This window comes from Apium graveolens, unplaced genomic scaffold (genome assembly GCF_009905375.1).
Source record: "Apium graveolens cultivar Ventura unplaced genomic scaffold, ASM990537v1 ctg3109, whole genome shotgun sequence".
NCBI lineage: Eukaryota > Viridiplantae > Streptophyta > Magnoliopsida > Apiales > Apiaceae > Apium > Apium graveolens.
The window spans coordinates 29,713-101,801 of NW_027417942.1; the positions used below are offsets into that span (position 1 = coordinate 29,713).

The following is a 72,089-nucleotide window of genomic DNA, read 5'->3' on the forward strand; positions in this document are numbered from 1 at the left end:
TAATCATATTAGTAAAAACCAAACATGGCTGATATTTTGATATTTACAAAAAGTTTGCTAAGAAAATGTTCAATAAAGATGACGATGAATATGAGAAATATCGTCTCCGTCTCTTTAACAAACTTCAAGGGGAAGGATCTTAATCAACGCCTCGGAGAACGATATACAGAGACCGTGAAGCCGGCCATGAACATCTAGTGAAAGATTATTTTGCAGAAAATCCAGTCTATACCCCGGAAACATTTCGTAGAAGGTTCAGAATGGGGAGACATGTATTTCTTCGCATTGTAGATGCTCTCTCCTGTTTTGATCCATATTTCCAACAAATGGTTGATGCATTGGGAAGAAAAGGCTTATCACCTCTACAGAAATGCATTGTTGTCATACGTATGTCGGCATATGGAGTCTCCGCCGATGCTGTTGATGACTATATCCGAATTGGTGAATCAACCATCATTGAATGCTTGAAAAAGTTTGTCACTGATGTTAAATTGGTGTTTGAAAATGAATACTTGCGAAAACCAAATTTAAATGATGTTCGACGTTTATTAGAGATGGGAGAGGCCCGTGGGTTTCCCGGTATGATGGGTAGTATTGATTGTATGCATTGACAATGGAAAAATTGTCTTAAAGCATGGAAGGGGATGTTTATGAGTGGTCACAAATGGGTTCCAACGCTCTTAGTTGAAGCTGTCGCCTCTTCGGATTTATGGATATGACATGCATTTTTTATAGTTGCTAAGTCTAACAATGATATAAATATTTTAGACCGATCACATTATTCGATGAAGTGCTTGAAGGTCGTGCCCCTGAGGTAAATTATACGTTGAACGGTAACAACTATAATTTAGGGTACTATTTAGCTGATTGAATATACCCATAATGAGCTATATTTGTTAAAACAATTTCACGTCCACAAAGCGAAAAGAGGAAGTTATTTTCCAAATATCAAGAAGGTCAGCGAAAAGATATTGCACGAGCATTTGGTGTATTGCAGTCTCGTTTTGCAATTATACGTGGCCCTGCACGATTCTGGGATAAAGGAGATCTTGCTAGAATAATGAGAGTATGCATCATACTACAAAATATGATTGTCGAAGATGAAAGAGACACATATGCTACTATATTTGGTCCGCTACCATCCTACGATGACACAACAAATGGAATATCGCAACCAAATATAGGCGAGGAGTCTTTTGTTCCGCATGAAAACTATATCCAAAGAATTATCCAGATTCGTGATCGATAAAAGTATCGTCAATTGCAGGCTGATTTGGTGGAGCACATCTCATATTTTCATAATTCCCGTTAATTATTTGAATTTTATGTTTTTAGTTATAATTATGTGTTTTTGTAACGTTTTTTTCCTTATTTTTATGTCGTTTATTTGAGTTTATTAAAAAAATCTTCAATTTTATGTAAGTTAAAATCAATCATATTTTATTAATTTTAAATAATTTATAACTGAAATAGTGTAACTTAATTATACGTAAAAGTAAATGAACATTAGATTCAAAAAATGAAAAAGGGAATAAAATTATGGGATATTGTGGGACATAAAAAAGTAAAAAAGTTGGTCATTCCGAGAGGACTTGTTTAGTCAGGAAGAGTGATGCCCAACTAATACCTTGTTGTTATGTGAGTGGGGTCCAAAAATAGTATAAATCGGTCATGCAGAATATACATGCGCTGTTGATGCTCCCACTGGGGCCTGTAAATACGCTCTTGTTATATTTTGTTGCATCTTAATATCATATAGTTTATCTTAGCTTATGCAGTTAATTAATACAGTAGACAAGAAAGTTGAAAAGGATCTCAATTTTATTAAAGACCCGGGTCTAAAACTTATTTAGGTCACAGTTAGGAACTTATTAGAAAGTGCTACAGGAATTCAATATTTTCGTGTATATGCAACTATAAAGCTCGCCAGTTTACATCCAAAGACCTTTTACATTTAATTATAAGATAGTCAAGAACATTTAAGGTTCAGGGGTCATAATTTTTAAGCTTAGTGATTTTTTCGGCCTCAAAATTTGCATCGGTGTACTTACAAAATCCTGAAATTTAATAGCGTAACTTTTTAGTGTTCGGGTATCCAAAATGTACTTTTTATGTTTGAACCGGGAAAAAAATAGGTGAAAATCGGTTGGTCTAAGGATAAAATGGTACGTTTTCAGTATTTGAGGAGCAAAAAGGTACAACAATAAATTACGGGGACTGATGAGTATATTGGTGCAAAATTTGAGATATAAAATATGATTAAGCCAGATCTTTATCATATTTAACGTGACTACTGACTAAAGGGCGAATCATGAACATTATGTATCAAATAAATTATTTTCATGACTTGCTAGAAATCAGGGCATGGCCTAATCAGCTAAATATTTGCGTTCACAGGTGACAAATTAGTTCATACACATTATTTACTTTGAATTGATGCAACTGACAAAAATTTTACACCAAATATGTGACATGTGAGGTTATTTCTGTTTGATAAAGTACTGGTAATATGCATATAATTCTTCTAATGATGCATCAGGATCAATAATAAACCTCCCACAACAGAAACTTTTCTGGTACAGTATTAGTGGTTTAATTAGAAAGCAAGAAAATAAAGTTAATGTTCAAGCAAAATATCTAGTTGGCATCTTGCTAGACGAATGTTGTAAGAGGTGGAATTTTTTTGGATCATGTTCTCTTATTACAAGAGATGCAATGTATACATGGTTAATGCAATATTATAGATCGAGAATTTACAGTTATCTTACATGTACTTATTTTTCAGTGCAGTAATACTTATTTGATTTAGAGTAAAATGAAAACTGTGTACCTGTAGTTTCAAGCTTCTGCATTGTGTGTACCTCAAATTCAAACAATGCAAAACGCGTACCTCCAGTTTGCAAAGTTGTGCAAAGTGTGTCTTTCCGTTAGTGTAGTGTTAACGCCGTGAGGACCAAATTGAAAACTAAAGAAACCTATTTATAATTTTTCACATTTGTATACATATACTCGAGTTATATCATTTCCAACCCGAATTCTATAAACCCTAATTTGTAGAGCTCACTTTCTTTTTACTCTTTTTTCCAATTGATGGCTGAAATATGTGATTGTGGTGAAGCACGAGCTCAACGCACTACAAGGACTGAAAAGAATGCAGGAAGAAGATTCATTGGTTGTGTTCATGAGAGAAATGGGTGTAACTACTTTCGATGGATTGATCCGCCATTGTACAGTCGTAATATAGCTGACATTGGTGGTTTGTTAAGGCGAATTGAAGCTAATGAAGATGAAATTGAAAAATTGTGTTTGGTTCAAGAAGAGCAGATGATGAAGTCGAAGAAGAACAAGAATTACTTTAAATGTAGCTTCTTTGTGGTTGTAATGTGCTTGGTGTTTGTATACTTGTGTGCTAGTGATTTAGGACAAGAAATGTAGTTGCTTGCTTTAGTTATGTATATTGTGGTTCATTGTGGTTAATGTAGTATTTGATGTATTAATGAATGAATCAAATTTGTTGTTGTGTAAATTCTTGATGTTTGCATTTTCTTGATCACCATAGCATTTTGTTGTTAGGCACGCTTAGATAAAGCAGTGATGATAATATAATCATCACTGATGATAACATAAGCAACATGACAAGACCATAACAACTTAAGCAACATGATTTGCAAAGAAATAAAAGAAACACATAGAAGAACACCAAAAACAAGAACATAATTATCCCTCCATATCCTCTTCCACAATGGCCCTCACTGCACCTGGTGGTTCTTTAAAAATCTCTATACCCCCTTCACCAGCTTGGCAGTAACTAGCCGAGGATAGGGCTTCCTGATTTGCTCCTTCACTGATCTCCTCCAACTGGACATCATCCCGGTCGTCTTGCATGGGGTTTTTGATGAGCTCCAGCAAATAAGCCATTGGGTAGTTGGGATCATTCTCCCAAACTAAGCATCAGCAGAATCACACTCAAGAGTCACAGTGGTGATGTTATGCTCCCAAGCATACTTAAGATCATAGTAAATCCCCCACAGTTGTGCATGCAGAGGCACAGCAAGGCCAATCATCCCCCCCACACCCAGAGACCCATTGACCATTACTATCTCTTAACACACAACCTACAGATGATTTCATTGCAGACCTGTTAAAGATGCCCTTCTCATTGATCTTGCAATACTCATCAATTGGTTTACTCCAATTTACCATTAATTCCGTGTGTAGGGTATTTGTGTTTTCAGATTTGATGTCTTTAGCACAAGTAGAAGGTGCAATTTATAACCATTAAACTAGTGTTAGATTTAAATGCACCATTATTGTAACCACCTGTTTTTTAAAGCAAAACAAGTTATAATGTTTAATTTTTTGACAAGACCAAATCTGATCAATGCATGTCATGTCAATGTTGTAAACACCAAAGATTCCCACTATGAAGCTACAAGCTATCAGATTTAAATGCAATATGAGCACAGTTAAATGAATAAAAAACTGATCATACAATTGCAAAAGTAATGCCTTCTCATATATAATCAAAAATGAAGTACATAAGTTTTTCCTTGTATTGGAACTGCCCCAAAATGAAACATTCAAAATTGCTTGAATTTTGAATCCAAAAAACAGTGCCTAAATCAAGGATAACTTCATAGTTTTATAGCTTCTAAATAGCAAGCATAATTACTTAAAATAACAAAATTAACCTAATAAAATACTTCATAACTTCCATAATGGTTGCTTGATAATTGATGCCTTCTTTGCATTTCTAGCTGCTTCAATTTGTTTTAGTCCAGACACCTGTTTACCCTCAAATTTACCTTAGCATGGCTGAATTCCCAATGGTGCATTATCTAGGAATGCATGTTCAGTTGTAGGTGTGAAAATGCCACATTGACTATGTCCTGTACCAACAGTTGGGAGAGTGTCTGCAGTTGGGATTAATGGGACTTCATTTGCACTACCATAAACATTAACTACATCAACAACAACTTCAACCGATTTCTTCTTTTTCTTAGGCATTGATTTGTTCTTTAGCATTATTTTTTTCTTAATTTTAACCCATATGATAGAACCTAAAATGGCATGATCTTCACCTCCTTCAACTGTTTTATCATGTTTCTACAATTACAAAATGCAAAACCAAAATTAGTTCATAAAATTGAAAATTATGATGTAAATAAAGTAGTCATCATAAAATTATTACCTTTGCTGGACATGTCCTAACATTATGTTTGGTCTCTCCACAATAGCTGCATACAACATTTGTGTGTTATCTTTTTGGCTTAGTTTTTTATGGTACCAGGTCCCCTGGCACCACATCATTTTTTTGTTTCTTTTTTTCTTTGACCTGCCTGGTTGAATTTTTATCTGAGGATATAGTGACCCAGGAATGGCATCTTATCCTAATACTGCTCACTATTGATTGGTTCTACAGTACATGCATATATTTTTAAAAACATGTCCTTCTCATATGTCTTATGAATATAACTCACCAAAGAAAGGTTTTTCCACTTTATACAAGCACAAGCATGGTAACAAGGTAAACCAGCTAGGTCATACTTTCTGCAAGCACAAGTCTTATTATCCAAGTCTACTACAATCTCATGACCACCATCAGTCATAGTGCATAAATATTTACTAGCACCTGACCATTGTACCATTACACCACCACTATACTTAACAGCCCTGAAATGTGCAATAAAATATGAGTAAAATGCAACAAAAAATAAAACTTGTAAAAAATATAAATTAGTACTTACTTGCTAACTTTCCTCATTGCATTAAGACATATAGGATTTAGTTGATAGGTGTGCAACATTTTATCCCTCCTAACCTGAATTCTTTTCATGACAGCCTTATGTATTCCTTGTAATAGTCCAATGATAGGTAAATCTCTAAAATTTGCAATGCTATTATTGAACACCTCACAGTGATTATTTACAAACATGTCTGACAAGCAAGTATTAGGAAATGCTCATCTAGTCCACTGTTGTTGGGAATATATTGTGAACTTGATGATTTCATTAACAAAACACCATAGTAGATTTTACTTAGTGAAAAATATAGCACTCGACGGATGACCAAATATAGTCCCGACGGATGACTCAATATAGTCCCGACGGATGATGGTTTGACATCCGTTGAGTGAGTAGCTTATGTAACAATAAGTCATGTAGCACATTTCTGTAAGCACCTTTGTATAGATTATGTAGTAGCATATAAGTCATGTTGACTTTAATTAGATATACAGAATATGTTGATTAACTGTAAATATATGATGTCTTGTAATCATGCATAAATGAAATGAAGTCAAGTGCCAAATAGCTACCCGACGGATGATAAACAAATTACCCGACGGATGATCAACAAGACTACCCGACGGATGATCATGTACTCGACGGATGATTCAATTTAAACATCCGTTGACAGTGACAACACAGTCACATGCGTCGAGTGTTTACAAAAGGAATATGTCAGCCTAATCAACAAGGTTTTCGAGAACAAGAAGCATTGCCATTTCCATGCTGGTTTGAAGATATTCAAAGATACTGGAAAAGAGCAATGAAGCAGCATTGTATTTGACTAGATAGGATTTTGTTTTATTATCTTGTCTTATTACAATGTAATCTTGGTGATATATAAACTAAGAGTAGCAAATAGAACAACAATAAGACTAAGCATTTTTACTTTCTTAGAGAAACAATTGTAAGCTGCATTCTTAGCATTTCTCTGTAAGTTTAGTTGTTCATTTCGTAAGCAGCTGTGAGCTATCAAGATTTGCAGAGTTCTCACGATATATATATATATATCTGGTGGATACATTCAAATCCACCAGAAAGTTTTAAAGAATTGTGTTTTTATTACTTTGTGTTTCGATTCATTTGAAGTTATTATTCCGCACTTTGCAAATCAATTCACACAGATATATATTTTAAGTTAGAACATTTTTAAACAAAGAAAAAGTTTCAAGAATTCCATTCAACCCCCCTTCTGTAATTCTTGTTGCATTGTTAGGGATTAACAATTGGTATCAGAGCAAGCTCTTGATAAACAAAGAGTTTAAAGATCACAACAAAACAACAAGATGAACAAGAAGGATGTAGGAGTCAAGATTCCTTTTCTGGATAAAGATAATTACCATCATTGGAAGGTAAAGATGCATCTCCATTTACTTTCTCAGGATGAGGCCTATATGGATTGCATAGAGAGAGGTCCTCATGTGCCAATGAGAGCTGCAACTGGAAACGAGCCATCTGTCCCCAAGCCAAGGCATGAATGGTCTGATCCTGATATTGAACAAGTCAGGAAAGATAAGAAGGCCATGAATATCCTGTTCAACGGAGTTGATGGTGACATGTTTGACAACATCATCAATTGCAAAACTGCCAAGGAAGTTTGGGATACTATACAGATTATCTGTGATGGCACTGAGCAAGTAAGGGAAAATAAGATGCAGCTGCTCATTCAGCAATATGAGCATTTTCATAGTGAAGAAAGTGAGTCTCTCACTGACATCTTTAGTAGGTTTCAAAAACTACTAAATGCTCTAAAGTTGCATGGAAGAGTGTATCAGACAAAAGATTCCAATCTAAAGTTCCTTAGATCTCTTCCAAAGGAATGGAAACCAATGACAGTCTCATTGAGAAACTCTCAAGACTACAAAGAATTTATCTTGGAGAAACTGTATGGGATCCTGAAAACTTATGAGCTTGAAATAGAGCAAGATGAGAGGATAGAGAAAGGAAAGAAGAAAGGAGGTTCCATTGCACTAGTTGCTGAGCTGGAGAAAGAGAAGGAGATGAAGATAGAAGCTGTTGAGTCTACTTCAAGGGTCTGTGAAAACAAGGGCAAGGGGATGGTAGCAGAAAATGAAGATTCTTTGAGCCAAGATGATATAGAAGACATTGATGAACATCTAGCATTTCTTTCCAGAAGATTTTCCAAGATCAAGTTCAAAAAGAACTTTGGAGCAGCTAGGCCAAATGGAAATATGGTGGATAAATCAAAATTCAAATATTTCAAATGTGGCTTGGCAGGGCACTTTGCCAGTGAGTGTAAAAAGTCAAATTCCTTCAAGAAAAAGTTTGAGCCTGTGGATTACAAACAGAAATATTTTGAATTGCTCAAACAAAAGGAAAAGGCCTTCATTACACAAGAAAATGACTGGACAGCAGATGGTCTGGATGAGGATGAGGATGTCAGCTATGTCAACCTAGCCCTAATGGCCAAGTTTGATGAAACAGAGACAAGTTCATCAAGTAATCAGGTAATCACCACTAACCTAGCACATTTATCTAAAGATGAGTGTAATAATGCCATAAATGACATATCTACAGAACTATATCATTTGCGTGTTACTCTCAAGTCTCTCACTAAGGAAAATGCTAAAATTAAAGAAAACAATTTCTTTTTAAGTGAGAGGAATAATGTGCTAGAGTCTCAGTTTATTGAGTTTGAGAAATTAAGAATTGAGTGTAAAATTGACAAAGAAGAATTAACTGAGTCCTTGAAGAAAGAAGAGATCTTGAAGAAGCAGCTTGAACGGGAACAAGAGGTGATTAAGGCATGGAAAACATCCAGAGATGTCCATGCTCAAATCAACAAAATTCAAGGGATTGAATCCTTTTGTGATGCAGCCTGGAAGAAGAATAAAGGGAAGCTGGATTCCAAGTTGGTAGAAGGATTGCTAACAGATGTAGACTCGACGGATGATGAGAGTCATCCGTTGGATAACCAAAAGGATTATCCGTCGAGTGAAATAAATCCTCATCCGTCGGCTGTGAGCAAACCTGTTGGAAAAGCCAAACTTGCCAAGTTAAATGAAAAGTATGGATCAGTTTCCAAGAACTTCATTTCAGGAGAATCTAGTCAAGTGAAGAAGGAGAAGAAAGTGAATGTTGGTCATCTGTCTATCAAGCAATTGAGTGACAGACCGGAAAAGATTGAGGATAACACAGACTAAAAGAAAGAATAATAGAAATGGGAAAGAAGGAATTAACAAATATAGCACCTACACACTTGATAAATATGCTCCTAGAAAAATCTGTGTTAAATGTGGTAGTGCTAATCATTTGTCTGTTAATTGCAAATATGTCATGCCTACTCCTATGTCTGTACCCTCCCCTTTTCCCAACATGAATGCCATGCCTCCTATGTCTATGAATGCTATGTCTACACAGAATATAAATGCACAATTCGCTAATATGCCATTTGCACCTAATCCTTATTATGCTGCATTTGGTATGCCTCAAATGTCATTTAGTATGCCTTACTGGAATAACATGTTTGCAAATAGCATGCCATTTCCTGTCAATCAAAATGTGCATGATAATTCTGTTTTAATGAGTGGTTTCAAAGGTCCAACTCAGATGACTAAGGATGAATCTGATATCCCCAAGTCAAATAAAATTAAACCTAAGAAACAGAAGAAGAAAGCTAACAAGGCAGGACCCAAGGAAACTTGGGTACCAACATCAACTTGATTTGATTTTAATGTATGCAGGGAAACAGGAAGAATCTATGGTACTTGGATAGTGGTTGTTCAAGACACGTGACTGGAGATTCTACCCTGCTCACAGAGTTCAAGGAGAGAGCTGGCCCAAGTATTACTTTTGGAGATGACAGCAAGGGTTATACTGTGGGATGTGGCTTGATTTCTAAAGACAATGTCATCATTGAAGAGGTTGCCTTAGTGGATGGTCTCAATCACAATTTGTTGAGTATCAGCCAGCTTTGTGATAAAGGCAATTCAGTAACCTTCAACTCAGAAGCCTGTGTTGTGACAAACAAAAGGAGCAACAAAGTGGTTCTCACTGGAGTGAGAAAAGGGAATGTGTACCTAGCTGACTTCAACTCATCAAATGCAGAATCTGTTACTTGTATTCTCAGTAAAGAAAGAACTGGTTAGAGGCATTCCTCTAGTGTAGTTTTCTAAGGATGGACTGTGTGATGCTTTCCAAAAGGGAAAGCAAATTAAAGCATCATTCCGAAAGAAACTTGATTCAACAATTGAATAACCTTTGCAACTGCTACACATGGGTTTGTTTGGACCAGTCAATGTGTTGTCCATTTCAAGGAAAAGATTTTGCCTAGTAATTGTAGATGATTTCTCAAAGTTCTCTTGGACATATTTCCTCAAGTCTAAAGATGAGGCTAATGAAATTATCATCAATCACATAAGGCAAGTCAACAATCATCCTGATTTCAAAGTTAGAAGAATCAGAAGTGACAATGGAACTGAGTTCAAGAATTCTGTTATGAAAGTATTTTGTGAAGAGAATGGGATTATGCATGAATTTTCAGCAGCAAGAACTCCACAACAAAATAGAGTTGTAGAAAGAAAGAACAGATCATTTATTGAAGCTGCAAGAATAATGCTTGAAGAATCAAAGTTGCCAACATATTTTTGGGCTGAAGCTGTAAATACCGCATGCTATACTCAAATTATCTCTTCGATAAATCAAGCAAAATGCATGACTCCCTACCAATTGTTCAAGAACAAGAAGCCAACTCTAAATTTTCTTCATGTCTTTGGCTGTAAATGCTACATCTTGAGAAATCAAACTGATCAGAATGGGAAGTTTGATGCTAAAGCAGATGAAATAATTTTTGTTGGATATGCTGTTGGTAAAGCACACAGAGTCTACAATCTAAGAACCAACATTGTTATGAAATCAATACATCTTGTGTTTGATGATAAAAAGATTGAAGGACTTCAAGATGGAGATTATCATGAGAGCCTCAAATATGATAATGTGGAGATGGTTAGTGATGATGATAGTGATCAAGAAACTATATCAAAGGATAATGCAGAAAAATCCACTACCAATGAAGCTCACAATTCAACATCTGTCGAGTTGCAAAATGCTTCATCCGTCGAGAGACAATCTGCTTTATCAGTCGGGAGAAAACCAGCTTCATCCGTCGGTACTCAAAATTCACCATCCGTCGGGATGTCAAAAGAAGCTGAAAGCCAGGGATCACTTACAGAAAATACCCCTCTCTCAAATCAAAGATCCATAAACTCAGGGGGAGTTTCTAGTAATCAAAACTCAATCACACATCAAAACAACAATGAGGCCTCTTCATCTAGAGCTAATCTACCTCAACAAAGGAAATGGACAAAGGATCACCCCTTTGAGCTCATCATTGGCGATGTATCTTCTAGAGTTCAAACAAGGAGAGCAACTCAAGAAGATTGTCAATATAGCAGCTTCCTCTCTAAGGAAGAACCAAGGAAGGTAGAAGAAGCTTTATTGGATCCTGATTGGATTTTAGCTATGCAGGAGGAGCTAAGCCAATTTGAAAGGAATAATGTATGGAAGCTGGTACCCAAGCCTAAAGGGAAGAATTCAATAAACACCAAATGGGTATTCAGAAATAAGATGGATGAAAATGGCATAGTTATCAGGAACAAAGCTAGATTGGTTGCTAAGGGCTATTGTCAACAAGAAGGAATAGATTTTGATAAAACATTTGTTCCTGTTGCAAGACTTGAAGCCATCAGAAACTTCTTATCCTATGCAGCCCATGCCAATTTCAAAGTCTATCAAATGAATGTCAAAAGTGCCTTTCTAAATGGAGATTTGGAGGAGAAATTCTATGTCAGTCAGCCTCCTGGTTTTGAAGATCCAAATTTTTCAGAATTTGTCTATTATCTTTTGAAAGCACTCTATGAACTGAAGCAAGCACCTAGAGCCTGGTATGACACTTTGTCAAAGTTTGTTTTAGAGAATCACTTCACTAGAGGTACTGTAGACAAAACTTTATTCTTTAAAAATGTTAATGGCTCTAGCATACTTGTTCAAATTTATGTAGATGACATTATTTTTGGCTTTACAGATGAAAAACTTTGCAAAAAGTTTGCCAAATTGATGCAAAGTAAGTATGAAATGAGCATGATGGGAGAACTAACTTACTTTCTTGGTTTACAAGTTAAGCAAGTTAATGATGGAATATTCATTAGTCAAACTAAATACATTTATGATCTTTTAAAGAAGTTTGATCTATTGTATTGCACATCTGCAAAAACTCCCATGGCCACTGCAATTAAGCTTGAATTAAACACTACTGAAAAGTCTGTGAATATTTCAGGTTATAGGGACATGGTTGGCTCACTTCTGTACTTAACAGCTAGTAGACCAGATATAATGTTTGCTACATGTCTTTGTGCTAGATTTCAGGCTGATCCTAGAGAATCTCACTTAGTAGCTATAAAGAGAATTTTCAGATATCTCAAGAGAACATCAAAACTTGGCATTTGGTACCCTAGAGATTCTGGTTTTGATCTAACTGGTTATTCAGATGCAGATTATGCAGGTTGTAGAATTGATAGAAAAAGTACAATAGGAACCTGTCAATTTTCGGAAAATAAGCTTGTGTCCCGGTTCAGTAAAAAGCAAAATTCAGTTTCTACCTCAACAGCTGAAGCTGAATATATTGCTGTTGGTACTTGTTGTGCACAAATTTTGTGGATGAAAAACCAATTGCTAGACTATGGTCTGCAAGTGGAAAGAATTCCCATTTTATGTGATAACACAAGTGCAATTGCCATCACTGAAAATCCAGTGCAACATTCAAGAACAAAGCACATAGACATCAAGTACCACTTCATAAGGGAACATGTAATGAATGGTACTGTGGAACTACATTTTGTTCCAAGTGAAAAGCAGCTTGCAAATATATTTACCAAGCCACTGGATGAATCCACATTTTCAAGGTTGGTAAGTGAGTTAGGTATGCTTAATTATTCTTAAATCTTTTCAGATAATTTGCAAGCTGTAATGCAGCATGAAATTTAATTGATTTTTCAGTCTTAGATGAAATTTTAGCTAAGTCAAAATTTCCATCTCGACGGATGATCTTTATCTATCGAGTTTGATCATCCGTCGATATACAAATTGTTAACAAAAATTAATTATTTTTCTAGAATATTTTATGACTCGACGGATAACTGATTTATTCTCATCCGTCGAATTATCTTATTTTTAGCCGTTGATTCCCTGAACATTATCCATCGAGTATACTACAGTTTATAAGTATAACACGATGGATAATTGAAGGAATTTTTACAGTTTATTTTAAACGGCTATTTTGGGCATTTTTTATTGGTTACTTTATTTTACTTTATTATTTTTGACAGTTATTTTTGAGATAGTATAAAAAAGCATAAATTATTTTTCTTGCTTTTCTTTTATCATTCTTAAATCATCTGCTCTAAATTCTCTCTTTCTCAAAAGCAATTATCATATCTATCTTTGCAATTTCCACTCTCTAACAGTGGCACCAGTCGTCAAGATCATGTCACAAACTGGATTTATCTATGAGAAGAACAACTTCACGACACTAGTGAACAAGGGGATTCAACAGTCTGGTGACTACCACAAAATGATGAATTTTGTATAGAACTGCAAACTCAACTATGCCATGCTAGAATCACCCACCATCTTTTGTGAGGTTGTTGAAGAGATGTGGTCGACTGTTGTGTACAACTCAACTCATAAGACTATCACACTCACTATTAAAGGTAAAGAATTCTGTATTAATGGTGATATTGTTAAAGCATGCTTCAAAATTCCTGATAATACTGTAACTTCTCCGCACACAGACACTGATATTATTAACATGCTTATTCCATGGGTTATGCACTCATCATTTCCAAATTAAGTGAAATTAGGAGATTGGGTCTTAGGAAAGAATGGAGTTATCTGTGTGATGTGGTTACTAAGGTTTTCTCTGGTAAAGTTAGTAATTTTGATTCAGTGATCTCCATGCTCAACATGCTTTACATGCTTGTAACTGATAGGTAATTTAACTTTAGTGAACTTGTTTTGTTTGAGTTAGGGTTTAAGTTAGGGGAGTTAAATAAGAGGCGTAAAAGTGTTTACTATGCTAGATTTTTCATGATGCTTGCTAACCACCTCTCTGAGGAAATTGTGCTTGAGAACCCAACCAATAAATTGGATTGTTGGGTTCAAGAAAGAAGAATTATTTTAGATTTGAGCAGGGTAAACCATCACAAAGAGGTGCCACTCTTCTATTTCCCTGTAATGGAAGCACCTCATGTAAGTGAGGTAATTTCATCTGTCTCTACTTTTCCAACCTCACAAATTTCTTTGCATTCTAGTGTAGGTATGGCAACTGTGTCAATGACCCAACAGTTGCCTACCCAAGCTACCAAATCCAAAATTTCTAAAACAAAGACAAAGAAAGCCCCCTCTGGTGTCTCTCGAAAGATGCCAGTTGCAAAATCCACCAAATCTAAAGAGGGGAGTGTGAAGGGGGGGTAAGAAAGGTGAGGGACATGGTGAACATAAAAGAAACCCTAAGGATAAGGTTGGAGAGGTGAGTGTTTCCCAGCCTAGCCATACTGCAGTTTCCCAATAGACTGCAGTGCTTAATAAGGATATTAGCTCTTTAATGGTTTCATCCTCCCAAAAGGATGTTACCATTGAAAAAGGCTCTCAGCCAAGAGCACAGGCCAAAAGGGTAAGGGACACCAGCTCACCACAAACCTATACTAGAAAGAAGAAATCAAAGACCCTTGGGGATGCACAGGATTCACACACTGTGCAAACTGGTGCTAAAGACACAGTGATTGCACCTTCTCAAAGTCAGGTTGATGTGGCTCCAATAAATGTGGAGTCACAGCCAAAATATTTAGTAATAGAAGCACCTAACACACCAGATTCTCCCACACACTCTCTCGATGGATATTTCTCATCCGTCGAGTAGTGATTGTATCCCGACAGATAAGCTTAACAGCAGTTATCTGTCGGATAGTCAAACTACTAAGCCAGCGGATATTCCTCATCCGTCGAGCGTCTCTGCACAATCTCAAATTTCTTCAATTATTACAAGTGCAGAATACTTAGTAGTAGTGCAATCACTTCTAGGACTGAGGGAAGGGAGTGTTATGAGTGAGAGTCTGGGTTGCTCCCAGGAAAAAGGAGAGGAAAAGAGTGAAACTATGTAGTCCATTTCTTCAGGACTGGCAAAAGAGAGTGTGAAGAGTCCCACCTTAGAAGGTGAAGGTGAGGGTGTGAGGGTGGGGAGCCAAGGTGAGACCTTGATGCAACAAAAGAGAGATAATGAGAGAAATGCAGGTACAGGAGATATATGGGTGGATGTCATTGTAAGTGAGTTAATGAATGTCCAGGATGCAGACAGGAAAGGACTATCTCAGCAACCTCAAGCTGTTATAGATTCTACCTCCCTTAATGCTGAGACATTTACTCACCCTGTTCCAGCATATCAACTTCTAGCTGAACAGGGCAATGACAATACAGAAAGGATACTCAATTTGGTGCACACCACACAGTCAATGCTAAGAGTTAAGGATGCCATCACAGCTTTGCCCTCTAAAGCTGGTGATGTTGATTATGAGACTGGTGGTTCAGAAGATTTATTTGAAGGTGAGGATGCAGAAAGTGGAGAAGAGCTACTGAACTTAGAGGGAGAAGCTGGCCCTAGTTCAAGGTCAAGCATGCCATCATGGGCCTTCTCCAAGAAATGTGATGAACATCACTTCAAATCTACTCTCATCCAGCTAATCAGTTAATCACAGTCTGCACTTCAATCATCCACAAATGCTAGCACCAAGAAGTTTCTGCAAGCACATCTTACTTCTCTCCAACTATATCAAATTCGAGGCTATCAACAAAATCTCAATGTCTCCACTCTCAAAACTGAAATTGGTGAACTCAAGAAAGACTTTTCTGAGAGATTGGAAGCTAGACTTCCAGGGACAATAATTACAGACATCAAGAGACAGCTCAAGAAAACCTCGGATCTTGCCACCAAAGTTGATGCCTTGGACAAAAGAATGTTTGCTATGGAAGCTTTTCTTACAGCAATACATCTCCACCAAGCTCAACAAACAGACTTGCTTCACAAACTGGTGGCTGCACAGACCTCCTCTACTCAACTTGCTGCTAACAAAAAGGGGGAGAAAGAGAATTCTAGGAGTGAGGGGGAGCAAAAAGTGCTCAACATTGAAGTTAGCAAAGTAATTGTGCCTATAATTGCTTTCACCAAGCCACCAGCCAAAGATAGCATTGATCTGATAAATGAAGCAGCAGCCAATATAAGAGCAGCTGAAAAGAAACAAATGAGTCCAATAATCTGGAAGGAAATTGATGAAAATATTCAAAAGATTTTTGGTTAAATTAAGGAGCCAGAAAAATCAGCCATTCATCACTCTCAAGTCAGGCCAATATCTGTGAATGATATGAGCATGAATTATCTGGAAAGAGGACAGCCATCCTGCATCAAATCTTTAAAGGAAGATCTAATCATGAGGCCAAAGGTGAACTACCCAAAATCTTCACTCAAGAATCCTTTGGACACAGTGTATGAGACACCAAAACCTGATAAAAAGAAGCTGTTGTCTAGGTCCATAACATTCTACAAAGATCCTGCAGATTCAGTCATAAACAGGAGAATTGCCAAGATTTTCAGATATGGTAGGAAATTTGTGTGGTGGCTGGGCACCCTATTTTTGCTGAAGCAAAAAGGGAATAAAAGGCAAGATTGAAGTAAGAAAAGAAGCAAGCTGCTCTAGATGCTAAAAAGCTTAAACAAAAGAAGGAGCAAGCTGCCATCTTAGCCAAGTTGCAAGCTGTAAAGCCAACACAACAAACTTTTGCACAACCATCTGCAATTCCTGAATCTCAAGATCAAGTAATGCAAAATGAAACTCCACAGCCAAAGAAGCCAAGATACAAGCAAAGGATAAAGATGAAATTGGATTTCAGTGATGAGGAGAAGGAAGGTTACTTTCCCAAAGAGTCTATCTCTACAACATCTCAAACATCCACGCCCTCTGTGGCACATGAAGAAATTAAGATAGATCCATCAAAGAATTTTCATGGTGAACCTATCATTCCAAAGGATGAGCCAATAGACTGGGAGAGTCTACCAATTCCTGAACTTGATCTATCTCATTTCATGAAGCCACATAGAACAAAGTCCAGAGTAGTCAAGAAGGTGAAGCCAACAACTCTCAAATCCAAGTCTCTAAGAAAAGCTCAATCTAAAGTAAACAAGGAAGACATAATGTACTTCTGTGAGATCAAGAAATTCTCTGATCTAAACCTTTATCTAGATGAACTGGAAGAAGTTAGAGGGATTGATGCTTACAGGAATCTACCTGAAAGGCTAGTATTCAAGTACAAGGGAGGAAGAGAGATAACATGGCCACTTCACAGGATCCTTCAAGAAAGCCAATATGTGCTAATAAAGGTTTATTCATCCTTCAAGAAGAACTTTGGATTCAATGTGACAGCTAGAAGACTAGTTCTAAAGAAGATTGAAGAGCTAAGGAGTATTAGAGCCAATGATGCACTCCCAAAGACTTTGACTATTCCCTACACTGAAAATAGAGTGCATCTAAGGCCCTACTGGCTTATGGAATTCAGGGATGAAAAGGAAGTTAGAAGGTTCTTCAGATTAGAGGACCAGTTGAGCATCTCTAGCGGACTCTTCTGGAATTGCAAGAAATGCTAGATCTTTCAGAATCCGGTGAATTGGAATTCCACAGACAACTCCAAAATCAAATTGAAGAAAACAACAGAAAGCTTGGAAAGAGATAAAGACCGTCAAGGAAATAGATTAATCTGCTCAGACTAGAGGAGCACCTTGAAAATGACTGTGAGCAAATCTTTGTACACTTTTCCTTGTAATTATTTCCAGTTATTTTTGCAGCACTTTTCAGTATTATCTACTTCCATTTAATTCTGTATTTTTAGGTTATTTTGTTATCATCAAATTTCTCTTAATTTATGGCTACAATCCTAGTAGACATAAATTGGGGGAGATTGTTGGGAATATGTTGTGAACTTGATAATTTCATTAACAAAACACCTTAGTAGATTTTACTTAGTAAAAAATATAACACTCGACGGATGACCAAATATAATCCCGAAGGATGACTCAATATAGTCCCGACGGATGATGGTTTGACATCCGTTGAGTGAGTAGCTTATGTAACAATAAGTCATGTAGCACATTTCTGTAAGCACCTTTGTATAGATTCTGTAGTAGCATATAAGTCATGTTGACTTTAATTAGATATGCTGAATAGGTTGATTAATTGTACTCGACGGATGCTTCAATTCAAACATCCGTTGACACTGACAACACAGTCACATGCGTCGAGTGTTTACAAAAGGAATGTGGCAGCCTAATCAACAGGGTTTTCGAGAACAAGAAGCATTTCCATTTCCATGCTAGTTTGAAGATATTCAAAGATACTGGAAAAGAGCAATGAAGCAGTATTGTATTTGACTAGAGAGGATTTTGTTTTATTATCTTGTCTTATTACAATGTAATCTTGGTGATATATAAACTAAGAGTAGCAAATAGAACAATAATAAGACTAAGCATTTTTACTTTCTCAGAGAAACAATTGTAAGCTGCATTCTTAGCATTTCTCTGTAAGTTTAGTTGTTCATTTTGTAAGCAGCTGTAAGGTATCAAGCTTTGCAGAGTTCTCACGATATACATATATATATATATATATATATATATCTGGTGGATACATTCAAATCCACCAGAAAATTTTAAAGACTTGTGTTTTTATTACTTTGTGTTTTGATTCATTCTAAGTTATTATTCCGCACTTTGCAAATCAATTCGCACAGATATATATTTTAAGTTAGAACATTTTTAAACAAAGAAAAAGTTTCAAGAATTCCATTCAACCCCCTTCTGTAATTCTTGTTGCATTGTTAGGGACTAACAACTGTGATATTGGTTTCTCCATTAGCCAATCATAAACTATTTTTGAGAACTATTATTAAATCAATAAACATGAATTGCATAAGTTTCATTTTAATATGCTATTACAAGAAACAGGGATAATATGTTATTACCTTCTTCAGTGCATCCATGTGTTTGTTGAAAGAGTATTCGGTTGTGGATATAAATGTCCAAGCACCACTGTTTTGGATATCAACATCAGCAGCTAGTAATGTCAAGAACCAGTTCCATGCATCAGTGTTTTCGGTTTCTACTACTGCCCAAGCAATTGGATACATTCCATCATTGGAATATGTCCCTACTGCAGCTAACAACTGGCCACCATATGGACCTTTTAGGTGACAACCATCAAGATCAATGATAGACCTACATCCTGCTTTAATTCCCCTTTTAATAGGTCCAAGACAAATATATATCCTTTTGAACCTTCTTCTTTCCTCTCCAGGTGCAGCATCTTCAAGCACCATCATAACTGTACTTTCAGGCATCACCTTTTTCAACTGATTAATGTAGTCCCACAATAGGCCATACTGTAATTTATGGTCACTTGATATGACCTAGTGCCGAACAACATGTACACTAACATCACACCTCCAATCATTAACTACCTTCTTTTGCAGAGCAGGAATAGGCCAGGTGGGATTCATCCTAATATCATTTTCATAATATTGTGCAATCCACCTTGCAGTTAACCTGTTTAAAAGTTTCAAAACATGTATGATTCCTTTGGTATGTCTTTACTTCATATGAAGATTATCTTGGCATTGGAGATGCATATATACACCACTTGCATCCATTTCCTCCACATACAAACTTCACCCTCCTGCCAAAATTTCTAAGTTGCTTCACAGGCCTCCTCTGTAAAATAGACTGAGTTCTCACTGCATTTTTAAAAGGGTAAATTAGTTCATCATCCTCATCATCAGTGTTATTAACAACCCACCTTTCAACATCACTATCATCACAATCACTTAAGTCAGACATCACTTGATCATTACCATCTCCCTGATTTATCCAATCTGTCCAGCCAGCAGCACCATCCCAAAATTTCTCCCCACCAACATCACTTACTTTCTCCTTTGCTAACCTTCTTTTCTCTTTTAAAGCACAAACTTCCTCATCAGTTCTATCTACATTTGAACTATCATTATGAAAGCTCTCTATTTCACTATGTTCATTCTCTTTATTAACATCAATTTCTCCCTCATCATCAGCCTCTACAACCACTAGATCTTCACATTGATCCACATTGATTCCATCAAATTTTAATATTTTTTTAAGTTCTTCCTTTTCAAATTCTGCACTTTTATGATCCAAGAAATCGAAATTGAACCAATTTGAATAGGGAACATAGTTAACACTCTATTGGCTCTCTGCGGGCTTACTATCACAATACACATACATAATCGTACTACTATCAATATGGCCACACATTGCAACTACATCAGAATCAGAGACAAAAGGAAATAAATCTACATCCATTTCAGAACAGGGCCTTTTGTAGAACATCTGACCTAGACTAAGTTCTCCAACCTCATTAAGCATGCTACAAATTTCTATTATGCTCACCTGATCTACATCACAGTTATCGACATATTTTACTTGTCCATCCACATAAACTTTAGGATTTGTTTCAAAGTACCCATTAATATGTAGCTTAATGGTAAAATTATCATAAACACCTGCATATTCATACTCATTTAACGTTACTTGCATGTAAACAAACATATCCCATGCACACTAACAGAACCAAACACATAAATAGCACATCACTATAATTCTAGGTCAACGAATATGAAATCAATAGGAAAAAAATACAATAAAATACAAACAGATACCAAGAACATACATATTTAACATCTAAACACAATAAAAAATATTCATAATTGGACACTAGGTATGCATGAATAAAGAAAAACTCACGACTATAATCTGAACATTTATTGGGTAAATATTAAAGATGATCCGCAAAATCTCTCAACAGCCAAGACAACCTTTAAAATAAGAGTAAAATCAGTTACGGATGTGAAGTTTAAGACATTGCAATGAGTAGTATGGGAGTGAGAGAAGAGATATACCTAGGTTAAGACACTAACTGAATTGGCTAATGGCGCCTGATTTGCAACCATTGAAAAGACAAAAAAAGTCCCTGCCCTGTCAACACAACCTAACGGCCGTACACAACTTGCATTATTTCTCCAACTGCAGGTACACATATTGCATTGTTTGAATTTGAAGTACACACAACACAGAACCTTGAAATTACAGGTACACACTTTGCATTTTACTCTTTAATTTATTTAGTAATTGTGCTCAAACTGAATTTGAAAGAAAATTTTGGTTATACAGCATTATGTCAAAATATATATATATATATATATATATATATATATATATATATAAACAAATAAAATTAATAATGTATGTCGTCTTTTCTATAGGTACGTCATTTGTCTATAAAAGGCCTAATACTTCCTCCAACTATATAGGAATAAAAAACAAAAAAGAATCATAAGTCTATTCAGACAGCAAAAGTCTTCATACAAGTTAACATCTTCCAAAATTAGCTCTAAAACAAGGCTTGCTTAACTCATCCAGAAAACAGAAACCTCTCGTGCAGTCATGCTAAACCAAGGCCTCTTACAGCTGCGAAGAGAAATATAAAGATTCATAGGTATGAGTGACTAACATCAGATTGACCTTCACATGCCTCAAAACCACCAACATTATCACCAAGACCTTCAAATCCACCTAAAATTACTTATTTTTCAGGCCAATACTTTATTCCAGTTTTTACAAACATCTTGTCATCCATCTCTTGCCAGTCAGTTATTTTAAAAATCGGAGCTCCATTTAGATCTCTCTTAACTCTTTCGGCCAAAATCTCTAAAAAAATCTTCTCAGTTTCTTCAGTCCACTCCACAGGTTCTCCATGAGTAGGGTGTGCACCCATCTATATTTGTTGCAATATACAATAGAATAATTAATTGTAATATATATAACATTAAAACTATACAAACAATACATACACCATTAGGTTAAAAAACAATGAATAACATTAACAAACAATCATACCTTAATGAAAGGTGCTTAAAATAAGGTAGAAAAATAGAGGTGGAGAAGAGCTCGGGAGAGAAAAGTAGAACATGAACAAAAACAGTTTAGATAAAAATATAAAGTGGTGTACCATGGATAACGTTAAAATAACCTATTTTTTTATGTAGTGTTTTCTAGTTTTCTAAAGTTAGAAAACTATTTTCTAATTTATATGGAAAATTGTGGAAAACATCTAAAATCAGTTTTCAAATTTTTTCTAAAATTTAGTTAAAATTTAGAAACCTTATTTTCCAGTTTTTGGTTTTCTTTTTTGGAAAACTGAAGACTTGAACATGTTTTACTTTTTTTTGTTATCCTAGAATATTTTTCCAAAAAATTGTTGAAGTGAACAGGGCCTTAGTGAGCAATTTTAGTTTCACTACAAGAGGATAACATCACTTTGAGAGGGTGTTTGGTAATATCGGAGAAACATAATGAAATTGAGAACGGGAAAGGAAGAGAAAGAAAATGAATGACCCAAAATTGTATTATATGTTTGATTTAGATCCGGAAACGGAATAAAAATTTACATGATTATATTTAATTTATATTTTTTAATATTAAGCAATCTCAATATAGTCAAATATATTTATATTATAATAGTATAATATATTAGTATTGTAATAAACAAACAAAATTAATTATTTAATAGCACCAATAACTTTTTTAATAAATTAACATATAAATTTATATCAAAATTATTTTTAATTTATAAAAACTAAATTATAAATCATTTTTAATTTTTAAAATTAATTTTGCATACTAATTTATTTTTTAGGCCCAAAATTTAAATTATAATTGAAATAAGAAAACAAAAGTGGGAAATTCAAATACCTAGTGGGAGGCGGGGAATGGAACTTGAGGAATATAGGGTAAACTTATAACTAAAAAAGGAGAAAGGTAATAATTGTTTTTACTAAACAATCATCAACAAAGAGAATGAACTCTATTTTTTCCATATCCCTTTGTCGCCCCCTTGTGATTTTTTCGGTTGTATCTCGATTAGGGTAATTTTTGCTGAATTGGTATAAAATGCATCTACAAGGTAATATTTCTAGGAATTATTTTCCGAGAATTTTTTCTTGGAAATGTTTTCCCGAGATTTTTTTTCTGAAAATATTTTTTCGGTAAATTTTTTTCGAGAACTTTTTTTCGGGAGTTTTTTCTTGGTAATTTTTTCCCCAAAAAAAGTAACTTTTTCTCTAGATTTTTTTCCCCGAGAATTTTTTTTCGTTAAATTTTTTTCCGACAAACGTTTCTCAAAAAATTTTCTCGAGATTTTTTTTCGGTAAATTTTTTCCCTAGAAACTTTTTTCGAGAATTTTTCGAGAACTTTTATTCTAGAAACTTTTCCCGAGAACTTTTTCAACGGAATTTTTTTCCCGAGAATGCTTTCTCAAGGAACTTTTTTCCGAGGATTTTTTCCGAAAATATTTTCCCGAGAACTTTTTATCAGGAATTTTTTTTGGTAAATTTTTTTTCGAGAAACTTTTCTCGTAAAAATTTTCCGAGAATTTTTTCTCCGACCTTTTTTCCCGGGAACTTTTACTCGGGAATTTTTCCGAGAATTTTTTCCCAAGAAATTTTTCTCGGGAAATATATCTCGGAATTTTTTTCACAGAAAATTTTTCCGTAGAATTTTTTCTCGATAAAAATTTCCCCGAAAATAATTTTCGGGAATTTTTTTGGCAATTTTTTCCAAAAAACTTTTTTTTCGGAAATTTTTCCCGAGAATTATTTTTTGTGAAAACTTCTTCCAGATGAAAATGTTTATCAGGAGAATTTTTTAGAAGGAAGAATTTCCTGGGATACGTTTCATGAGAACCCTTTCACGAGAAGTTTTTCAAATTTTTTTAAAGGATTTTTTTCCAGTCATTTATCTTGAAATATATATAATTAAAATTAATATTTCAATTATCCGATAAAACAAGAAAAAAAATATTTCAAATTTTAGAAAAATCATAAAACAAAATTTTGAAATTCAATTTCTTGAATTTCCAAATAAAAAATTAGAATTGAAATCATGGATTTCAAATTCCCGGTTTTGAAATGAAAACAATGTTTCCAAAAGCTACCTTAATTCTTTCCGTATTTATATAATCTTATGTTCTGATGTTTGTTTTTGCTATTGTTATTACACTTTCCACTCTATTGTTGTTATTACATTTGATTTTTTTTACGACTATTTTAAAGGTTTATGATCTGGATGGCAATGGAAAAGTTGCATTTAATGATATGTTGATATTTTGCAGGATTTGGCAGGCCAGTTCATTTCTGAACAACAGAGGCAGAGAAGTACGTTGATGAGGAACTAATACAATTAGCTGACATTGTTTTGATGTGAATCTCATGTTTGCATCGTTTATCTGTTTTCTTCAATCTTTCTTCTCTGTAGTTTTTCTTCCCCTTGCTCATCTAACCTTATTTGGAATATCTCCGGAGTGTTCACATACTTTACTATGCTCGATTGGATTTCTTGATAGAATTCCTATCGCATGTTGATGTTTTGGGTTTATGGATGGAGCTGAGACACAATTGCCCTTCAATGTGTTAAAGATTGAGTAAAGAATTTCACAACAAATTAAGACTTGTTGTAATATACTAGCTTTAATAATAATAGAAGGGGCTACTAGATCTGAGAGGGAGAGAATGATAATCAGAGGGAGATATATAGCATATATTAGGATGCTTGGTGCAAGTTTTACATTCACCAAGGCCATGTATTTATAGCCAAGGTGAAGAACAAAAGCAATTAATGCATTATCAAAATTTCTACTCCTAAAGTTTAGCCCTACTATTACATATTTGACCACATGGAAAATCAATTCACAACACTCCCCTTTGATTGTCATTGTGGTATGGATCATAAACTGCCTCGTTAAAACCTTGTCAAAGAAAAAACCAAGTGGGATAAAAACTTTGACGAAGGAAAAAGAGTACAATCTCCCCTTGGAAAAACTAAGTATTCTCTTAATTTTGTTGAAACAAATTCTAGAGTCGACGCATTCCAATGTTCACTCGTAATTTTTTAAAGGTTGAATTCGGTAATGATTTCGTGAATAAATCAGCAAGGTTGTCACATTACCGAATTTGTTGTACATAAATTTCACCATTCTTTTGTAGCTCATGAGTGTAGAAAAATTTTGGTGAAATGTGCTTCGTCCTGTCTCCTTTGATATATCATTCCTTGAGTTGATCAATGCATGCAGTGTTATCCTCAAATATAATTGTAGGACTTCTAGTGATGTCTGGTAATCCACATGATTCCCGAATATTCTTGATGATAGACCGCAACCAAACACATTCTCTACTGGCTTCATGAATCGCAATGAGTTCTGAGTGATTTGTTGAGGTTGCCACTGTAGTTTGCTTCGTAGATTTCCAGGAAATGACTGTACCGCAATATATAAACACATATCCAGTTTGTGATTTGTCAAAATGAGGATCTGACAAATATCCAGCGTCTGCATATCCAATCAACTGTGATGTTGAGTTTTTTGGGAAGAATAACCCAAAATCAATTGTTTCACAAAGATAACGAAATATATGTTTGATGCCATTTCAATGTCTGTCCATCGGAGCAGAGCTAAATCTAGCCAATAAATTCAGAGCAAATGCAATATCCGGCCCTGTATTATTTGCAAGGTACATAAGTGCACCAATTGCTTCAAGATATGGGATTTCAGGACCGAGAACTTCTTCATCATCTTCTCATGGTCAAAATGGATCTTTATCAGGCTCTAAAGATCTAACCACCATTGGAGTAGTCAATGGATGAGATTTATCCATGTAAAATCTGTTCAAAACCTTTTCTGTATATGTAGATTGGTAGAGGAAAATTCCTGATGACAAGTGTTCGACTTATATACCAAGGCAATTTTTTGTCCTTCTAAGTTCTTTCATTTCAAACTTTGTCTTTAAGTGTATGACAGCTTCATCAACCTCTGTAGCTGTTCCTACAAGGTTTAAATCATCGACATATACAGCAATAATCACAAAACCAGATTGTGATTTTTTGATAAAAACACATGGAGAAATTTTGTTACTAAATATACTCATTCTTTTGTAAATAACGACTAAGTCTGTTATACCACATACGACCAGACTGTTTCAGTCCATACAATGATCGTTGAAGTTTAATGGAGTATATATGACGAGATTTCTTGAACTCATCCATTTTTAACCCTTCTGGGATTTTCATAAAGATTTCACTATCAAGTGAACCATATAGGTATGTAGTAACGACGTCCATAAGACGTGTTTCCAAATTTTCTTTAGATGTCATACCTAATATAAAACGAAAGGTAATTCCATCCATCACTAGCGAGCATGTCTCTTGATAATCAATGTCAGGCATTTGAGAAAACCCACGTGCTACAAGTCGGGCTTTATATCTCATAATTTCATTCTTTTCACTTCGTTTTCTTATGAATACCCATTTATTCCCAACAGGGTTCACACCAAATGGTGTTTGGATAACAGGTCCAAATACTTCTCTTTTACGTGATGAATTTAATTCTGTTTGGATTGCGTCTTTCCATTTTGGCCAGTCTTTTCTTCGACGGCATTCATCTACACTTTGTGGTTCAGGATCACAATTTATGTCGACATCCAATACCGCAGAATACACAAATACATCATCGATTACGGCTTTACTTCGATCCTATAATTTCATATCATGCACATAATTTATTGAAATTTCATGAGTGTTTAATCCCGTATCTTCGGGGACTGGAATCTCTTCAGGAGATAATACCACTTCAGGGGTATTTGCTTCTTCCGGAGCATGTGCCACTTCAGGGGCAATTTTCTTTATTTTTCTTTTTCGTGGTGCAACATCTTTTGCACCGACCGGTCTACCACGCTTCAGGCGTGGCTTTGATTCTGTAACCAGTTCTTTTGTATCTGATTTTTAAATTGGTATATCTATTATAGCTGGAGTATTTTCTGTAGGTATATGAGATTTAGTTATATTTCTAGAATCGTTAAATGCGTCAGGTAATTGGTATGCGATATTTTGCATATGAATAATTCTTTTAACTTCAAGTTCGCATTGACCGGTACGTGGATCTAGAAAATATAATCCTGATGCATTCCATGTTATGTTAGGATTAACTTTACTTGAATGTTTATCTCCCCTTAAGGGAGGAAACATAGACTCGTCAAAATGACAATCTGCATATCTTGCGGTAAAAGTCTCCGGTTAGCGGCTCCAGATATCTAATTATAGATGTGGAGTCAAAACTAACGTAGATACCTATTCTTCTTTGAGCTCCCATCTTCAATCTTTGTGGCGGAGCAATCGGTACATATACAGTACATCTGGAAATTCTGAAGTGAGAAATATTAGGAACTTGACCAAGTACCAGTTGTAGCGGAGAATGTTGGTTGTAAGAAGTTGGTCTTATCCTAATACAATATTAGCAGCATGAAGTATTGCGTGACCCCAAATAGATGTAGGTAATTTTGCTTTTAACAATATCGGTCTTGCAATAAGTTGGAGTCTTTTGATAAAGGGCTCAGCTAACCCATTTTGTGTATGTACATGAGGAACTGGGTGTTCAACTGAGATTCCTACAGACATGCAATAGTCGACAAAAGTTGCAAATGTGAATTCTCCGGCATTATCTAAACGAATTGACTTGATGCAATGATCTGGAAATTGAGCTCGTAATTTGATTATTTGGGCAAGTAATTTTGCAAAAGCATCATTATGAGTTGAGAGAAGACAAATATGAGACCATCTAGTTGAGGCATCGATTAATACCATGAAGTACCTAAATGGGCAAGATGATGGGTGTATTGGTCCACATATGTCGCCTTGGATCCTTTCTAGAAAAGTTGGGCTTTCAAGCTGAACTTTGATAGGGATGGTCGAGTAATCAGTTTTCCCAAAGAACATGCTGAACATGGAAGGTCATTGTTGGAAAGAACTTTAAAATCTTTAAGAGGATGACCAGAAGAATTCTCTATAATACGACGCATCATAGAGACGCTATGATGACGTAATCTTTCATGCCAAAGTGTAAAAGATTTTGGATCTATGAGTTTGGAAGCAATGACATTGTGCGACTCAATGGTTCTAATTTTCATCATATATAATCCTGAGGAAAATGAGTGAAACTTTTCTAAGATTTTCTTGTTGCTAGGATTAGCGGAAGTAATAAAAAGATATTCACTATTAGCCTCAGAGGTAGTTTCGATGTGAAAATTATTAAGTCGGATATCTTTAAAACTAAGAAGATTTCTAGTAGACTTACTAGAATATAATGCATTTGGAATGTGTATGTGGGTACCATTAGGTAGGACGAAACTAGCTTTTCCAAAACCTTCGATTATATTATATACGTCGGAAATCGTTCCGACTTGAGCTTCAGTTTTGGTTATTTGGGTAAAATATTTTTGGTTCTGTAGAATCGTATGAGTTGTACCACAATCAGCAATGCATATATCTTCACTCTTCAGAATCCATTCTGTATATAATTGAGAAACATAATTTTTTTGATAAGAACATAACACACTACATAGTTCAAACAAAATAAAGCACACAATACATACTACTATAGTAAATATATGAAACCAATCTTCAGCCTCCCATATGGGAGTTTCGCTAGATTCATTCGGACCATTAATGCTTATTCCTCCAGTTGTGATTCTCAGAAAATCATCTATGTTATTGTTGGCGAAATTTGTTTCTACCATTTTCTCTTTTAATTTTTGAGAAGATTGGTATAGCTTAACAAGATGATCTGGGGCATGACATACGTGTCCAGTGCTCATCCATGCCACATCTATAATAAACATTTTCAGTTTTTCCTCCTCGTGGTGCCTTTCTTTTACTACATGATTCAGATTGCCACTTTTGGTGACCAGAGTTGTTATATGGACGAAAATGTCTGTGGCTCCGACGTCGTCCACGGTACCGCCCTTGGCCCCGTCCACCTCTATACCCTTTTTCACGTACATTCTGCTGGAATGACATATTATTTACTTAGTTAATGGGGCAGATCCTGTTGGACGGGATTGATGATTCTTAATCACCAATTCATGATTCTGTTCAGTAACGAGGAGAGTTGATAGAAGATCCCCGAACTTAGTAAATTTGCGCTCCCTGTACATCTTTACTAAGTTGATATTGTTGGGGTGAAAAGTTGATAGTGTTTTATCGATTTTTCTTTTTTCCGTAACTTTTTCACCACACATGATAAGCCTAGAACTTATTTTGAACAAAGCAGAGTTATATGCTCGGACACTCTTAACAATCCTGAAGTCTTAAATTAGCCAATCATTTTCACTGCAGGTAGATAAACTAATTTCTGGTGATCAAACCTATCCTTTAGATTTTCCCATAAAATAAAGGGATCCTCGACTTCCAAGTACTCAGATTTTAAATCTTCATGCATGTGGTGTCGGAGAAAAATTATAGAGGTAAAGTTTTCTTCAGTCGTAGATTTATTTTCTGCCTTTATTGTATCACTTAATTTCTTTGAACCCAAATGCAACTTTACATCTTGTACCCATGATAAATAATTATCGCCAGAAATGTCCAAGGCAACGAAGGACAAGCTTGTAATATTTGTCATACTAAATCTGAATTAACACGAAAATATTAAATTTTAATTCATCAATGTAAATATTACATAAAATCCTAGTTAATCGGGTGCGTTAACAAGTACGCAATAATCAATGTATATATCATTATTATCATTAATAATATAAACATATCTATATATAAAATGACAAATGGGTTTTCACCCGCCATACGGACGTCTGCGGAGGCAGGTTATCTCCGATCAATAATAAATTAATGTGGACAATCCTGCATAAGTTAGTTAGGGGCAAAAAGTTATTATTCGATAGTCATGCAAATTATAAATTAAGGTTTTCACTATACTTCGGTATTACCCAAAATTAAATGGTACCGTAAAATAATAGACGGTGCTCTGACCATATATGTTTAAATTATTAGTAGAGAGTATAACCACGTCTACTTCGGTCATATATATTTAAATTATATGTAGAGGGTGTAACCGCGTCTACTCATATATATGTACATTTAAATTAAAAATATACCTTCTCAGTTTTGGCAGGGGTTCGTGCTGATAACGTGTTGTAATATACTAGCTTTAATAATATTAGAAGGGGCTACTAGATCTGAGAGGGAAAGAATGATAATCAGAGAGAGATAGATAGCATATATTAGGATGCTTGGTGCAAGTTTTACATTCACCAATGCCATGTACTTATAGACGCCAAGGTGAAGAACAAAAGCAATTAATGCATTATCAAAATTTCTACTCCTAAAATTTAGTCCTACTATTACATATTTGACCACATGGCTGACATTTTATTCGTTATCAAATCAGTGTTTGGTGCTGTACATCACTGGGGCTTGTAAATAGGCTCTTGTTATATTTTTTTGTATCTTAATATCATATGGTTTATCTTAGGGAAAATGAATTTTTTCGTCACCCAACTTATTGTGTGTTTAGAAACTTACCACTCAACTATAATTTTTTTTGTTTTACTCACTAATGTTAGGTTCAGATTTTTTTTAGTCACTAACGTTATGTTCAGATTTGATTATTAGTATTTTGTCAATTTTTTATTACATTATTAAAATATAGTGATAACTAGTAAAAAATGTCATATTTGTCTTATAAGAAAACTTATATGTGTCTGACTTTGCTAGATGCATATGGATGAGTCGTATAATATTTTGAATTATATACGTATGTTATCGAAAGAACGCATATTGTTTTAAACATCTGGTCAGAACAGATGTATATACATTGTAAATATATGCATAAAATCAGTTCATATACGTCTGTTACTTTTTAGGTGAGGTACTAAACTCAAAACCAAATTATTAGGAAGAGCCATCGCAATCTGTACTAAAATTATTGGAAAATAAAAAAATTAAAAATTCAATATAATCAAATTAGCAAACTGATCATAAAGTACTTATAAAAAATTAAAAAAAAATTACATGTCAATATTTTACCAAACAACACTTTCAAAATCAAAACTATAAACCCATTCATTCTAATAGAATTGTGAAACAAGTACATATATAAACACAAAAATTAATAATGTTGTAATAATGTGAATTTAGTTTTAAATCAAACAACTCCCACAGGTATTTATCTTACAAACATAGTTTATAACTTATTTTAAAGATTTTTTTGTATATAAAAATTTAAACGTTAAATTATTATTTAGAAGAAAAAAAATTAAAAATAATTCATGAAACTACATCTTTTAGGAGCCTAAAAATGCTTGTCAAACTCTCATCACCAAGGTAAACGTCTTGGAGACATATGAAGTACTATATATAAAGATATAGATATATATCAAATCATTAAAATATTACAAACTACCACTATATTTTAACTATATTTTAATAATGCTGTCAAAAATTGACATAATGCTAATAATTAAATCCGAACCTAACGTTAGTGACTAAAAACAAATACGAACCTAACATTAGTGAGTAAAAGAAAAAAATATAGTTGAATGGTAAATTCCTAAAAACACGATTAGTTGAGTGACGGAAAAATTCATTTTCCCTTATCTTAATATCATACAGTAGATAAGATACGATTCACTTCTTTTTCTTTAAATCAAACTCAATATATAAAATAAATAAAATTTGATTCACTTCACTTTTATTACAAAGAAAGTTACAGCTTTTTTTAATATAAATGCAGGCTACAGTCTTTTTTGTTTCACTCACACACAAAACAGAGCTTCAGCTCTTTTAATTGTTTTTCTCTCCCTCTGGTTTTTAAGAGGTGAATTTTTTTATACTGTTTGGAAGAGATACAATATGATACCCACCTTTGCCAATATCTAGATCATGTTCTCTAATTACAAGTTCTCTAATTACAAGAGATGCAATGTATTACATGGTTAATGCAATATTATAGAACGAAAAATTACAGTTATCTTGCATGTACTTGTTTTTCAGTGCAGTAATACTTATGTGATTTATTTAATCATTGTGTTCAAACTGAATTTGAAAGAAAATTTGGGTTCTACAACAGGATTAAGAATAGAAATATAAGCATTATGTCAAAAAAAAGAAGAGAACGTAAACAAATAAAATTAACAATATACGTCTGTCTTCTTTAGAGATACGTCATTTGTCCATAAAAGGCCTAATACTTCCTCCGACTATCCGAGAAATAAAAAACAAAAAAGAATCATAAGTCTATTCAGACAGCAAAAGTCTTCATACAAGTTAACATCTTCCAAAATTAGCTCTAAAACAAGGCTTGCTTAACTCATCCAGAAAACAGCAACCTCTCATGCAGTCATGCTAAACCAAGGCCTCTTACAGCTGCGAAGAGAAATATAAAGATTCATAGGTATGAGTGACTAACAAATTAATACATCCCTCTCTTTAGAAAACACCTCAAAGTTAGAGCATCCGGGGATCTACATAATGCAGGACCTTACAATGTTCTCGTTCTGAGGAATCTCTATATGAATGATGAATCACTCGGCATTGCCTTCAAATCTGATTTATCTAGCCCCTGAGTCGTGATAAATTACTCTGGCTCATAATGCAAATAGTTAGGTCACTAAAACATCAAGAGGCGAATCTCTTCAAGGTGAACACACTACTGTATCTCTTCTTCAGCTCAATATAGACAAAAGTATGCCCCAAAGTATACTTTACTCCAAGGACTCTCAATTTTGACAGCGACAGACAAATAGTTGCAAGTACATGAAACTCAAGGCAATTTTGATGAGTTGTGGATTTAGTGATGGTGGGAATTAAAGAAGAGCTAAGAAACCCTCACCCTGTGTATGGTAAGGACCTGTGCTTAAGAAAAATATAACGAGTATTAAACGTCAAGCTCCTAAGCATTGAATATTTTCCGGCAGCTGAATGATGGTACAACACTGTTAGTCATAATGATAATAGTCAAACATATGTTCAAGCTAGATTAAAGCGAAAATAAAGAACAAATATAATTAACATCAAGTATGATGATATAGTTTTAGATTAGTTTTGTACTCCAGCTTCAAGGTCCTGAAGCTCCTCTATCAGAATTTCCAGAATAAAAAATCAAGATAACCACACCAAAGAATCAATACAAAGGCTTAACTATAGAAGCCATTGCTGATCTGCAATTCACAGACTTCAGGTTACTTTGTGGTGATCCAATAGTGAAGACCTTGTTCCAAACCCCAAATTTCTCATGCAAAATATATACTTCCATTGATGTTTTTGGAGACTCTGATCTATACACCATGATAGCAAGACAATCCTTGAAACTGGCAAAATTACAATTCTGTATGATTAGCACAACGGCACAAAAAGTCGATTCACTAGTTATCCCAAATTCAACTAAGCAACCGAGGAGAACTTCCTCTGAGGATTTAAAAAATTAGACAGAGAATCATTAGTCTATTCAAACCTGTTTAGTAAAAAAAAATCTGTTCAAACCTAATCCTTTGAAGCCCTTAACCTTCTTTTCAAGTTTAAAGCATAAAAAATCTTTTAAAATCAGGTGCAGAATCAGCAGAATTCCCTACACAAATTAACACATTCCAACATCAGCTCTTTACACAAGTTAACATCTTCCAAATTTAGCTCTCTCCGCTTCGAATAATCCTAAGCTTCAAAACAAGGGTTGCTTAATTCATCCAGTAAAGAGGAAACTCTCATGCTGAACCAAAACCTCTCAAGGTGCAAAGAGAAATAGAAGGATTCTGAGATCTGAGTGTATGACAAATTAACACGTCCCTCTGCTGAGCAAACAGCTCAAGATTAATACATCTAGCCCTCAGGGGTAGTTTATACAGGACCTTACAATGTTCTTGTTCGGAGGAATGTCCATATGAATCACATGGCATTGCCTTGATATTGATTCAAGCATCATTGATGAAGCTACTTAGGAAGTTAAAGAGAATGAACTCCTTCAACTTAATTTCTGCACTTCCAGTCAGACCTTTGAAGGGATTGCTCAATCTTCATGGGAACTGAATTTTAGAAACAGAAGTACATCTGTAATTATCTATTCCTTGAGTCACGATAAGGAAGTCTGCTTCATATATAAATACAGCCTTTTCAGTTAGATGAAAGAAATGTGCTGCTTTAGGGATTCTTGTGTCAAATTAAGAAAAAAACCTTCATCTTAGAAATTGCCGACTTAAACATATAATTGTGGTACAGTTTGAGATGGATGGATGATACACAATTCAAATAGTTATGAAGGTGAACAAACTACTGTATCTCTCCTTATACTTAATATAGACAAAGGACTTTTCCAGGAAAACGGTTAACAAGTACATGAAACTAAATGCAATTTTGATGAGTTGTGGATTTCGTGATAGCTTGTGATGTGATATTATAAATTAAAGACGGGCTAAGAAACCCTATGCCTGATGAGGACTTGTGCTTAAGATATAAATAACAAGTATTTGCAGTCAAGCTTCTAAGCATTAAATAGTTTCTAGCAGCTAAATGATGGTGCAACATTGCCTATCATACGTATCTACAAACCACTACATAAAAATGAAATCGGTCAGTTCCAAGCTTTAGGTATGTGCAATTGGGACTAATCTCAGGAATTAAGAAGAGAAATTAGCACATAATGACTTTTGATTTGATTTCAACTAGGCAAAATAGAGAAGAAACAATTAATAATACTGAGTAAGCATATAAAGCTAAACTGTAAATACGTTGCAGGTTGTAGCTTAATTTGGTTCCTTTGCAGTGTTAGAGAGGATAAGTTAAGGATACATCTCATCCTTCATGTATTCCTTGTCTAAAAGATACCATGGAATTTTAAAATTCAAGTGCAACAAACAACTCAAGTTTAATACATCCCCGGATCCAGGTCTCAGAGGTAATTATTAGAGGACCTTCCAATGTCCTTGTTCTGAGAAATGTCTATATGAATTACACAGCAGTTCCTCGGTCTCCGATTAATGAATCGTTGATAAAGCTACTTTGAAAGATAAAGAGCATGCACTCCTTCAACTCAATTTCAGGACTTCCAGTTGGACTAATGAAGGGATTGCTCAAATTTTTTGGGAACTATAAGCGCGAATTTTACACAACTTGCATCTTCATTCAGAGAAGATGGGACTACTAAGAATTACATGTGATCATTCACTTGTAGCACACAACACCAAAAGATTTGTCGATTTTTTTTATCAAATACGCAGTGTGTCGACATCGGTATATAATATTTGATAAGTACTTTATAAGAATTACACATAGTGAAATGTAGGACTTTTTATATCAAATTTTAAAAAATTACCTGAACCGAACAAGCTTAACTTGCCATTATTGATAAGCATCTCTTGCAAGGTTTATTAATAGTTTCAAAATAATCATATCAACCATAGAATTTGTAAAGCTTTCAAATACTTTAAAAACTTTACTCGAGAAAAGTATGAGTTCAAATAGATAATTACTGAATCGTGCAAAATACAAAGATCATAAAAATAAGAAGTGTGGTTGATGTTACACTTGATTACGGTTATAAAGCTACGTCATAACAATTTTAATCACATGTAGTTCAATCCAAGCAATAATAGTCATAATAAAAGAACAAATATAATTAACACCATGTATGATAATATAATTTCATTAAAGTTCATTACTAAAGTCCTGTTTTAAAGGTCTTTTACAGAATTGCCATACGCAAAATCAAGATAATCATTCCCAAGAATCAAGGCAAATGCTTAACCATAGAATCCCTGCTCATAATAATTCATGAACTTCACAAATAAAGAGCATACCTCTTAATTAGGTAAAAGTTTCACAAATAGTCCATTCTTTATTCTTCAAGATGGTCTTGCATTGCACCCGCTTCATTAATCAACCTTGATGTTAAACCACGACTTCTTCAATGGTTCTACTTTGCACCCGCTCCATTCCTTCAAGGAAAACGAAACTAGCTGTATAACTGAAACACTCTAATACCTCACACTGATTACTACTACCCAGAAAACCCTTAACTTCATCACTTTGGAGATCATAGCAGAAAACTTTGTCTATAACTTGTATTACAATTTCATCACCAAACTTAAAACCTTGTAACAATGACCCAATATTCAGGTTACTTTGTGGTGATCCAATAGTGAAGACCTTGTTCCAAACCCCAGATTTCTCATGCAAAATATATATCTCAACTGCTGTTTTGGGAGACTCTGATCTATACACCATGATAGCAAGACAATCCTTGAAATTGGCAAAATTATAATTCTGTCCGCGAACTAGGGCATAGTCAATTTCTGGTAATGACCTAAACTTTTGAGTTTGAACCTCAAACTTTATAATAGCAGTGTATTTACGCCTCATTTTAGGCAAAAATCTAGAATAGCACCAGTATGGGCATTCGTTCACGATGGTAGTGGGTGTAATCTGCTCTATTCCAGATGCAGATTCAAATACACGTGAAGGAAACACAAATTTTGGAACAACTAGTTTAGTCCAGGAATTCGAATTAGAAGAGTAAACAACGCCTTGCCTAAAACTTGAAAAAATATAGCACACAATCACCTGATAATTGTTTTCCATGCAATCCCAACAAAATCCAATTAGGTATCGATATCTTGGCCAAGAGCGATTATCAACATTCGGGACATACTCTCGTGGAATAGTGAATGATCTATATCTACCAATTATTGGATTCCATAAAAAAAATTCATTGTGATGGACTAGACAAAGTAACCCATTAATGGAACCAACCAATCTTGAGTTGCAGAGAGCATGGACTTTGGGCCTAGGAGGGTGAATCATAGTTTCTTTATAACGAGAGAGAAGACTGAAACCGAAAGATTTGCGAGCTACAAGACAATCTCGGTAAACAGAATTTTTATTGAGAGTGTTTCTAAAATGAGCTTGTACAAAATTAGGTGTGAAAAAGAGAGATTCCCATGACTTACAAACACATCGCACCCTGAGTAAATCTTCTACCGGCAATCTCACGAGTATCTCCTCATTCATTATCTCTTCCGGAAGCTCCGTTGTTCTTCTAACATTTGTGCAGCTTGGCAGATGCATCAATTTGGCTTTCTTTTTCAATGGTTCTGTTGTATCATAGCCGCCGATTAAAAAGGATTCCATGATTTCAGAATATATAATAATCAATTGAGATCGATCTCTTTGCAAAAGTTATATATATATAGGACACAAACCTAGTTGTTCTATGTTGGATTGGATTGTCTGAAATCATATCAGTTCCAATTCGATTCAGGTTAGTATTTAACAAATTTAGTAATTAACCAAAAAACAAACAGGAAAATATATACACTTGTTAATTTTGAAAGGATAGATATTTCCTAATATTTGTATCTATATTTTTTATATGAATGATAATTTAACATTACAAAAGTGATAATATATAATATTTTATAGAGTTTTTTATGACTATATCCCACCTTAAATTTTGTTTATAAATATATCTCATTTATCATTTTATTTATATATATATCCTATTTTTAAATTTTGTAACAGTTTTAGGTTAATCATTGTTAATTTTATTATTTTACTTTTTTATAAAACACATGTAACCCCACCTTTATTGAGAGTGCTTTTAAAATGAGCTTGTACAAAATCGGGTGCGAAAAAGAAAGATTTCCATGACTTAAAAACACATGGCAACCCAAGTAAGTGCCCTTTTTGAAAATTTTTGACGGTGCTACCACTTATAAGTTATTTATTCATTTTAAGTGATAAGTTATTTTTTTTGCCAAGATGTCATAAGTTATTTATGACATACTATTTTGTTGAGACAGTTTATATTGGAGTGGGATTCTTTTGTTGACACAGGTATGCCTATTGTTACACAAGGGGCTTATGTACCGATGACAAAGTATATGTACTGGTATAGGAGGGTGAGTAAATTGAAGATAGCACCGTTTGTAGCTGAGCATGCCACTAAGATACGGCCTCGTGATTGGTATAACCAGCAGAATATGGTTGATGCGGTATATTTTATAACTCTTCCTTAACTCTTGCAATTTTACCCCTTAAATTGATTAAATCTTGCATTTTTAGGAATAAAATGCCTAATAATTTCATATTTAGGACTTAAAAAAAGAATTAATGCATTTTACCCCTTGAATTGGTTAAATCTTGCATTTTTAGGAATAAAATGCCTAATTATTTCATATTTAGGACTTAAAAAAAGAATTAATGCATTTTACCCTTTGATTGATTAAATCTTGCATTTTTAGGAATAAAATGCCTAATTATTTATCATTTTTTTATATTTTAGTTAGAGAGTGCTATGAGGTTGGCTCAGGTGGTACACAGTCATGATGTTGGAGACTGGTTTTATGAGGCGGTTCCTGATTTTTTGACTCGATATGATCGAGTCATGACCGAGTGGAGGGGTCATTTGGTTGATAGACCCTCCTTTAAAAAACCTGACCATGGCACTGTATCTCATAAACGTGCACGCGAGGTAGTATTATTTATTTGTCAGAAATTTCACAATAAACTTGTTTACAATTTATAATGTATTGAAATGTTGTAAATGTTACCGCAGGCTGAGACTAGTGATGCACAGTCTTCCGAGGACCCACTTCATGTCTCCCAGAAACGCTTACGCCAGGTACTCCTTGATAAACTTCTTAAATAATGCATTGATATGGTACTCTCTTCTTAAATAATGCATTGATATGTATTAACATGTTATTGTAGGGTGAGACTGTTGATGTTCATACTACCCATCATGTCGGTAGTACAACACCTCCACCCTCCCAGCAGACCCCTCATACCTCGGCTCCCCCTCCCACATCTGTTCCACCTCCTACATCCTCTACCCCTCCTACATTTGTTCCACCTCCAACATCCTCTCCCATTTCTACCTCTGTTCCAGTCGGTGTTGAGGTAGTGTATTAATTTGGTTCTTTAAAACTGCATTTGTGCATTGTGTGCATTGTGTGTGATTATTATTTTTTATTATTTTAGGAGGTTGAGACCGGTACTCCTCTAACACAGCTGACCACTCCTGTCACTCATCCTCCCGGCGTTCAGGTACTAATCAGTATATTTAATCACAACCACCACTTAGTTAGTATTTCTTATATGGGACTAAATTGTTTTGCTGATTCATATTTACTGCAGATTGATAGTGCTACACCTGCTTCTGCTACACCATCTCTCCCGATTGCTTTTCATCCTGTTGATATGGAGGTATCATTTATTTCTCAGTGTTGAGTTAAAATTCATCATGTATAACTACTCTTGAATGGTTGCATGATGTTTGTTGATTTAATTGCAGCTTGCTAGTGGTACTCCTGTTACACGAGGATTTGTTGATTTTCGGGGTAATGTTACAAGTGTTCCTGCTAAGTTAGCCTCCATATTCGAGTTACAATTTAAAAGAATTAATGCATTTTGACATATTTAGTTACTCCTGTTACATGTGTTCATTGTTTTGACATGTATTTGCAGATCGACAGAAGTGAAGACTTTTATAAAGATAAGGAGAGGCGCGGTGGTGAGGACAGACGGGGTGATTTGACTAGGCCAATTAAGAACCGAAAGATAGACTGGATTTTTACACATTGGTGGGCTGGTGATCTGCCATATGTTTTTAAAAGGCACACAGATATTACCATGTTCCTCAGTAAGAAGCAAGTGCAGACCCTGGCACCCAGGAATGAATTGGAGGATGATGTTGTCAATGCTTATATGGAGTTGGTAAGACTTCGAGAAAGGTATATGTGGCAAAACGGGGATCTACATTCGCCTGCAAAGAGGTTTTTCATTGCTCCTAGTTTCCTCATGTTCCAGACAAAATATGTTAGCACAAATCTGAATATACTAACATCTAATACCTACCTCTCTTTAATTACAAATGTCTATTATTTCTTGAATTGTGTTGTTACTGACGTCTATTTTACAGATGGATCCATATAAGAAGACATGAGAGGAGCTTGTTGAACAGATTGACTTCTTTAAGACCTACCATAGGCAATTTCAAGGGTCAGATATCCAGTTATGTGATTATGCTTTATTTTCTACATGCACTGGAGGTCATTGGATCATGTTTATTGTGGACCTGAACAAGATGAAACTTCTATTAGTTGATCCACTTCGTGAGGATGGGCCCTTCTGTAATTTCAAGATGCTTTACTCCGTCCAGTATTACTTCATGGTAACCTCTAATCTTTGCATAATAAAGACTTATAGAAAAGAATTCATATTTTTTAGACCTTAATTTGATTTATTATTTACATGTTTAGGATAAAATGCATAATAAAGACTTATAGAAAAGAATTCATGTCTTTTAGCCCTTAATTTGATTTATTATTTGCATATTTAGGATAAAATGCATAATAAAGACTTATAGAAAAGAATTCATGTCTTTTAGACCTTAATTTGATTTATTATTTGCATATTTAGGATAAAATGCATAATAAAGACTTATAGAAAAGAATTCATGTCTTTTAGACCTTAATTTTATTTATTACTTGCATATTTAGGATAAAATGCATAATAAAGACTTATAGAAAAGAATTCATGTCTTTTAGCCCTTAATTTGATTTATTATTTGCATATTTAGGATAAAATGCATAATAAAGACTTATAGAAAAGAATTCATGTCTTTTAGACCTTAATTTGATTTATTATTTGCATATTTAGGATAAAATACATAATAAAGACTTATAGAAAAGAATTCATGTCTTTTAGCCCTTAATTTTATTTATTACTTACATATTTAGGATAAAATGCATAATAAAGACTTATAGAAAAGAATTCATGTCTTTTAGACCTTAATTTGATTTATTATTTGCATATTTAGGATAAAATGCATAATAAAGACTTATAGAAAAGAATTCATGTCTTTTAGCCCTTAATTTTATTTATTACTTGCATATTTAGGATAAAATGCATAATAAAGACTTATAGAAAAGAATTCATGTCTTTTAGACCCTAATTTGATTTATTATTTGCATATTTAGGATAAAATGCATAATAAAGACTTATAGAAAAGAATTCATGTCTTTTAGACCTTAATTTGATTTATTATTTGCATATTTAGGATAAAATACATAATAAAGACTTATAGAAAAGAATTCATGTCTTTTAGCCCTTAATTTTATTTATTACTTGCATATTTAGGATAAAATGCATAATAAAGACTTATAGAAAAGAATTCATGTCTTTTAGACCTTAATTTGATTTATTATTTGCATATTTAGGATAAAATGCATAATAAAGACTTATAGAAAAGAATTCATGTCTTTTAGCCCTTAATTTTATTTATTACTTGCATATTTAGGATAAAATGCATAATAAATACTTATAGAAAAGAATTCATGTCTTTTAGCCCTTAATTTGATTTATTATTTGCATATTTAGGATAAAATGCATAATAAAGACTTATAGAAAAGAATTCATGTCTTTTAGCCCTTAATTTTATTTATTACTTGCATATTTAGGATAAAATGCATAATAAAGACTTATAGAAAAGAATTCATGTCTTTTAGCCCTTAATTTTATTTATTACTTGCATATTTAGGATAAAATGCATAATAAAGACTTATAGAAAAGAATTCATGTCTTTTAGACCTTAATTTGATTTATTATTTGCATATTTAGGATAAAATGCATAATAAAGACTTATAGAAAAGAATTCATGTCTTTTAGCCCTTAATTTTTTTATTACTTGCATATTTAGGATAAAATGCATAATAAAGACTTATAGAAAAGAATTCATGTCTTTTAGACCTTAATTTGATTTATTATTTGCATATTTAGGATAAAATGCATAATAAAGACTTATAGAAAAGAATTCATGTCTTTTAGACCTTAATTTGATTTATTATTTGCATATTTAGGATAAAATGCATAATAAAGACTTATAGAAAAGAATTCATGTCTTTTAGACCTTAATTTGATTTATTATTTGCATATTTAGGATAAAATGCATAATAAAGACTTATAGAAAAGAATTCATGTCTTTTAGACCTTAATTTGATTTTTTATTTGCATATTTAGGATAAAATGCATAATAAAGACTTATAGAAAAGAATTCATGTCTTTTAGACCTTAATTTGATTTATTATTTGCATATTTAGGATAAAATGCATAATAAAGGCTTATAGAAAAGAATTCATGCTTAATTATTTCATATTTGTTACTAATTATTTGAAATTGTAGGAGAAAGTCCTCCCGTGCTGGCTATATTACTTGGACCCCCAGAGATTTACAAAGAAATTCATGAAGATGGCTATAGTTACGGCTCGGCCGAAGCAAGATACTGGAGTTGACTGCGGCGTCTATGTATGCAAGTATGTGGATGTCATTCTTAATGGGATTAGATTGGAGCACGCTGTCTGGCATCCATATGATGATGTAGAGACATTTCGTTATCGCATTACTTGGGAATTGCGTAGGGGCGTGCTCGTCATCTTTCAGCATGGGGATTGACCCAAAGAAATTTGGGTTTATGATTTATTTCTTAAATTTAGAAGATTTATTGGACTTGTATTTGTATACTTATGTTGGTTCTTGTAGTAGTTTATCGATTGTTCATGTTGGTATGAACTTATTTAGAATGGTTAAATTGTTCGTATGGATTTGGGTTGCATTTTTTATTTGGATTTGGTTTGGATTTTTGATTTGGTTAGATTTTGAATGTTAGAATATATGGTTAGAATGTTTATCATTTTCGATGAGGATTGGTGTTTGATTTGTTGGATTGGTTAATTTGGATTGGTGTTTGATTTGTTGGAATGGTTATGTATTTTTATTCTTGAGTTTGTAGCGTAAAAACAGGGACATGAAAACTAGGAATTGCAGAAAACTGCAGAAAACTGCAGGCTGCAGAAACAGCAAAATTTGCAGTCTGCAGATTTCAGTACCCTTCCGCAATGATTCATTGCGGAAGCTTGAAACTTCTGCAAAAATCACACTTTGGTCACCTTGTTTCATTTTTTTATAATTTGGTCACTACATATGAATAAATTCGAATTAAATAATAAAAACTCTTACAATTATTGCAAAAAATGTCTGAAATACTGAAAATTTTAAACAATAATTTCTGTATTTTTTTCACCATTTCTCATTTTTTTTCCATTTTATTTTGATTTTTTTTTGAATAATATGTAATAATTCGAATTAAAAATAAAGAAAAAAAATAAAAAAATGGACTTTTCTTAAAAATTAATCAAAAATTAGAGGAGACGCTGGAATTATCAAAAAATAGTGGCACTAATTTTTTTCACCATTTCTGACTTTTTTCCTTTTTTTTAATTTTTTTCCTTTAATAATATGTAGTAATTCGAATTAAAAAAAATGGAATTTTCTTAAAAATTAATCAAAAATTAGAGGAGAAACTGAAATTATCAAAAAATAGTGTCACTAATTTTTTTCCACCATTTTTCTTTTTTTTTGATTTTTTTCCTTTAATTGTATTAATTTGAATTAAAAATAAAGAAAAAAATATAAAAATGGACTTTTATTAAAAATTAATCAAAAATTAGAGGAGACACTGAAATTATCAAAAAATAGTGTCACTAATTTTTTTTCACCATTTTTTTTTTGATTTTTTTCCTTTGATTGTATTAATTTGAATTAAAAATAAAGAAAAAAAATATAAAAATGGACTTTTATTAAAAAATAATCAAAAATTAGAGGAGAGACTGAAATTATCAAAAAATATTGTCACTAATTTTTTTTCACCATTTCTGACTTTTTCCATTTAATTTTAAATTTTTTAAAAATTTAAAATTGAATTAATTCCTTAAAAATTCGAAGCTAAGGAAAAACAGGGGAAAACAGGGGAAACAGGGGACCTTCCGCAATGAATCATTGCGGAAGGAAAAGCATTCCGCAATGAATCATTGCGGAAGTAGGTATTACTCCCCTGTTTTTTCAGCTATTAATTTTTTAAAATTTGTACTTATAAAAAAAGTAAATTATAGCTCCAATACATACCAAATAATATTTAAAAGCCAAATTCAAATATGACATTCTAAATTCAAATATTACATTCCATTAATTTAAATTTCTACATTCAAATAGAATTAAATCATTTAATATTTCTATTTGAATTTTTAAGACAACGCCTCCTATCATGTCTGGCCACACCACAAAAACCGCAATAACGGATTTTTTCAGTTGACGTCTCAATACCACTTTTAGACCTTCCTGAATTTTTCTTTGTTGTTGACGTCTCAATGCCACTTTTATACCTTGCCGAATCCTTCTTTCTTCCCTTTGTTTGTGACATTGGAGGATTGAATATTGGATCATGTTCATCGTAAACTTGGAACTCCTCCTCCATTCTTGAATTATTTTCTTCTTCACGAAACTTTTCAATCACGTAACATTTTCCTTTCTCAATCAAATCCATGACGTAATTGTATCGTGGTTTTGAACAACTTCCAAGAGCACCCAAACCTTGAAAAGATTTACACAAAGCACTATACCTTGCCGTTGTTAAATCACCAATATCAACAAGAACGGGAGGATTATAAGGCGAAAAACCATCAATTTTATTTGCGCTCGCCGTCCATCTTGATTTGATAAAAATTGTTGGTATCATAGTTTTTTGTTTCTTGTCAAGATAGCGTAGGATATGTTTGCAAAGCATCCCGGAATGTTCAAATTTTTTACATTCACAATCAATATTTCCTTCCAAAGAAACCATTACCCGATACCTTCTTCTAAGATTCTCCGGCACATTATACTTCTCAACTAAATACAACTTCCACATGTAATTGGAACCATCTTTGCAACTATTTACCACATAAGATGTGCTTTTTCTAAGCTCATTTTGAAATTGCCTAAACATTTCTTTTGTGTAAATAGAAGAAGCATGATTTTCCAAGGGGGAATTAAATATCAATCTCCTTTCCTTATACTCGGTCTCGTAGTCGGCTTTAACCTCATTAAGAATTTGTGTTTCCAAAGCCTTTTGTGAATTCTCAATGAATTCTTTCAACCCGGTTGAAGCTTTCACATACTCGTCAAAAAATGAATTCATGGACTCGCTTCTTGAGGTGGTGGTCATACCGGCGGAGAAATGTTATTTTGTGTAAGCACGAATCCATTTATCTTTTATGGCATACATATCGTTTAGCCAAACATGATCCTCGAGTCCATACTTATCAACCAAAACCTCCCACTTACCAACAAATTCCGTGGGTGACAACGACTTGTACAAACAATCATTAAAATCCCCTTTAAATTCTGGATATTGTGTGTACAAAGCCGACAATTTTTCGGGAAATTTATTACTTATGTGCCACGAACATAATATGTGCTTGGTATCCGGCAAAATCTCGGCAATAGCATTTCCCAATGCTATATCTTGATCCGTAATAATAGTGAGGGGAGGTTTGTTTCCGACGGCTTCCAACCATGTCTTCAAAACCCATTTATATGAAATCTCCGTCTCATCCCGCATGAGTGCAAACCCGAACAAGATATTTTGGTAATGGTGATTGACCCCGGTTATTGGTATAAACGGCATACAATACCTATTGGTCCTATCTGTGGAGTCAAATGAAACAACATCTCCAAAATTCGTGTATGCGTTCAATGATCGATGATCAACCCAAACCAAACCTCTAACTCTATTTTCTTCATCCAAATCAACTCGATAGAAAAAGTTTCCAAAACTTTTTTTTTTTCAATTGTCGTAGCAATGCCATCCCACTCCCCGCATCACCGGAATCGAACACCCATCGTCGAATATCACGAATTACGTTACGAACATCTTGATTAGAAAATCCAAGTTTTTCCACACCACCCCATGTTTCACCAAGAAATCTCATCGCTTTAGCGGTTTCAATGCCCGATTTATTAAATAACTCAAGCAATGCTCGGGTAACCGGATCTATATTTTTGGACCTTTGCATGAATTGTACTTTATCTGAGGTTACCATATCATGATTATGCTCTAATTTAACCAAAGTTACTTCTCATTTATCATTTTTAACTCTATGAGTGACACACATTCGAGCACTACAATTTGTTCTCAGAATTACATCTCTAATCCTTCTTTTTTCCTTTCTTTCATCATCAACATCCAATTTCGTACTAGAACCTAGTCTTCCACCCTTATGACAAATATACAAACGAGAGGAGATACTATTACCCCGTGAATGTCTATGAGTACTCCTAATAATAATCTCAAATCCAACACTTCTATCATAATCTCTATAAAAAATTTCGGCTTCATCCAAAGTGTTAAAAAACATACCAACGCAAGGCACAACACTATTCATATTTGATTTTGAAAAACCGTAACCTTTTTTGTCAAAACTCATATCATCATTTTCATCATCATCATCAATATCATCATCACTTATATTCATTTTCTTTTCTCTACAAAAATCATCATCATTCATTTTTCCTTTTCCCTTACAATCTCCCTCTTCTTTTTTATGATATTTCTCTTTTTCCATATACTCAATATCATCATCATCATCATCCATATTCTTTTTTTCCATATACTCAATATCATCATCATCCATATCCAATTTTTTCTTACATTTATAATTATCAACATCAATCAATTCATTAACATCATCTACAATAAGTTTACGATAAACCAGATTTTTCCCAACGGGTGTAAAATAATCAAAATCGTCATGCTCACTAGATGAACTTGAATAATTAAATAAATGAGATGCCATAGTAAAAAAAAACTAACCTCTTTTTGGCTCCAATTTGAAAAATGATAGAGAAAAATGGTGAAATTGGGTTTATAAAGTAAAAAACGAAGCTGGTAAGGTAAATTTAATGCACACTTCCGCAATGAATCATTGCGGAAGGTGTATTTAATGCTTCAGCCAACCCACGCGCTAAAACGCGCATAAATTGTCAAAACATTAGTTCCTTCCGCAATGATACCAACCCACGCGCTAAAACGCGCATAAATTGTCAAAACATTAGTTCCTTCCGCAAAAAGCTTACGCTATGATTCATTGTGGATGCAGTTTTGATAATTGTTTATTTTTTGTTTTTTTTTGGTGAAGAAAATAATTAGTAAAAAAATTTAAAATTCATAATAACATTCATGTTACTTGTCAATATTACATAAATTTTTTATGTCAAAAAATTATTGTTTTTTTTGATTATTATTGTATATTTTGCCTTTTTATAAAAATAATACATTAAATATTTAAAAAAATTGTCTAAACATATAATACTTAATTTTAATTTGTTTTTTATAATATAGGTATGTGAAAAAATAAATAAATATTATTTTGTTGAGAACATATATTAAGCACTTGATAAGTATGAATGAAGTACAATGTCTATTAGTAAGTTGTATCATTTCATTTTAAATTTCTAATATTGAATGTTTCATGTTATCTTCAACATTTAAATCTCCATTATTAAATTTGATGATAAATAAATTTGAATTTATAGTTTTATGTTTGATTTTTATATTTTTAAAAATTAAGTACTTAATAAAATTTAAGAAAGAGATTTATATTGAATTAAACATTGAATAAAATTTAAAATAAAAAAGAACCACTTCCCTTACTTACCATCATATTAGTTCGAGGGACGTATACCCGGTAATCAGGTATTATAAATTATTAAACAACATCATATTACAACATTTCAATACATTATAAATTGTAAACAAGTTTATTGTGAAATTTCTGACAAATAAATAATACTACCTCGCGTGCACGTTTATGAGATACAGTGCCATGGTCAGGTTTTTTAAAGGAGGGTCTATCAACCAAATGACCCCTCCACTCGGTCATGACTCGATCATATCGAGTCAAAAATCAGGAACCGCCTCATAAAACCAGTCTCCAACATCATGACTGTGTACCACCTGAGCCAACCTCATAGCACTCTCCAACTAAAATATAAAAAAATGATAAATAATTAGGCATTTTATTCCTAAAAATGCAAGATTTAATCAATCAAAGGGGTAAAATGCATTAATTCTTTTTTTAAGTCCTAAATATGAAATAATTAGGCATTTTATTCCTAAAAATGCAAGATTTAACCAATTCAAGGGGTAAAATGCATTAATTCTTTTTTTAAGTCCTAAATATGAAATTATTAGGCATTTTATTCCTAAAAATGCAAGATTTAATCAATTTAAGGGGTAAAATTGCAAGAGTTAAGGAAGAGTTATAAAATATACTGCATCAACCATATTCTGTTGGTTATACCAATCACGAGGCTGTATCTTAGTGGCATGCTCAGCTACAAACGGTGCTATCTTCAATTTACTCACCCTCCTATACCAGAAAGCTATTGTAAGAGGTAAAAAAATTCTGATTTAAATCTGATTGTATATGATAGCATTATAAAATAATGTTTTCTGAGATTATGATGTATAATTAGTATGAGGTTATAGAGATGATTTCATTTAAAATAATGAATTTGATTTTGTCTATTGCTTACTACATGCAAAAAATAACCATATTAATTAATACGAAAATGCATGCACCTTCCCTCGCCTTCCATCTTTAGGGTTGTGTAGATATATAAACGATCCATAATAATAACCCCCAGAGATTGGTATCAGAGCTAGTAATAGGCGGGAAATGAACAGTAAAACACTGTAGCAAAAGTAGCCGTGAATAGTAAACAGTGAATAGTAACTAATGAATAGTAAAAGGTACATGAATAGTAAAAAGGAAATAAAATTTGATGGTTAAATGAGACCTCCAACAAGAATAAATAGAGAAAGGAATAAAAGATATAAATCTAAAATAATAGCAACTCTATTAATTTTATTTATGGTAGAAAACAAAGTAACACAACAGATGTGTAAGAAAATTTTATACAGACAATTAATCTGACTTATGGAAGATTTAAGGATACGATCAATTCAGTATATAGGCTAATAAATCAACATATTGAAAGTTGTAAGATAAGCATGCAAATAATAAATGAAAAATTAGATATTATAGCTATATTACAAACAATGTTGGAAGAAAGAGATGAAAAAATTAGGAGACTAGAGGAAGAAAAACTTTTATTAAAATGAGAAAAATTTATTAAAGAAACTAATTTAGAAATCGAAATAAAAGACTTAAAAGAAGTATTAACTGAACAATATAGATTAATAGACGATTTAAAACAAAAAATTAAAAAATGAATTGGACAGATCCAAATGCAATAACTAGAAATAATAGAAAACTAAAGCAATTAATAAAAAATCAAGAAAAATTAGAAATAGATCTGGAAAAATTACTAGAAAGAAAAAATAAAATAACATGGACAAGAGAGAATAACGAAGAAATTATGAGAATTTACCAACAACTTGGAAATATGATAATAACATTTAGAAATGATAAACTAAGAATACAAGGACTTAAAAGAATAATTTTAACAAATAATATAACTGGATAAAATATAGATGGATAAAATGTCATTAGAAGAAATAAGTGAAAAACAAGATATGTATTATCAAATGGATAAATACGAAGGAGGAACATAACAAACCCTAAGTTTTAAACCAGATATATATAATCAAATTCAAAGTGAAACAGAAGAATTAACAATAAAAAAGATATTCAAGACATCATATTTTGAAAGAAATAAGGAAGTTAGGTATATAGCCCAAAAACATGAGAATATAATAGATATAGATACAATAAATGGAAAAACAAGAATAAATTTAATAACAGATGGATTAATAAAAAGAGAATTATCCAAATTAAAACAAAAGGAAGCAAATAAACTAAAAAACATATATTTTGGAGCAATAGAATTTACAATAAAAGCATATTTTCAGAAAAATATCGATACTCCTATACAGATATATGTATTGGATGATAGAATAATAGGAAATATACAAGATTCATTAATAGCAGTAATAAAAGGAAACTTGATATATCAGAAATTAAAATTTATAATACAACCCGATTTCAGTATATCACTAAGGGATGAAAATAAAGAAAGATCTTTAACATTATACTATAAGTTAGATGGAATAAAAATGCAAAAAGGAAGTAAAGTTATTAGTATAGAAACCAAAATGGTTTATGCTATGACTGGAAACCATCACGTAAAGAAACAAACGGAATTAGGAATAATAGTACCAAAGTTATATAATGATATATTAGAAAAAATTGAACATAAAGAAGAATCTCAAATAACAATCCCAGAAGAAATTACAATAGATTTTAGTAATAGACAAATGATTCCAAGGCAAAGAATTAAACCAATATTAGAAGGATCTAGATTAAGTTTTAGAAAAGAACAAAATCCTATAAGATTAATTAGATCAATGAGTATGACGAATAGAAAGATAGATTTAATAAAAATAGATACTGATAGTTTGAAAATAAAAATAATAATATTTGACGAAACAATAACAAGAGACTGTATAGCAGAAATTAATACAGGAGCTACCAAAAGTTTTATTCATATAAGCAAGGTAAATGAAGAAAATTGTAAGTGGATAGAACCTCAGACTTACAGATATGCAGAAAATGATAGAGAAATATTTATTACTAAATGTACTAATTTAAAGTTTAAAATATTAGACTTGGAATATAATATAAATATAGGAGTAACAGAATATGATAGTTCGAGTGAATTATTATTAGGAAGCGACTTCTTAAAAATGATAAATTATAAAATTAATAATAATGGAATAAAGATAGTAGATCTAGGAAAAGAAAGATTTATAGAAAAACTATGAATATACAAGAAAAATTAAGGAATAAGAAAGAAAAGTTAAAGAAAATACAGAGTATGTTAGAAAGCGAAATAGATTCACAAATAAAATATTTAGAATATAAGGAAAGACAAACAAAGTTAGAAAATGATATTAAGAAATTAGAAGAACAGAGTAAAAATACTAGTAAATATTGGATAGATGTTGGAAATGGTTGGAAGAAGCGAATCAACAAATAATAAAATGTCAGACTCGGAATTTATAAAAAATTTATGGGAAGAAATAATAGTTAAGGAAAAACTAAATGCAATAATGAGATTGGTAGAAAAACAAGATAATCAAGAAAATTTGAGACAAATAATAAGAGAAGAGTTAACAAGCTTATGGAATAATTCTGAAATACCTACTTTAAAAATGATACTAGACAAGTTAATAAAACTAGAAGAAGGAAAACAAAAAATTATACCAGAAAAAAGAAATTACAAATAAGCCAGAACTAAAAGCCATAAATGCATGGAGAAGAGTTAATGAGCCAATGATGATAGATATAAGTAAAATGAAACCTAATATATCTGAACCAATAGGAAAGGTATTAGATAATTTGGGACAACTTAGTAAAAAAGGAAAGTTCTAATGGAAACTAAAGAACAAAAAGAATATAACGTGATAACATTTTTAAAGAATCATGGAAAAGAAATTTTAGAAAGAGAAAAATATAAGTATGAACCATTAAAAAAGGAAACAACTAGTGAAAGCAAAGCTGAGTTTAAGATTGATACAACTGTGATAGAATATTTAAAGTCAAAATTAGAACAACAAAAGGAAGAAATAGAAGAAATAAGGACGGAGAATAAAAAATTACGATTAAATACTAATGAAGAATGGTTAGAAAAATATAAAAAATATAAAAATAAATATAAAGAAACTAAAAAGGAACTAAAAGATGTAAAAAGAGATTTAAGACAAACAAAAAAGGAATTAAATGAAAAAACAGAAGAAAATAAAAAAGAAATAGAAATATTGAAAAGGCAATTAAATAAGTTAAAAGGAAAAAAAAAGATACAAGTGAAGTTTCTAGTACTGTATCTACAAATAATAATACAAGTACTAGTGAATTGGAACAAGATAATTTAGGAAAAACGGTGAATATAATAGAAGAATATAACAGTAGTTATGAGGAAAATTCTGAAATGGAAATAGAAAATAAAAATATAATAGAAGCTTTAGAAAGAATGAAAAATGTAAATGCAGTAATAAAACAAGAATCGAATAGTGACCAAGAAGATAAAGATAATTATACTGATATAGAAACTGAAGGAATAAAAAATGAGGAGATGGATAACTACCCAGAAGAAGAAGTAACCGACCATAATGTGGAAGTTATAACAAGATATAGGAACACGATACCAAAACACATACCAATAGGACAACATAATGAATTTAAAGAATTTATAGGATCAATGTCACAAGGCGTAAACTTGAATGGATACTTTTTAGACTTAGATAATGTATATGAAGAACAAGAAATTAGCAGGAGAATTACTGATTGGAATTTAGGAATGTATATAGCATTAATGAATTCTACTCATACAGATGAGTTAGAATATACTTATAACTTAATCTCAAAAATGTTAATTGGAAAGGTAGCATATTGGATAGAATCCATAGAATATCAGTTAAAAACTGAAGTACTAAGGTATGCAACGGATTGGAAATCAATGTTACAAATATTTGATATGATATTAATAAGAGAATTCTTAGGAGAACCTTGGATAGTAGCTAGAGACCAAGTTTTAATAGAAAGAAAAATAGAAATAATAATGAATCTAAATAACATGAAATGCTGTAAAATTAACAAGTTACCAGAATATACTATAAGTTTTACTAAATTCTTTTATGAAGCTAGATTCTTACCCGAAGAAGGACATATATGTCAACAATTATATTATGATCATTTACCAGAACCTTATAATACTGAGATAACTAAGGAATATAATAAGTTAGAACCTCGTGAGAACACTCTGGGTGAAAGAATAAGAGTACTAAGAGGATATCTAATGAGAAAATGTGAAGAATATAGGGTACAACAGAAGGTTAAAAAGGATAAAAAAAACTAGGATTAAGAGAAATATGTGGATTCACTGAAAGAAGATTAGTATTTGGATGTGAAGATAAAAAACCCTATAGGAACTATAAGAAGAGGTATAATAAGAAAAAATCATGTGATAAGTACAGAAGCAAACAAAATAGAAATAATTATCCTTATAAATACAACAGATATAAGAGAAAAAGATTTAGGAAATTTAGAAATACACCAGAAAATAGGAGAAGATATAAAAATAAGAGAAAGTTTAGAAGAAAACCTTTTAAAAAGAAAGATATAAGTGAATGTAAATGTTGGAATTGTAATGAAAAAGGACATTATGCTAATAAATGTCCTAAACTGAAAGAAAAGAAAGTAAAATATATAAATACATCACAATTCATAATGGAAATAGAACAAATTAAAGAAGATGACAATAGATGGTATGAATATGAAGAGTTTTATATTAGTGAAACTGATAATGAAATAAACTTTATAAATTATGAATCATCTAGTGAAAGCAATTGGGAGGAATGGTAGCAATATACATAGAAGCAGATGTAGAATATAAAAAATATAAATTCCTAAAACAAAAAATATTTATAGATAGTGGAGCAGATCTATGTCTAGTAAAAAAGGAAGTTTTAGCTTCATATAGATGGGAAAAATCTAATGCACATAGAACTAGGGTATCAGGATTTAATGAACAAAAGAAGGAATTAGATGTAATAGCAAAAAACATGAGAATAAAGCTAAATAAAACATTATTCAGTTTACCTATTGTATATCAGAATAAGATGAAGCAATCTATATTATTAGGAAATAACTTTTTAGATTATTTTAAAACACATATAGTAACTTCAAATACCCTATCATTACAAACTCCGTGTAATAAGTGGATAGTATTAAAAAGAATTATGCCAATAAGTACTATAAATACTATAAGAATAAACAATCTAAAAATAGAAAGAAATAATAATCTACAAGAATTAACTGAAAAATATAATAATTTATTAAAATCCAACTTCGGAGAAAATCCTATGAGGTTATGGGATAAGGAAAAGATATATGCTGAAATAAAATTATTAAACCCTAATGATATAATAAGATCTAAACCTGTAAGGTATAGCCCTTCAGACCAAAAAGAATTTGATAATCAAATCAATGAATTATTAAAACTAAAATTAATACAAGAAAGTAAAAGTCCACATAGTAGCCCGGCTTTTCTTGTAAGAAAACATAATGAACAGAAAAGGGGAAAAGCCCGTATGGTAATAGACTATAGAGAATTAAATAAGAAAACTATATTTGATGGATATTTCTTACCATACAAAAGAAATCTTATAAATAGACTAGGAAATAAGAAATGGTTTAGTAAATTTGATTGTAAAAGTGGATTTTGGCAAATAAAATTAACCAAAGAATCAAGACCTTTAACAGCCTTTTGTGCTCCGCAAGGACATTATGAATGGATAGTATTACCCTTTGGATTAAAAAATGCGCCACAAATATTTCAACGAAGAATGGACCAAATCTTTAGGAAATTAAAAGATTTCTGTATAGTATATGTAGACGATATATTAATATATAGTGAAACTCTAGAAGAGCATATAAAACATTTAGAGCAATTTATAAAAACAATAGACCAGCATGGAATATTACTGTCTGAAAAGAAATCTGAAATATTTAAGAATAAGATAGAATATTTAGGATACAAAATAGATAAAGAAGGTATACAATTACAAGACCATATAGTAACAAAGATTGTAAATTTTAAGGACAAATTAGAAAATAAAAAAGAGGTACAACAATTTTTAGGAATAATAAATTATGCCTCAGATCATATTAAAGACTTACCTAAATTAAGAAAACCATTACAGGAACTAACAAAAAATAAACCTTTTGGATGGACAAAAGAACATGAAAACTGTATAAAAATTCTTAAGGAAAAGGTGAAAGATTTACCAAAACATAGAATACCCATAGAAACAGATCATTTAGAATTATATACTGATGCTAGTGATATAGGATGGGGAGCAGTCCTAATAGCATATGAGAAGGATGACATAGATAAAGAAAATACACATATATGTGGATATGCAGGAGGAACTTGGAAACCTAATGAATCAAACTATCACATAAATGAAAAAGAACTATTAGCTGTAAAATATGGGATTAAAAAGTTTCATTATCATTTATTACCTGTTAAATTTGTAGTAAGAACAGATAATACTCAAGTAAAAGCCTTTATTACTAATAAAATAGAATTATTACCAGAATTAAATAAAAGAAGAAAATGGCAATCTTTTTTCTGTTGTTATGATTTTGTAATAAAAAATATATCAGGAACAAAAAATGTGTTAGCTGACTATCTTAGCAGAGAAAATAAACAATGAAAATAGAATATACAAGAAGACAAGCTCAACCATGGAAAATCATATCGGGATCTTTAATAATATGGACTACTACTTCAGAAGCTGTAGAATTTATAAAAAATTTTGCTCTCGAAGGATTAGATGAAAATAATACAGAAAAACTAGAAGAAGCATACAAAAAATTTCTAGAAATAGAAAAACATATTGGTTATTATTTCACTCCTAATAGAAGGTATATTGATGAATTATTAATATCAATTATTAGAAAATTAAATGCCATTGAATGTCATGCATTTTGTTTTTGTAAAGGGAAAATTTAATTGTTTGTTGCTCTTAGCAGGATATGGAAAATTTTGAGAAATATATCACTGATGTCACTTCTCATATCTCAACCAATAATGAGAAAATCACCAAACTCCAAAAGGAGATAGAAACCCTGGTTCAGGAGAACCAACATTTTCTGAAACAAATTATGGAAGCTATAAAAGACAAAACAACTCTACAAGCTTCAGTTGCAATCCCTACAATAAAACCTATAACATTTTCATCAAAGCTTGTAACCATGCCATCACCTTCAACCAACATATCAACTACTCTGTCAAATTTATCAATGAGTGATAGGCTGAAACACTCACCTGAGATAGTGAAAACATATGAGCAAATGATGAAATATTATGATTATAAATCTAACCCTGATGTTTGCAGACTGACAAAATCTACAAAATATCCCAGATATATTTGTTGTGAAAATGCAAAACCTGACATAGTCTATAACCTGTTTATACATGGTTTTGTTGACAAGATCTTAACAAATGAAACCATGTATTGTATATCAAAGCTACCAAGTATAATTGTCAAATCCGTGGAAGCTATGATACGGGAAATGGGAGCAGGCTCATATGGAATACAAGTTTTTGATGCATCAACCGATCTAGTTGGAAAACCCATAATAATATGTCAACTATTTAAATTGGGAAGGAATATGGCAGATATTGTGGGAGAAACCAAAAGCTTGAAATTGCCAAATCCCTGTGATATTAACAAATTCCAGGAATGGTTATGTGAAAAACGAGCCATTGGACTAGCTACCCTCAGGTCCAAAATACAAGATATACTACGAGCTCGGAAAGCTATAATTATTTCTGAAAGCCATGGTGGAGGTTTCACCGAAAGTATAATAACCTTATATTATGATAATATTATACAAAATTCAGGAACTATGGCATTAGAGATAATGCTTGATAAAATAGAAAACCTGAAATATAATCATGCAAAACATACTACTGAATATTATCAAAGAATAACAGGTCCTCGAAAGAGACCTATTATCAGTCTAAAAGATGATGACAAAGGGATGAATTCTGATCCCTTTGCATAATACAAAAATGGTGTAATACACCAGAACACTGCAAATTGAATGGTGAAAACCAAAAAGTTATATTACCAGGAGATTCCAAAAATATCATGGCAGACAAAGATGAAGAAAGAAGAAAAGAAAAAGCAGATTTCCTGGAAAAAGATGACAGATCCTGCAAGATATCATGGCAGACACAAAAGATAAAGATGAAGAAAATATGAAGAGACGACAAAAGAAGAAATGGCAGACAAAGAAAAGAAAAGATTCCTGAATTATTAGTAATTATGTAAAAGAAACCGGTTATCCCGGTAATCTGTAACCATATAGAAAGACTACTATAAATAAGTCCATACATGAAATGGAAAAGATATCTGAAAAATTTCTGAAGTTCAATTCTCTCTCTCTCTCTGAATATGTCTGGCTAAACTTCTTCACTCTCTATAAACTCTACTAGGAATATATCATAATAATAGAAACAGATTATTTTATAAGTATTATATACAATCAGAATTGGTTCAGAAAAATAATATCTTGAAGAATAGCGATATGGAAGAGACCGTGTGAGGACTCCTGCATCCAGCCAAAGAATATCCAAAGGAGCTTGGAGAGCGTTATGGATAATAGGGCAAGGGTGAGTTGAGACTTCCGGTGACCAGAAAGCTATTGTAAGAGGTAAAAAAATTCTGATTTAAATCTGATTGTATATGATAGCATTATAAAATAATGTTTTCTGAGATTATGATGTATAATTAGTATGAGGTTATAGAGATGATTTCATTTAAAATAATGAATTTAATTTTGTCTATTGCTTACTACATGCAAAAAATAACCATATTAATTAATACGAAAATACATGCACCTTCCCTCGCCTTCCCTCTTTAGGGTTGTGTAGATATAAACGATCCATAATAATAACCCCCAGAGATTGGCTATTGTAAGAGGTAAAAAAATTCTGATTTAAATCTGATTGTATATGATAGCATTATAAAATAATGTTTTCTGAGATTATGATGTATAATTAGTATGAGGTTATAGAGATGATTTCATTTAAAATAATGAATTTGATTTTGTCTATTGCTTACTACATGCAAAAAATAACCATATTAATTAATACGAAAATGCATGCACCTTCCCTCGCCTTCCCTCTTTAGGGTTGTGTAGATATATAAACGATCCATAATAATAACCCCCAGAGATTGGTATCAGAGCTAGTAATAGGCGGGAAATGAACAGTAAAACACTGTAGCAAAAGTAGCCGTGAATAGTAAACAGTGAATAGTAACTAATGAATAGTAAAAGGTACATGAATAGTAAAAAGGAAATAAAATTTGATGGTTAAATGAGACCTCCGACAAGAATAAATAGAGAAAGGAATAAAAGATATAAATCTAAAATAATAGCAACTCTATTAATTTTATTTATGGTAGAAAACAAAGTAACACAACAGATGTGTAAGAAAATTTTATACAGATAATTAATCTGACTTATGGAAGATTTAAGGATACGATCAATTCAGTATATAGCTGATAAAGAACCAACATATAATAGGCTAATAAATCAACATATTGAAAGTTGTAAGATAAGCATGCAAATAATAAATGAAAAATTAGATATTATAGCTATATTACAAACAATGTTGGAAGAAAGAGATGAAAAAATTAGGAGACTAGAGGAAGAAAAACTTTTATTAAAATGAGAAAAATTTATTAAAGAAACTAATTTAGAAATCGAAATAAAAGACTTAAAAGAAGTATTAACTGAACAATATAGATTAATAGACGATTAACTTAAAATAAGAGTACTAAGAGGATATCTAATGAGAAAATGTGAAGAATATAGGGTACAACAGAAGGTTAAAAAGGATAAAAAACTAGGATTAAGAGAAATATGTGGATTCACTGAAAGAAGATTAGTATTTGGATGTGAAGATAAAAAACCCTATAGGAACTATAAGAAGAGGTATAATAAGAAAAAATCATATGATAAGTACAGAAGCAAACAAAATAGAAATAATTATCCTTATAAATACAACAGATATAAGAGAAAAAGATTTAGGAAATTTAGAAATACACCAGAAAATAGGAGAAGATATAAAAATAAGAGAAAGTTTAGAAGAAAACCTTTTAAAAAGAAAGATATAAGTGAATGTAAATGTTGGAATTGTAATGAAAAAGGACATTATGCTAATAAATGTCCTAAACTGAAAGAAAAGAAAGTAAAATATATAAATACATCACAATTCATAATGGAAATAGAACAAATTAAAGAAGATGACAATAGATGGTATGAATATGAAGAGTTTTATATTAGTGAAACTGATAATGAAATAAACTTTATAAATTATGAATCATCTAGTGAAAGCAATTGGGAGGAATGGTAGCAATATACATAGAAGCAGATGTAGAATATAAAAAATATAAATTCCTAAAACAAAAAATATTTATAGATAGTGGAGCAGATCTATGTCTAGTAAAAAAGAAAGTTTTAGCTTCATATAGATGGGAAAAATCTAATGCACATAGAACTAGGGTATCAGGATTTAATGAACAAAAGAAGGAATTAGATGTAATAGCAAAAAACATGAGAATAAAGCTAAATAAAACATTATTCAGTTTACCTATTGTATATCAGAATAAGATGAAGCAATCTATATTATTAGGAAATAACTTTTTAGATTATTTTAAAACACATATAGTAACTTCAAATACCCTATCATTACAAACTCCGTGTAATAAGTGGATAGTATTAAAAAGAATTATGCCAATAAGTACTATAAATACTATAAGAATAAACAATCTAAAAATAGAAAGAAATAATAATCTACAAGAATTAACTGAAAAATATAATAATTTATTAAAATCCAACTTCGGAGAAAATCCTATGAGGTTATGGGATAAGGAAAAGATATATGCTGAAATAAAATTATTAAACCCTAATGATATTGTTAGGAATATATGTGCATTAGTTTGATGATCTGTTTAACAAAACACTTAAGTAGAAATGCAGTGTCTGTAGCCTCAACGGATAAGACCACTTTGGCTATCCGTTGATGGTGTAGCTTTACTTAGAAATAAGTCTAGTGTTGTAGCATATTTCAGTCTCTGTATTTAAGATGTAATTCTTAGAAGTTGAGAGAAACTATGAGTCATGTTGACTACTAGAAGATATGCAGATAGGAAGGCCAATTGTAAATATTTCATGCCTTGTAATTTTGTATAAATGAAGTGGTATCAACGGATGACTTAAAGACCTTCAACGGATGAGAAGCTAAGCTTCAACGGATGTCTCTAAACCTTCAACGGATAACATCCTTCAACGGATGAGTGCATCAATGGATGAAAGCTTCAACGGATGTTTTGTTGATTAACCGTTGATAAGTGGTAGTTGTACCTACAAACAGAGGCACGTGGGTGAACAGAGATAACTGAAATGTGGCAGCCTAATTTCAGGAACATCAGAAAAAGCAGTCGTTCTACTCTAGTATAAAGAGACATTAAGTCAACAAAGTACTGGAGTGAACTGGAGAAGAAACAAGTGGAGATCTTACTTTATTATTTTATATATCCTTTTCTTCACTTGTAAACTTGGTAATATATAAACCAAGTAGTAGCTAGTAATTAGAAAAAGAATTTTTCCAGAGCTGTTTAGAAAAATCTTGAGAGAAAAATTATCTAGTTTGTACTAGGATGCAGCTGTGATCAAATTTTTAGATCACAGAATTTCTGAAATACCATCTCTGGTGGAACAACAAATCCACCAGAAAAGTTTTTAAAGGTTTATTGTGTTCTTTACATTTGTGTTTGAATATATATCTGTCTGTATCAGCTTAAAGCAATTCACACACTTGTTCATCTTGAACACACAGTCTTTATAAACTGCTCAAAACTTGAAAAAGTTTTGAGATTTACATTCAACCCCCCTTCTGTAAATCTCATTGTTAGTTCTCTAGAAATAACAATTGGTATCAGAGCAGGCTCTTGACAAACAAAGAGTTTAAAGATCTTGGAATCTAACAAAGATGAGTAAGAAGGATATTGGAGTAAAAATCCCAGTTCTTGACAGAGACAGTTATCACCACTGGAAGGTGAAAATGCACCTTCATCTACTCTCCCAAGACGAAGGTTATGTAAACTGTATTGAGAATGGTCCTCACATTCCCCACAAAGTAGCCACAGTTGCTACGGCCACAATTGCTGTTGGTCAATCCATTCCAAAACCTAGAGCAGAATGGACAATGGAAGACACAGAAGAAGTCCACAAGGATAAGAAGGCTATGAACATTTTGTTTAATGGTCTTGACAAGGATATGTTTGATAATGTGATAAATTGCTCAACTGCCAAAGAGGTTTGGGACACAGTTCAGCTGCTGTGTGAAGGTACAGAACAAGTAAAAGAGAACAAGATGCAGCTTCTCATTCAACAGTATGAGTATTTTCATTTTGAAGAAAATGAATCTTTAAATGACACATTTAACAGATTCCAAAAGCTGTTGAATGGATTGAAGCTGTATGGTAGAGTGTACCAGGTGAAGGATTCAAATCTTAAATTCTTAAGATCCTTGCCAAAGGAATGGAAACCCATGACTGTCTCCTTAAGAAACTCTCAGGATTATAAGGACTTCACTCTTGAAAGATTATATGGAATCTTGAAGACTTATGAACTAGAGTTGGAACAGGATGAGGTATTGGAGAAGGGGAGAAAGAAAGGAAGTTCAGTTGCATTGGTAGCTGAAAATGAGAGGGAATGCAGACAAGAAACTGTGAGATCTACATCAAACTCCAAAGATGGTACAAGATATCAGGAATCAAGCAAAGGAAAAGAGCAAGTTGCTGAGAATGAAGACAACTCCAGTCAAGATGACTCTGATAGTGTTGATGAGCATCTTGCATTTCTGTCCAGGAGATTTGCAAAGATGAAGTTTAAGAAAAACACAAGAGCCACTAAACCTCATAAGAACATGGTGGACAAATCAAAGTTCAAGTGTTTCAATTGTGGTATAAGTGGACACTTTGCAAGTGAGTGCAGAAAGCCAACTTCTGAAAAGAAGAAATTTGACCAAGTAGATTACAAGAAGAAATATTTTGATCTGCTCAAGCAAAAGGAAAGGGCTTTCATTACTCAAGAAAAAGATTGGGCAGCTGATGGAGAGGAAGAGAATGAAGATGTGGAGTATGTCAACTTAGCTCTCATGGCTGATTCTGAGGAAAATAAAGTTAGTTCATCAAGCAATCAGGTAACAACTCAGGTAATCACTACTGATGTAACACAACTTACTAAAGAAGAGTGCAATGATGCTTTTAATGACATGTCTACTGAATTGTATCATTTGCGTGTGTCTCTTAAATCTCTTGCTAAAGAAAATAGTAGGATTAAAGAGAACAATCTGTTTTTAAGTAATAGAAATGCTATGTTAGAAGATAAGTTGATTGACCTAGAGAAAACCAAGCTGCATTGTATATCTGTTGAGAATGAACTAGCTGAATCTATTAAGAAAGTAGAAATACTTTCTAATCAATTAAAGAGAGAGCAAGAGGTGATTAAAGCCTGGAAAACATCTAGGGATGTTAGTGCTCAAATTGCCAAGGTCCAAGGAATTGAATCATTCTGTGAAACTGCCTGGGATAAAAACAAAAAGAAACTGGAATTAATTGATGGGCTGTCAACGGATGTGGAATCAACGGATGATGAAGGTTATCCGTTGAAGGAAGAAAATGAGCATCCGTTGAAGGTTCCTCAATTAAAACAGGCAGATGTTTCTAATAGTGAAAATCTAAAGAAACTCAACAAAAAGTTTGGTTCAACTTCCAAGAACTTTGTTAAAGAAGAAGCAAGCACATCCAAAGATATCAGTAAGGTGAATATAGGGCACATGACCTTAGAACAGTTAAATAATAGGCTCAAGATGGTTGAGGATAAAAAGGAAACTAAAAGAAAATCTAACAGAAATGGGAAGGTAGGTGTTAACAAACATAACAATTACACACCTGATAGGTATGCTCCTAGAAAAAGCTGTGTGCATTGTAGTAGTGTTAATCATCTATCTGCTAATTGCAAATCTATTAAGAAAACCCCCATAACTGTACCCTCTTCCATGCCTAACATGTCTGCATCATCTCTACATGTTATGCCTACTATGTCTCAACAGAATCCTTATGCACATTTTACAAACATGCCATATTTTAACAATCCTTATCCTGCTGCATTTAGTATGCCTCAAATGCCATACAATATGCCTATGTGGAATAACATGTATGCACAATCCATGCCTTATCATATTCCAAATGTGCTAAATGATTCTGTGACTAACCCTACACCTCAACCAACTACATCCAAGACCAAGGTTGACTCAAAGTTACCTAAGTCTAGAGATGCAGGAGGAATGAAGTCTAGGAGAAAGGCTAACAAGAATGGACCCAAGGAAACTTGGGTACCAAAATCAAATTGATTGATTTTATGGTGTGCAGGGAAATAGAAGAAATCTATGGTACTTGGACAGTGGCTGTTCAAGACACATGACAGGAGATTTCTCCCTGCTCACAGAGTTTAAGGAAAGAGCTGGCCCTAGCATAACCTTTGGAGATGACAGCAAAGGGTTTACTATGGGATATGGCTTGATTTCAACAAGGAATGTCATCATTGACGAAGTTGCATTAGTTGATGGTCTCAAACATAACTTACTGAGCATCAGTCAACTATGTGATAAAGGGAATACAGTTTTCTTCAATTCTGAAGCCTGTGTTGTCACTAGTAAGAAAGACAACAAAGTGGTTCTAACTGGAGTTAGAAAAGGAAATGTGTACTTAGCTGACTTCAACTCTGCAAATGCAGAATCTATTACTTGTCTCTTCAGCAAAGCAAGTTCAGTTGAGAGTTGGCTATGGCACAAGAAGCTATCCCATTTGAATTTCAAGACAATGAATGATCTAGTCAAAAAGGACCTAGTAAGAGGAATTCCTCTTGTTGAATTCTCAAGGGATGGTTTGTATGATGCTTGTCAGAAAGGCAAACAAAGGAAAGCATCATTCAAAAAGAAGCTTGAAACAACAATTGATGAACCATTACAGCTGCTACATATGGATTTGTTTGGACCAGTCAATGTATTGTCAATTGCAAGAAAAAGATATTGCTTAGTGATTGTAGATGATTTCTCAAAGTTTTCATGGGTCTATTTTCTTGGATCAAAGAATGAAGCAAGTGAAATCATTATCAATCACATCAGGCAAGTCAATAATCATCCTGACCTGAAGGTTAGGAATATCAGGAGTGACAATGGAACTGAGTTCAAGAATTTGTCAATGAGACTGTTCTGTGAAGAAAATGGAATCATGCATGAGTTCTCAGCTCCAAGAACACCTCAGCAAAATGGGGTAGTTGAAAGAAAGAACAGATCTTTAATTGAGGCTGCCAGAACAATGCTTGAAGAATCAAAGTTACCAACATATTTCTGGGCTGAAGCTGTTAATTGTGCCTGTTTCACTCAAAATATCTCTTTGATCAATCAAGCTAAAGGCATGACTCCTTATCAGTTGTTCAAGAGAAGAAAACCAACTCTAAACTTTCTTCATGTCTTTGGATGTAAATGCTTTATACTAAGGAATCAATCTGACCATAAAGGGAAGTTTGATGCAAAGGCTGATGAAGGGATATTTGTTGGTTATTCAGCTGGAAAATCTTATAGGGTCTACAATCTAAGAACCAACATTGTTATGGAATCTGTGCATGTTGTGTTTGATGATAAAAAGATTGATGGACTAACAGATGAGGGACAATATGAGAGACTCAAATTTGACAACATTGAGATATATTGTGATGATAGTGAAGAGGAGACTGATGGAGATAACACTTCAAAAGGGATTCAAAACATGCCCTTGGATAATGCACAAAATACTGCATCCGTTGAAAGTCAGAATTCTGCATCCGTTGATAGAGGCAATGCAGTATCCGTTGAAAGACATGGTGTATCATCCGTTGAAGTACTAAATGAAGCATCCGTTGATCATAGTTTATCAACGGATAATCGATTTACATCATCAGTTGATAGAACTCCAAGTTCCCTGCAAAGGACCAACAACTCAGGGGGAGTTTCAACTAGTCAACACTCTGTCTCACATCATGACAATACTGAGGCCACCTCATCTAGAGCACATCTTCCACTTCAAAGGAAATGGACCAAGAATCATCCCTTTGAACTAATCATTGGTGATGCATCATCTAAAGTGCAAACAAGAAGAGCTACTCAAGATGAATGTCTGTATAGTAGTTTTCTATCTCAGGAGGAACCTAAGAAAGTGGACGAAGCCTTATTGGATCCAGATTGGATATTAGCTATGCAGGAAGAGCTAAACCAATTTGAGAGAAACCAAGTTTGGAAGCTGGTACCCAAACCAAAGAACAAGAGTCCTATTGACACAAAATGGGTATTCAGAAACAAGATGGATGAAAATAGCATTATCATAAGGAATAAAGCCAGATTGGTTGCTAAAGGCTATTCTCAGCAAGAGGGAATAGATTTTGATGAGACATATGCTCCTGTTGCAAGACTTGAAGCCATCAGAATTTTTCTAGCCTATGCAGCTCATGCCAATTTCAAAGTCTATCAAATGGATGTCAAGAGTGCATTTCTAAATGGGAAATTAGAGGAAGAAGTCTATGTAAGTCAACCTCCAGGATTTGAAGATCCAAATTTTCCAGACTATGTATATTATCTGTTGAAAGCACTCTATGGACTGAAGCAAGCACCTAGAGCCTGGTATGAAACCTTATCAAAATTTCTTTTGGAGAATCACTTCAATAGAGGTACTGTTGATAAAACTCTCTTCTTTAGGAATGTTAATGGCTCTAGTATACTTGTTCAAATTTATGTAGACGACATAATATTTGGGTCTAAAGATGATAAACTTTGTAAAAAGTTTGCTAAGCTAATGCAAAGTAATTATGAAATGAGCCTTATGGGAGAACTAACCTATTTTCTTGGTTTACAAATTAAACAAGTTAGTAATGGAATTTTCATTAGTCAAACTAAATATATTCATGATCTTTTAAAGAAGTTTGACTTAATGGAATGTTCATCTGCAAAAACTCCCATGGCCACTGCCACCAAACTTGAATTAAATAAGACTGAAAGGTCTGTGGACATTACAAGTTATAGAGGCATGGTTGGTTCACTTTTATATTTAACTGCTAGCAGACCAGATATAATGTTTGCTACATGTCTGTGTGCTAGATTTCAAGCTGATCCTAGAGAGTCTCACTTAATTGCTATCAAAAGGATTTTCAGATATCTCAAGGGTACACCAAATTTAGGTATTTGGTATCCTAGAGAATCTGGCTTTGATCTAATTGGCTATTCAGATGCAGACTATGCAGGTTGCAAAATAGACAGGAAAAGTACAACAGGCTCCTGCCAATTCCTGGGAAACAAGCTTGTATCATGGTTTAGCAAAAAGCAAAATTCAGTCTCTACTTCTACAGCTGAGGTTGAATACATTGCTGCTGGAAGTTGCTGCTCTCAAGTGTTATGGATGAGAAATCAACTCCTTGACTATGGACTTCATGTTGATAGAATTCCTATCTTTTGTGACAACACAAGTGCCATAGCCATAACAGAGAATCCTGTACAACACTCAAGAACCAAGCACATTGATATCAAGTACCACTTCATTAGGGAGCATGTCATGAATGGTACAGTGGAACTACATTTTGTTCCAAGTGAACAACAAATTGCAGACATATTTACCAAGCCACTTGATGAATCAACATTCACAAGATTAGTAAGTGAGCTAGGTATGCTTAATTACTCTTAAAATTCATGTCCTTATTACAATTTGAATTGAAGCCTGAAATATATTAGTTGCTAGAACAAATTTGACTTTTAACAAAGTTTATACCATCAACGGATGTTTCCTATCCGTTGAAAGTCAAAATTGCTCTATCAACGGATATTCATTATCCGTTGAAAGATAAATACATTTTTGGAATTTTTATCCGTCAACGGATAAAACTGAAGTACCTTTCAACGGATGACAATTTGCCTTATCCGTTGAAATGTCACATCAGTCGATTCAGGTGTTTCACAGCCGTTGATTCTATTTTCTTAACCTTTGATACTCATACATACATCTGTATGTATTGGTTTTAAAGGTAGTTGTTAGAATACTTACAATTTATTCTTAAACGGCTGAAATTCACTAACATATACTTATTGATTAATCTTTTACTATTTTTTTTTGAAAGCATATAAGCCCTTCTGATTTTTCATTTTTACTTTACGCTTTCTTAAAATTTCAAGCATTTACCATTTTCTCTCTGCAAAACCTTCAAGTTATTCTCTGCAATTTCTACTCACAACAATGGCACCAGTCGTGAAAATTATGTCTCAATCTGGGTTCATCTATGAGAAGAACAATTTCATAGCTTTGGTAGAAAAGAATGAAGCCCATTCAGACTATCACAAAATGATAGACTTCATCAAAAACTGTAAACTTAGCTATGCAATGCTGGAAGCCCCAACGATTTACTGTGAAGTAGTTGAGGAGATTTGGACAACTGCTGAGTTCAACTCCATAGATATGACTATCTCCTTCACTCTCAAAGGTAAAAATCACTGTATTAACTGTGATGATTTACAAGCATGTTTTAAATTACCTGAGAACAATGCCATGACACCACACACTGATAATAATGTATCCAGCATGTTAGATTCCATAGGTTATTCTCTTAACTCTGCTAGTTTAGGGAGTATTAGAAGAAAAGGCCTTAGGAAAGAATGGAGTTTTCTTGGGGATGCCTTTATAAAGGTTTTCTCTGGGAAAATTAGTAATTTTGATGCCATAACTTCATCTCTTGTTAATATGCTCTATATGCTTGTTTCTGATAGGTATTTTAACCTTAGCAACTATGTGATGCTAGAGTTGGGTACTAGATTAGGTAACAAAGCTAATAGACCTAATAACATCTATTATGCTAGATTCTTTATGTTATTGGCTAACCATGTTGCTGAAGGTTTGGTCATAATCAATGAGAATAATAAACTCAAGTGCTGGGCACAAGAGAAAAGAGTTCTTGCAGATTTATTGAGAATGGATCTCAACAGCAGTGTGCCATTGGTATATTTACCAATCATGAATGCACCTCAGGTAGGTGAGGTAATTGCTTCTACAACTCCTACTTCTTCCAACCCCTCTATTTCTTTATCTTCTAGTGTGGCCATGAAATCTGTGACAATGCCCCAACAGATTTCTACCAAGGTCACCAAAACTAAACTTTCAAAATCAAAGACAAAGAAAACCACCTCTGTTGTTTCTCAAAAGACAACAGTTGTAACACCAACCATTAACCCTGAGGGGAGTGAACAGGGTGTGAGTGGTGAGGGGAGGGGTGAACATCAAAGAAACCCCCAGGATAAGGAAGGAGAGTTAAGTGCTTCCCAAGCTAGCCAAGCCACAGTTTCTCAAAAAGCTGTGGTGGTTGAAAAGGTATCTAGCACATCCCTAGTTGCATCCTCCCAAAAGGATGTTACTATTGAAAATAGTTCCCAACCAGGAACACAGAACAAACGAGGGAGGGACACTGAAGACAAACACTCACCAACAAAAGCTTTTATTAGAAGAAAGAAGGCTAGAACCCAATCTTCTACACAGGGTGCACACACTGCACAGATACATCAATCTGTATCTATGCCTTCTCAAACTCAGGTTGATGTGGCTCCAATAAATGTGGAGTCACAGCCCCATTCTCTCACAATAATCACACATCAATCACCAAACACTTCATCACCATCTCTGGATGTGGATATGTTATTCCCATCAATTCCTGATTCTCCCTCTTTACAACTCAGGGAGGAGCCCCACTCAAATACAGGTGATCATCATCTCTTAGATGATTTGTTGGATCACCCGCAAATTCTTTCAGATATAATTGAAGGATCTGTGTCACCACATCTCAAATCAATCTACACAGATTCAACAGTTATATCACTTTCAATTTCAACTTCTTTTCCTTCTTCAACGGATATCACTCATCCGTTGACAAGTGGTTGCTCTTCAACGGATAAGCTTAACAGCAGTTATCCGTTGATAACATCAGTTTCACCTTCAACGGATATTCCACATCCGTTGATAGTCTCTCCACACATAACTGAATCAATTCCAAGTGTAGAAGACATGAATACTGTGCAATCACTCTTAGGATTGAGGGAAGGGAATGAAAATGTGAGTGAGAGGCTGGGTTGCTCCCAGGCAAAAGGAGAGATTGAGAGCTCAAAAATGCATGCTATTTCTTCCAGCATGGCAAAAGTAAGTGAGAGGAGTACCACCTTAGTAGGTGAAGGTGAGGGAGTGAGTTGTGTGAGCCAGGGGGAGCCCCTGATGCAAGAAAATAGAGAAAAAGAGAGAAAGGCAGGTACAGTAGATATAAGGGTGGAACCAGCCATTGCTAGTGAGTCAATGATTGTGGATGATGCTGAAAAGGAAAGACAATTTCAGCAACATTACAAAGCTGTAATTGATAACATTTCCTTGGATGCTGACACTTTTACTCATCCTGTGTCAGCCTATCAAATGTTGGCTGCTCAGGGCAATGAGGAGGCAGAAAAGACACTACATCTAGTACACACAATAGAATCTCTTCAAAGGGATAAAGCTGCTATTAACAAGATGCCTTCTACAGCTGGTGAGCCATCTGAGGAATTTGGAGTAAATTCTGATGATGATGACTCTGTTTCTTTTGATGGAAGCATGAACTTAGGGGGAGATGAAGGCCCTAGTTCAATTCCAAATCTACCTGAATGGGCTTTGACAAAGGAATATAGATCAGGGGAATTCAATGTCTCCTTAGTCAAACAAATCAACACTATTCAACAGGCCATTCAGAACACTTCACATGCAAGTATCAAGGCTATCCTTCAAGCTCACCTGGACTCACTGCATCTCATGAAGTTGCAGCAAGTAAAGCAGAATCTGAGTATGGATGATCTCAGGAAGGATATTGCTGACTTGAAATCCTACAGTTCTGAAAAATTGGATTCAGTCATGCCCTATGGTACATTGCGGGACTTGGTTTTGAGATTGAAAAAGGAATCAGTTACTGAGAAAAGGCTGGCCAAGTTGGAAGACAGAGTTCAAGTTATTGAAGATTCTGTGGCCACCATTCTTCACAACCAACAATCTCAAACCAGTCTCCTAATGCAGCTGGAAAAAGCACAAGGCTTGACCCCTCTCCTTGATGATAACAAAAAGGGGGAGAGTAAAAGGGAAGGGGAAGGAGAGCCATCTACAAAAATCAAAATATCTAAAGTGCTAGTTCCTGCCATCACTACTTCTCCAATCATTCAAATCAAAGGAAAGCCTGATGGAATTGATTTGATTCAGCTAGCAGCAGCTAAAATTCAAGTGAAAGAGCAAAGGAGGAGAATTGATGAAAGGTTGCAACTGTTGTTTGGCTCTACACAAGATAAATCAACATCTGTGAAATATAGCACAAAGATTGAACCAATCAACATGGAGCTCAAGCCAGTAGGGAGACATAAGGATGGAGAAGCTTCTTCCAAAGAACTACAAGCTATAATTCTCAAGCCCAATAAAAGATCCAATAAGGACTCTACAAAGAATCCTTTAAAAGAAGTGGACTTTCCTCCTCCAAAAGCTGATGAGAACAAGCTTTTAGGTAGGAGTATTGCTTATCTCAAAGAGACCATGGATGAGGCTGTAAGGAGAAATAGGGCTATTATCTCTAGAGAGGGAAAGAGCATATGTGTGATGCAAGGACATCCCAAATTCTCAATAGCCAAGAAGGAAGAAGACAAGCAACTAAAGGCTGACAAAAGAGCACAAGCAAAGCTTGAACAACAGCTAAAGTCAAGTTAAGTTGAAGAAGAGAAAGGAATTGAAGTCAGGGGTGAAGACAAGATTGCAAACCTAGATGAGGTTTTTGGGAGTATATTTGGTGAGAGTATGGAAGAAAGAGAGGAATGGCAGAAGGGAAATAGAAGAAAGGCCAAGGCACATAGAAGGAGTGAAGATAATACTGAAGTAACCAAATCTATATCTAAACCACTACCTTCCATACCTGAACCTCTTGTTGCTAATCCCACTATAAACATCCATGGTGAACCAATCATTCCAAAAGAGGAACCTATTGATTGGGACACCATCAAATTGCCTACCTTTCTAACCACTCTTCCACTACCAAAGAAACAGAAAAGAAAACCCAAATCTACACCTCCCATAACCTCTAAGAAATTCACTCAAAAACAAAAGCCTAAGCCTAAGCCATCCATTTCTAAAGATGATTATGTTCACATCTGTGACATAAAAGAAATTTCAGACATTGAACTCTATCTGGATGAGCTGGAGGATGTAAGAGGAATAGCTGCTTACAGACAGCTACCAGAGAGATTAGTGTTCAGATACAAAGGAGCTGGGGAAAGAACATGGCCTCTCCACAGGATTCTGAATGAAGGCTACTCTACCTTGATTAGAGTCTTTTCAGCTATACAAAAGGATTCTGGCTTTACCAGAACTGCCAAGACTGAAATTCTCAACAAGATTGCCAATATAAGGAACACTTGGAGGGAGCCCAATGCTTTACCCAGGACTTTACTCATTCAAGAAAGGGGAATTACAATTCACAAATCACCTCATTGGTTGATGGAATTTAGAGATGATAAAGGAGTCAGAAGATTTTTCAGACTTGAAGACCAACTCAAGATTGCCAGCAATGAAACTCTCAAGGAAATGCAATCTAAGTTGGATATCAGTGTTGAAGATGAAGCTGAATTCTTCAGACAACTCCAACTCCAAATTGAGGAAAATGACAAAGGGCTAGGAAAGAAAACCAGGGAACAAAGAAGAAAAAGATGATTTGCTCAGGCTAAAGGAGTATCCTTGGAAATACTGTAAATCTTCAATTTCCTCCTAGTACATACATTTTTGCAGCATTTTCAAATTTCTACTTAGTTTCAATTCATATATCTGTTAAGTGTTTTGTTATCATCAAGTTAATCCTGAATTTATGCCTACAATTCTTATAGACATAAATAGGGGGAGATTGTTAGGAATATATGTGCATTAGTTTGATGATATGTTTAACAAAATACTTAAGTAGAAATTCAGTGTCTGTAGCCTCAACGGATAAGACCACTTTGGCTATCCGTTGATGGTGTAGCTTTACTTAGAAATAAGTCTAGTGTTGTAGCATATTTCAGTCTCTGTATTTAAGATGTAATTCTTAGAAGTTGAGAGAAACTATGAGTCATGTTGACTACTAGAAGATATGCAGATAGGAAGGCCAATTGTAAATATTTCATGCCTTGTAATTTTGTATAAATGAAGTGGTATCAACGGATGACTTAAAGACCTTCAACGGAAGAGAAGCTAAGCTTCAACGGATGTCTCTAAAGCTTCAACGGATAACATCCTTCAACGGATGAGTGCATCAACGGATGAAAGCTTCAACGGATGTTCTGTTGATTAACCGTTGATAAGTGGTAGTTGTACCTACAAACAGAGGCACGTGGGTGAACAGAGATAACTGAAATGTGGCAGCCTAATTTCAGGAACATCAGAAAAAGCAGCCGTTCTACTCTAGTATAAAGAGACATTAAGTCAACAAAGTACTGGAGTGAACTGGAGAAGAAACAAGTGGAGATCTTACTTTATTATTTTATATATCCTTTTCTTCACTTGTAAACTTGGTAATATATAAACCAAGTAGTAGCTAGTAATTAGAAAAAGAATTTTTCCAGAGCTGTTTAGAAAAATCTTGAGAGAAAAATTATCTAGTTTGTACTAGGATGCAGCTGTGATCAAATTTTTAGATCACAGAATTTCTGA

The 72,089-nt window shown here is 33.4% G+C and overlaps 3 protein-coding genes across 9 annotated transcripts; 1 reads left to right on the forward strand and 2 right to left on the reverse strand.

Annotated features, from left to right (window-relative positions):
• The first annotated feature begins 260 nt into the window (after positions 1-260).
• On the forward strand, positions 261-1,249 carry LOC141700941 (uncharacterized). Its single transcript, XM_074504602.1, has 3 exons — positions 261-600; positions 736-814; positions 922-1,249. Exons 1-3 carry the CDS (start codon positions 261-263, stop codon positions 1,247-1,249), a joined length of 747 nt encoding a protein of 248 aa, XP_074360703.1.
• A 30,564-nt stretch (positions 1,250-31,813) lies between these two features.
• LOC141700939 (putative F-box protein At1g33530) lies at positions 31,814-37,082 on the reverse strand. Of its 7 annotated transcripts, none has more exons than XM_074504597.1 (3): positions 35,608-37,082; positions 32,305-33,129; positions 31,814-32,185 (listed from the first exon to the last, which is right to left on the reverse strand). In XM_074504597.1, exon 1 carries the CDS (start codon positions 36,935-36,937, stop codon positions 35,699-35,701), a length of 1,239 nt encoding a protein of 412 aa, XP_074360698.1. In that variant the 5' UTR covers positions 36,938-37,082; the 3' UTR covers positions 31,814-32,185; positions 32,305-33,129; positions 35,608-35,698. The 7 variants fall into 7 exon arrangements, with proteins under 7 accessions (XP_074360698.1, XP_074360699.1, XP_074360702.1 ...); XM_074504598.1 differs by having other exon boundaries at positions 32,300-33,129; XM_074504601.1 differs by lacking the exon at positions 32,305-33,129.
• A 7,779-nt stretch (positions 37,083-44,861) lies between these two features.
• LOC141700938 (protein FAR1-RELATED SEQUENCE 5-like) lies at positions 44,862-45,612 on the reverse strand. The gene is made up of 2 exons (XM_074504594.1): positions 45,507-45,612; positions 44,862-45,418 (listed from the first exon to the last, which is right to left on the reverse strand). Exons 1-2 carry the CDS (start codon positions 45,610-45,612, stop codon positions 44,862-44,864), a joined length of 663 nt encoding a protein of 220 aa, XP_074360695.1.
• Positions 45,613-72,089: the final 26,477 nt, after the last annotated feature.

Excerpts from the sequence above, each read along its gene's own strand:
- LOC141700941 (XM_074504602.1), top strand. The coding sequence starts at position 261 with ATGGGGAGACATGTATTTCTTCGCATTGTAGATGCTCTCTCCTGTTTT. Across the intron at positions 601-735 it reads TATGATGGGTAGTATTGATT|TTGCTAAGTCTAACAATGAT; the intron begins GTATGCATTGAC and ends CATTTTTTATAG. Across the intron at positions 815-921 it reads TTGAAGGTCGTGCCCCTGAG|CGAAAAGAGGAAGTTATTTT; the intron begins GTAAATTATACG and ends ACGTCCACAAAG.
- LOC141700939 (XM_074504601.1), bottom strand. The coding sequence starts at position 36,937 with ATGGAATCCTTTTTAATCGGCGGCTATGATACAACAGAACCATTGAAA.
- LOC141700938 (XM_074504594.1), bottom strand. The coding sequence starts at position 45,612 with ATGAGATTTCTTGGTGAAACATGGGGTGGTGTGGAAAAACTTGGATTT. Across the intron at positions 45,419-45,506 it reads ACGATGGGTGTTCGATTCCG|AAAATAGAGTTAGAGGTTTG; the intron begins GTGATGCGGGGA and ends ATTTGGATGAAG.